The sequence below is a fragment of the Hyperolius riggenbachi genome, chromosome 2 (assembly GCF_040937935.1).
Source record: "Hyperolius riggenbachi isolate aHypRig1 chromosome 2, aHypRig1.pri, whole genome shotgun sequence".
Taxonomy (NCBI): Eukaryota; Metazoa; Chordata; class Amphibia; order Anura; family Hyperoliidae; genus Hyperolius; species Hyperolius riggenbachi.
This window is the reverse complement of record NC_090647.1, coordinates 226,326,360-226,387,307: the sequence shown is the minus strand read 5'-3', so window position 1 is coordinate 226,387,307 and position 60,948 is coordinate 226,326,360. Positions and strand designations below refer to the sequence as shown.

The 60,948-nt window shown below is 41.2% G+C and overlaps 1 protein-coding gene across 1 annotated transcript; it reads left to right on the top strand.

Moving 5' to 3' along the window:
* Nucleotides 1–398: 398 nt before the first annotated feature.
* TMEM182 (transmembrane protein 182) lies at nt 399–29,018 on the top strand. The gene is made up of 5 exons (XM_068268241.1): nt 399–705; nt 1,279–1,381; nt 9,660–9,758; nt 12,255–12,392; nt 26,325–29,018. Exons 1-5 carry the CDS (start codon nt 568–570, stop codon nt 26,546–26,548), a joined length of 702 nt encoding a protein of 233 aa, XP_068124342.1. The 5' UTR covers nt 399–567; the 3' UTR covers nt 26,549–29,018.
* Nucleotides 29,019–60,948: the final 31,930 nt, after the last annotated feature.

Here is a 60,948-nt window from a genome sequence, read left to right as displayed (position 1 = left end):
ACATCCTCCCCAGTCATGGCTGTTCTCCGGGTGGCTCTGATTGTAGCCATAAATAGTTTTTAAAGGGGATTTTGTTTTACCCATTTACTGTGATGCTTCTTGCGTTGGCAAAAAGTGAAAACAAATTTTCTTGTAAAGTATTTTCTGTTTTTTTGTGTAAAATGCAACAATGTCTCCTCCTTTTTTTTTTTTTTTTTAAGTAATAGATCATTGGCAACCACCCATATATAATCAACATACAACATTGCAAGCACTGGCATATTGGTGTTGGTTTCTTCTGTGTTGCTGCTAGCTCTGCTGACAAATAACATACAACTATCCCTCACATCATCCCCTGACTCCACAAAAAGGTCAGTTATTTTTGACTGAACACTCCCTGCTACAGCAACATAGCAGAGCTGCTTAATCAAAATCCTGAAATAGAAGGCCCTACCCATCTTTTAGGCTTCTAGCTAGCCTGCTGCAACTGTTAGAGAACATATTCCTGATCAAAGAGGAGAGGAAAATCTGTCTTGTGCCGTAGCTGGATTACAATTCACATATCTATTGTTGGTACCTTGATCAATCATGAAGCTGAGCATTGGGATATTCTTTGGTGGACTTTTTGGAGCTCTTGGAATTTTAGTGCTTTTGGTAGCATTTGGTTCAGACTACTGGCTTCTTGCCAGGGAGGTTGAGAAATGCCCAGGGAACAATGGAGTGGAGGTCAGTGTTATTGTTTTGTGTTGTATGTGCTGCTTGCTGTTACTGATTTGCTTTTACTTAGGACCTGTTCACACTGGCAATTAGTGGCACACGGATCCGTGAAAATGGATCTGATTACTGGTCGATCGGATCCGTTTTCACTCCATTGCCGTTCAGCTGCTTCTGTTCCGTTTCCCCATATCCCCCACACCCCCACCCCCAAAGTAGATTTTGCTGGCTAAAAAGGTCCATTTCTTCACTAGTGTGAAGAAATGTTCTGTTTTCTCATTGCCCCCAATGCAGCGCTTCAGAATCCATATCCATTCCGCTGGACTTGGCAGTCCAGACAAATTGCTGCAGAACCAAATTTGCGAGTCCATTCAGTGGATCATGTGAAACGGACCTGTTCTAACAGACCAAAGAGAACGGATCCATAGGGTAACATTGGATCTGCTCGCATCTGTTAGGTTCCGTTCCATTGGGATCTGGGAATGGACCGTTTTTTCTGCCAGTGTAAACTGGGCCTAATTATATTCTGATATATTAAAAGTGTTAAACATACAACATGGGTTATGTTTTTTTTTCTTTCTGTAGGATACTGATCTTGTCCTTTTGCACCATGAAGGTTTCTTTTGGAGATGCTGGTTTAACACAGATGTAGCACCAGATAACAACACCATGGCAGCTTTTTGGATCAGTAAGCTACAAGCTCACTATATGCTGACCTATATGAATATTTGTTCCTAGGGTATATTTCTTTACAAAAAACAAGTTTGTTCTGTTTGTTTTTCTAACCTGTAGCTGTTCCCTGTCTTGCAAAAATAACAAAGTCTATTTTGACAATTTGTGGAAGAATAATCACAATCTTTATAGCTGAGATTTTTTTGGCTAAAAGTCTTATCCTCCTTTTTGTAACCTTGATAAGGTATCACTGCTGAACAAGTGGCTTCACTAGTTTTTAACATGAGTACTCCATAATTGTTAGATATGTGCAGAAATAAAACTAATTGTGTAACTTCTTGACTGTCTTTGTCCCTATCTGGGACAGTTTTACTCATTTCTGGTCATGATTGGAAATGGGCAAATAATTCCAATAGGGACAGAGTGCAAACAAAAAAAAAAAGGTTTGTTTGGTTCTTTTTGAATATGAGATCAAATTCCTGCCAGCTTTTATTGCTGTCCCTTATTTCCCACCAGGCAACAATAAAAATGTAAAAATAAAGAGACTGCCCCTTTCCCATGCTATCCAAAATATTTTTTTCTCTTGCTGTAAGGTGCCATAACTGTAACAGTGGTAATGTGACATCCCGAAGGCATTACAAACATACCTTTAATCATTCCAACAAGAGAATGCACACCATCCACCAGTAAGCCATGTTCTTTCCATGCTCCATCCAGACTCATTGTGGAATAAGCTATTAAGCTTACTTGTGGAAGGTGTCAGGATCACCTAACCTCTTCCACAGTCTTAGAACACTTTTCTTTTTCCTCGCAGCTTCTTTCACATTGAATACATTTTCCACAACAGAATTGGGAGCACTATAGCATAATATATATAAAACTGGTGCTGGTAAAACCCACTGTGCTGTAGATAAATGTGCAATTGACAAGGAATTGTAACAAAACCTACCACGAAAAATTGTCTCCCAATTTCATATTTCCCATGTAGTTACCCTACCTGCCTTTGTTTAAAAGTAATGGTGTGTGTGTGTGTGTGTCTGTGTGTGTGTGTGTTTGTTTGTTTGTGTGTTTGTTTGTGTTTCGTGCTGGCTTTAGTATTTTATGTACTTTTTTTGTTTCTTTTACTTAAAGTGAAGATGTGTCAAAATTCGGCTTGATAATTTGAATGCATGTATAGATGTAAAGGGTGACAATAAGAGCATGTTTCCTATCTGTTTTCCTATTTGTTGTCCGTACATTTTCTGATTCATGTTCCCAGTCTCTCATGGAGGAGCAGAAAGGGTTTGGTGCTGTGTCCTGCATTTACCTTCCTTAGTGAACATGCGAACGACTGTTTAGACTTACAGTGATAGATGAGTTGGTACTACACATATGTAACCAGGAGAAAAGGAAGAAGGGATGTTCAACAAGATGCCTTATGGTACAGGATGTCATTGGCGTGATCTAGGTGCCAATAGAAATCAACAGGGTAGGGTATGTTAAAGAATGAAATTTCACCTAGCACTGCTGAACATAAATGATTGTTTATTCAAGAAGATTGCTCCAGCAACATCTTGCAAAACATATTAGTGTAGACATAACATGGGTGAGGCGGGGGTCTAACAGTGGGTGTGGGCACTGATGTTGCCTTACTTAGGTAGCCCAAATTGCACGTTTATGCAAATTACATAGTGTGCATTGCAGAAGAAGTCCAACTTGAGCGACCTATGTAAGGCTCACGTTGCTAGTGTAAAAACGCATTGCTCTAGCAACATGTATGCAACTAAAGAAAGACGAATTGTGCTACATGCGCAATGTAATTTGCATAATTACCTGTAAAATTGCCACGCACTGTGAGTGCATAGTAATTTTACCAGCATTTAGTGAATAAGCCCCAAAGACAGATTCTGTAGCTGCAGCAACAGATGGGTAAACAGTAGGAACAATATGGTTTATACACAACGCTAGATATTTATAGTTCTTGACCTGGTGACAGTGAAAGTGTTGGTTGTGATTGTGCCATCCATAACTTTTCTTTTCACCCCTCTGAATGGTGCTGGTAACAATTGTCTTCAATTACAAACTCCCTGGGAGATTGAAATCTACCCATCTCTAGCCTTGTGTCTCATACCCTTGTGATAGGCTTGTCTTTTCTAAAGCAGTTGGGTCAGTTGCTTGACGTGAATTTACATTAGTTTGGAAGATGACAGGCTAGGTTGTGCTAGTACAAGCTGTATTGCCTCGGTAAACCTAATAGCATGGTGGCATAAGTGTTTAGTCTTTATGGCAGAGCTGTGCCCACATTGTTATTCTCCCAAGATAGACACAAAGCTTCTATGCCTGCAAACATCAGGACTGTATTGCAAATAAAAAAGTGAAAAAGACTGCTCTTGAGTGATGAATACAATTTTAAATATTTGGCCAAGGTCTGTACGGGGTTGACAAATCATCACTTTAAATAATTATTATTATTTAGTATTCATATAGCGCCAACCTCTTCTACAGCGCTGTACAGAGTATATTGTTTTGTCACTTAATTTGTCCCTCAGAAGGGCTTACAATCTAATCCCTACCATAGTCATATGTCTGAGTATGTATCATATAGTGTATGTATGATAGTCTAGGGCCAATTTAGGAGGAAGCCAATTAACTTATCTGTATGTTTTTGGGATGTGGGAGGAAACCAGAGTGCCCAGAGGAAATCCACACATACACAGGGAGAACATACAAACTCCTTGCAGATAGTGCCCAGCTGAAATGCAGACTTTGGACTCAGCACTGCAAGGCGAGAGTGCTATCCACTATGCCACCATGCTTCCCCTAAAGGACAACTGTAATGAGAGGAATATGGCGGCTGCCATATTTATTTCCTTTTAACCAATCCCAGTTGCCTGGCAGCCCTGCTGATCTATGTGGCTGCAGTAGTGTCTGAATCACACACCAGAAACAAGCATGCAGCTAATCTTGTCAGAAATTCCTAATCTGCTGCATGCTTGTTCAGGATCTATGGCTAAAAGTAAGGGCTGTTGCATGCTGCAAGAGCTTTTTGAACGCTAGAGATTTTAAAAGCTAATGCAATGCTATGAGGGATTTTTACAAAATCACATTGCTCCAGTGTGAACACTCACATAGGATAACATTAGCAAGAGCTTTTAAAATCACAAAGCGCTAAGAAAAGCTCTTGTAGTGTGCACCAGCCCTGTGAGAGGCAGAGTATCAGCAGATTGTGGGCACAGCTCTGCCATAAAGACTTGCTGCTGGCTGCCACATCGCTTCCAGACGGCCACGATGGGAGGGACAGAGACCCGCTGTGGATTCCATGTGAATCACAGCTCTGCTGCCGGGGCAACCAGACGGCCGTCCAGGAAATGCAGCCGCTCCGACCCGGAGACTGCGTATCCCACACTGCTACAGCCAGCTACAACTCCGCTGCAAAGGGTAAAAAGACGCCAGACATGCGGCTCCCCTGCCACGATCTGAGACCCGGAAGCTGCCTGATCCACACGCCGCTGCCCGGAGCCACTACACCGCCGCTGCCCGGAGATGCCATCACAGACAAAGGCAGGCAGCTCCATCGCCGCGGCCCAGAGGGATATGTGTACCACCGCTCTCCCCTGCTCCCTCATGACCACTGAAAATCAGGGCCGCGGCCGCTCCACCACTTTGGGGTATGTGCGCCTCCGCTCGCCCCGATCACCCTCCTGCCCCATACAAGCCAGGCCCTGCTCCCCACCACCTAGCCCTGCAGTCACCAGCAGCACAGTACAGCCCTGGAGTACCCTGTGCTCTCATCAACCAGGCCACTCAGACCAGCCTACACAGCAGGCCTGGATTCCCATACGGTGTACTTTCTGCTCCCAGGAGCACGGGGCCCCCTCTGGCCCTGCCAACATCAGACTGGACAGCAAGCCAGGGCCTTTGCTTAAGCGCGGTCCCCCCCCCCTCAGGGATACCCTCAGTTTGTCTGGGAGCACATGGTCTCGGACTGGTTATCGGACTGTACCCTGGTGCTTCAACCTGCAGCCCTAATGGGACTCTCTGCCCCTGTCTCCTCTTGCATTATTTTATCTCTCTCTCTTTCTTCCTTTTACTCTCTTAGCTATCCTTTCTCTCTCGCTCTCTCTTTCTCTATCCACTCCTTTCCAGGACACACTGCGGGGCATCTGGAACTGCTACGGAGCTGAGCGAGCGCCGTCGGTAGATGCGGCTGCTCCCCTCACATAGCATTCCAGACTTCCCCACGCGTCCTTCACTATAGTTATGTGCTGTATGTATATATAGGTAATGCTTACTTTGTATTTACTGTACCTGATTGTATGTGTTGTAGAATCGCATGTATGTGTTGACCATCACAGACCCTGTATAAGCCAAAAACAATTCCGGGTACAACCCCCGTTGTACTTGGCGAAATAAACGATTCTGATTCTGAGATTAGCCAGGCAACTGGTATTGTTTAACAGGAAATAAATATGGCAGCCTCCATATACCTCTCACTTCAGTTGTCCTTAAAATACTAACAAGTCTATGTTATGCAGGTTCTGGGGCTATTTATATCTAACCAGTGCCTAATTATTGGATGACCGGGTCAGCCAATAACACAATATACCTGCAAGGTATGTATAACGCCAGTTAGGCAGTTTCCCTAACGCCTGCTAATCTTTACGTTCACAGTAAATATTACTGAATCCAGCCCAGAATGCTTTACTGAGAAGAATAATTGTTTACATAAAATGACACAAAAGTTCATTTTCTCTACGTTATTTCAAAATTATTACTGGTACTTGTTTGTATCTGCAGAGACATTTACATGCCAGGCACAGCTCTGCCTTTCTGCCAGCAAAGTGGGTATTGTATTGGTCAGGGGCATTGCTAGGATCCTAAGAGATCCAGGGCACTTTTGAGCATTCCAGCCAAAATATGGGTGTGGCCATGCATCAGAATGTGGGCGTGGGCCGGTTATGGGTGAAGTCAAATTTACATGAACCTGAAATAGATCAGCTCTGTACTACTGTGCATGTGCAAGCTGTCAACAAAGGCTTATTGACGCTCTATTGAGGGACGCCGTGCTGGGACGTGTGGGTGGAGGAGGATGTGGGAAACCTCTGGATTATTCCCTATATTCAGGTGAGTACCCTTTTTCAGCACTTTTTCTCCTTACAGGTACACTTTACGGCACAGAAATAAAGATAAGGCATTATGACCATTAGAAGCTCAGGATCCCTGTACTTTGCTGTGATTAAAGAGACACTGAAGCGAAAAAAAATATATGATATAATGAATTGGTTGTGTACTATGAATAATTACTAGAAGATTAGCAGCAAGGAAAATATTCTCATATTTATATTTTCAGGTATATAGTGTTTTTTTAACCTTGCATCATTCTCTAATATGTGCAGATTACACAACACTCAGCAATCAAAATGATTCTTTCAGAGCAGTCTGTGAACTAATGACCTCTCCTCTGGCAGAGAAAAAGTAAATAGTTCAGCAACAGTTAAGATAATAAAAGTCAGAAAACAGCCCTCTCCACGACTTTGAAAGTCGTAGAGCTTAATGGCTTTTTTGCATAGAGAGAACAACTGGAGTTTCTTAACTCTTCCTCTACTGGAAACAATTATACTGATGTGTCTGATCTTAATGTTTTATTTCATAGCTGTACTACACATACAAATCATAATATCATAAAAAAAATTTCGCTTCAGTGTCTCTTTAATGTCCTGTGTACTGATGTGATCACAGCTTGGCATTCTGGGTACTCCTGGGGTTTAGCAAATCAGGTTCTTTTTCAAAGGCTCATGCTATAAACAAGGGAAGGTGAGATCTCAAAAGATAATTGCAATAATAGGGCGGCATGAGGGCATAGTGGATAGCACTCAGAATAGGATCCCTGGTCCAAATCTGGGTTAGAACATGATCCGCATGGCGTTTGTATGCTTTCTGTGTGTTTGGGTGGGCCACCTCCAGGTACTCCTGTTTTCTCCCATATCCCAAAAACATTCAAGTAAAAAATAAGTACCCCCCAAAATTGGCATGGCTATATACACGATGTAAAGTGATGGAGTATTTCAGTGCCAAATTTACAATACAAATAACGATCACTATAACTATACTTTTAGTTAACACAGCCTTCAGTTCTCATTCAATATACCTTTTTAGGAGAGGTGTGATAACAGGAAATAACTGCACAGTTGATGTCTTAGAGAGGAGCCGCAACCACATATAGTATAACATAATACATTATTCAGTATACCCAATTTTACGTTAATCTAGTTTCAGCATCAGAAACACTTACTATATCTACAAATAGCTGTATATTGGTATATAACTCCACTCTCCCAGTGATGTTTAGCCCAAGTTATCCAGCATTCTGCCACAGAGTACTCTGGTACACCCAGTGTTGTTTCTGCTCACTTTGGAACACGCAACAAGCATGTTCCCAGCAGTAAAGATGTCGCCACCTGTGATAAATTTAAGAATATAAATCAGAGATAGGAAAGATTTTACAATGGGCAAACATTTTTACAATGTGCATTTCATTCAGTAAAGTTTGTCTTCAATAACAATTTTGTCTAATCATTTGGAACTTTCAGTGACCTGTATGACAGAATACCCAAGCAGCTTGGGGTGACCCAGAACCACTAGGAAAGTATAGGGGACTAAAAGAGCCCGAAAAGCCCCCCTACTAAAAAGCAATACTTAACCACAATGCACCGCTACTGAATATGCAAATTATCTCTTTATGGTACTGAAGCCAGATTAACATCCAGAACCAAATACTATGTATACAGTATGTGCGCTCACACAATCAGTGTTCCCAAAGATAAACCTCCAATATTATCACCCCAGAGTTCATCAACTTCAGATCTTTTACTTAACAACGTGTCCATGGATCGCAGCATCGATCATCAAGCATAAGATGTACGCTCCGGCTTTCTCCAAGATACTGCGCTCACACAAGCAATAAATTCTTCTTGCAATGATGTCACTCGAAAGAAAACAAAATATAGACCATAGTGTGATACTGTATAGTCTGTATTAATACATTGCCTCTCTCCCATAACACCCAGTGCTGCAAGTAATATCCGTGTGTACGTCCACCAGAAACAGGGTCTCACAGGTTCTTACCTTGTAATGTGTCTGCGACTGCCAGGTCACAGACAGCAATAAAGCACCTCCAGCCTCAGAAATATACACACTCTCTCTAGTGCATCCAGATATCCCATAACCTCACACGTGGCCTCTCACCTTATTTTTAGCCGTCCAAGTTATAAGACAGCAGATTCGCTTAGTTCATCCTGGTAAGTACCAACAGCATAACTCCAGCAGATGGATCACCACAAGAGCAACAATTTCATGCCAACCTAACAACTGAAGAGCTTCTCATAGTGTAAAAACGTACATTTATTTAAACATTTTAAAAAGTAGTACACTCACATGATCCAAATAAAAGCAAGCAAAACATAGTATGAACTCCTCCACGCTGACTCTCCACACCTGTAGCTCCGCCCATCCAGAATCGCTGGTGTTTAGCAAGCCTATAGCTTTAAATTTTACAGAGCCACATCAACCCAACATGCAGACAGCCTGTTTCGGACTTTTGTTGTACTGGTCCAAGCCCTATCCCATGGAGCCATATCAATCCCTGGCATGCACTGAGGAGGACCAAAAGTCCAAAATAGCCTGTCTGCATGCTGGGTTGATGTTGCTGTGTAAAATTTGCAGCTTGTTATACACCAGCAGTTCTGGATGTAAGCCTGGCTTCAGGGGCATAAAGAGATAATTTGCATATTCAGTAGCAGTGCATTGTGGGTAACCACAAATGTTCACTTAAAGCTAAATTATCACAAATACCTTCTGTTTTAAGAAGGCAAATCATACTGACCAGTATGAGAGTGTGTAAGAGCGATAACACCAAATTTAACACACCTGCTCCCCGTTCTCACCAAGACCTTGTAACACTAACGTGTAATATGACCCCGGGGAGTGGAAAGTCTAATTGGGCAGAATTTTGACATTCCTCACTTAGGGGTGTACTCACTTTTGTTGGCAGTGGTTTATACAGGAATAGCTGCATGTTGAGTTATTTTGACGGGACAGCAAATTTACATTGTTATACAAGTTGTACATTGATTACTTATATCAAAGTGTCCTATCTTCAGTGTTGTCCCATGAAATGTTATAATAAAATATTGACAACAATATGAGAAGTGTTCTGTACTCACTTTTGTAAGATACTGCGCATGATATATTCAGCTAATTTTTCAGCATCTTGATACTAATTATGAACATATATTGCCACCTCATTATTTTTATAGCCAACCAAGCTCCAACAAAGAATTGCACTCATGCTTACCTGTCTCCATTTCCAAGAAGTAGAGATAGCAGCAATTCTACAGCATACCATTCAGCATTGGGTATGTATTACTTTACTTTCTCTATTACTATGCTATATACCGGTATACGTTATTACATATATATGGAAGTGCATGATGATTTAAAGAGGAACATTAACCAAGGATTGAACTTCATCCCAATCAGTAGCCAATAATACCCCCTTTCCCACAAGAAATCTTTACCTTTTCTCAAATAGATCATCAGGGGTGGTCTGTATGGCTGATATTGTGGCGAAACCCCTCCCATAGTGTGATGTTAGGACCATGGGAAATAAAAAAAAATTCTAACTGCTAAGCAAGCAGTGCATAGAACTCTCTGTGCATAGAACTCTCTTAGAACTCTGGTAAAAAGACATTCTGCACAGATCATCTGCCAGCACTAAAGAGGTTACTGCCTGTGATTAATTTCAGAAAATAAATCAGGGGGAGGAAAGATTTTACAGTGGTCAAACATTGACTAAATAATTTAATAATGAATATTGTATAAAAAAAAAAAAAAAAAAAAAAAAAAAAAGCAATTTTATTCATTACATTATTTCCACTACTATTCCTCCTTAAATGGACACTTAGGCTGCTTTCACAGTGGGACGTTAAAGTCCCACGTTCCAGCAGCTTGTAACGCAGCCCAGCTCACAGTAATGAAAAATCAATGTGCTGTTCAGAGTGCCCACGTTGCGTTACATTGTAACGCTACACGTTGAATGAAAGTGCAGCATGCTGTGCGTTATACTGGGCTTTAGCTGCGTTAGACTGTTTGCACATGCTCAGTGACTAGCCACATGGCTAATTAATATTCACTGCACTGTGGTGACGTAACCTGGACTCGTATTGTTGTCCGGATCATGAATGAATCGTTCATTTGATCCGGATCTTTTTATTGAGTCGAATCATCCGGATCATCACAATGAATGATTCGGTTCACAGTGGATGTCTTTCTGGAAGAAACAGGAACATACAGAATGTACAGTGCAGGGAAAGTGGTGTCCTGCTAGTCATTTCACCCCCAGTCTGCTTCCCTAGTAAAATGATTCAAATGATTCGGTTCAGAGATCCGGATCTTTTCAATTATCCAATTCAAATCATCCGAATCCTTGAAAAGATCCGGACTTCCCATCACTATCCTGGAGCGGCTGTTCTATCAGTATAGATAGAACGAAAACAACGCACCAAGAGCTGCATAACGCGGCTCAATCTGACGTCCAACTTCAACACCACCATGCGTTGCGTTAGGGGCACGTTATGCGACCTTAACGTCCCCTAAAACGCATCGTCTTGGTGTGAAAGAGGCCTTAAACCAGGAATGAAAAATCAGTTTTACTTGTCTGAAACTTCTACCAGCCCCCTCCAGCAATCCCATGCCCTCACAGTCACTCACGGATCCTCTGGTCCGCCGTTGCCAGCTAGCTTCATTTTCACTGTCAGGCCTGGCCATGCGTATTTTTTTTTTTGCATTCCCGTCTGCAATAGCATCCTGCGCATGTGCAGGATGCCGTTGATGACGGGAACATGAAGAAGGATATGCGTGGCCAGGCCTGCGCAGGTGCAGAAGCCCGCCGACTCCCTGTCAGAGCCTGTCTGCGAAAATTAAACTAGCTGGCGGCGGGGAACCGGAGGCTCCGTGAGTGACTGCAAGGGTACGAGACGGCTGCAGGGGGCTGGTAGAAGCCCCAGGAAAGTACAACTGATTTTTTTATTCCTGGCTTAAGTGTCCCTTTAAAGGATTTAAAGTGACATGTGACATGATGAGATAGACATGTGTATGTACAGTGCCTAGCACACAAATAACTACGATGTGTTCCTTTTTTTCTTTCTCTGTCTGAAAGAGTTAAATATCAGGTATGTAAGTGGCTGACTCGGTACTGACTCATACAGGAAGTGACTACAGTGTGACCCTCACTGATTAGAAATTCCAACTATAAAACATGTTCCTAGCAGAAAATGGGTTCTGAGAGCAAGAAAGAGATAAAAATTGGAATTTCTTATCAGTGAGGGGCACACTGTAGTCACTTCCTGTCAGGAAGTCAAGACTGAGTCAGTCACTTACATAGGCAAAAATAGCCGATCTCTGTCAGGTCCGCTCTACTGCGCAGGCGCAGGAGACTTGCGCCTGCGCAGTAGAGCGGCCCGTCAGCGATCCGAGCGGAGAGCCGATACTGCACCTGTGCTGGAGCCGGGAAGGTAAATATTTACATCCCTGCTATTCGGGGAGCTCAATGTCTGCCGCTATGGGACCGAGGAGCAAGGGGGAAGCCTCAATAGGATCCGGAGGCTTCCCCCACCCTAGGTGAGTACCCCCCAGGGGAGGTTTTTTTCGTTACAGGTTTTCTTTAAATGGCTTTCTCACCAAATGTGCCCTTTCCTGTGGTAGGGACGACTGGAACACTGGCTGAGGAACAGTTACTGATAGCAATTTTCCATGTTGTTTGTGGAGTATTGTTTAAAATGTAAGTGCATTTGATTAGAAATTAATATATTCTGGGGCTAATCAGTACTCTTCCTAATGCTTTTCTATTGTAGTATATCGTGGATTTTGGAACATTTTCATGCTTCTTGGCATAGCAACAGTTGTAGCAGGAGGTTTCTTCATCATATGTGCTGCTCCTTTCACAAACCACAGGCTGTACAAAGCTGGAGGAGGACTTTTTATAACATCTGGTAAGAAAGTCTAGTAGACATGATACTTACCGGTATAGGTAAGGTTAACAATACACAGAGACTTTGTTAATATGCCTGCAAATAATACTGTGAAAATCACATTTTCTATCAAAATGGGATTGCATTGTTGTATACTATTGCATTAAATACTATGGTCATCCTAACAAAAGAAAGATCTAGCAAACAAACTTATTTATAGAGGGCAATGTGAGACTGTCAGACTGGATTACTTCGGGAGACAGTCACTAGTCTGTACTACAGCGGGGACATTAAATTGGTGTCCTGGCTCCAGCTTTCATTAAAGCGCTTTTACAAATTTTCATTCCCCTGAGAAAGGGCATACACTTGGGGGCTCCCACATTAATGAAGAGGCCTTTAAGATTTCCACATAAGTCACTAACATACAGTACTATTACCACTGCTTCCTTTTCGGACACTGGAGTAGGGGATAATCCCCTTATCCTAACCACTAGGCAAGGATACTTTGTGGGCTATGGGAATAATTCTACCCCCCCCCCCCTTGTCCCAGTGCAAATAATCATGTGGCTGATATTACTTATGGTGGAACCCAATGCCCAGCAGTTACCTCCTCCTTCATAGGAAACACCATCCCGCATGGACTTCAAAGGTTGAAAGGACAAAACCCTCATTTGTTTTCAAATAAATATAATGTAAATTAAGTTCTTGAGCATTGTCTGAGTCTAGGAATCCCAAAAAGTTTGTGGATTATGCCTTGGCTCTAAAACGTTACTTAGGCTGGGAGCACACTTGTCTGTCAGTTTTCTGTGTGCATTTTTCTGCATTCTTTTCCTGCACGCCATGTGTTTGTTTGCATGTGCAAAAACACGTGTGTTTTTTCAAAGCTAATGTAATTGATAGAAAAAATGCATGCATACATACAGACACACTTGGGGTGCAGAAAACTCATGCAGAAAAACACGCACAGAAAACTGACAGACAGGTGTGCTCCCACCCTTAAAATAATTTAGACTAAAAAATTGTCTAATACAGCCAAATCTTTCATTCTGTTCTCCTATACAGACCGGCATTGCCATTGAAGGCAGAACCCATAAGCAATGGGCTGTGCCTTTAAAAAAAATCCCAAGCCATGTTATTTTCAATATTTGTGGGTATGTTGCAAGAAGGCTCAGGAAGTCTCCCCTTGCTTGGAAGGCACATTTGCCGACTGTTAAGCACAATGAAAAGGTTCTTGAAAACAGACTCCATACGTAATTTGAGTGCAAAATAAGAGATGGAACATTTAGCTTACTGGGGTTTGCACATAAAAAACCCTCCCATTTAAGGTGCCCATCAATGATACAATTGTAGCGAACAATCAACCTTCCTATCTGACAATTTTGATTCGAAGGAATTGTTTGGAAAAAATCAGTTGGGCCCATAAACAGGATGAAAAAATGTAACCAATCCAATCATTTCAAATGGAATTGATTAAAAAAAATGTATATATCGATCTTTTGTTGGCACCATCAACACTATCCAATCTGATACTTGTCAAAATCAAAGATGGCGCCTTCCAAATAACTCTGGAGATAGCCATTCATGGGTAAAAAAAACCTTGGATTGGCTTAGCTACAACCTAGTAGACAATGAGGTGGCTGGTCAGGGGTTTTGTTTTCTTCTGAAGGACCACTTCTACATAAAAAGTCAGCAAAAGCATTAGTTCAATACTAATGGGCATGCTGATTGGACAGAGGATCCTCCTGTGGATGGCTCAGTCACAGTCACAGTGGGCCACAAAATAATGCCTGATGTAAGAATTCTGAACATTGCTGCTGTTTGGCTCTGGGTGGCCTGAACTGAGCAGCTGATACTTGGGTCAAATCTCACTTTGATCTGAACCCAGATAGAACAATAGTTACTAGTTACATACAGATTATACAGTAGACGGCTTTTAGAAAAACCCAGTATGGCCTGTTGCACCTTTTTACTCTTACCAGGAACTGAAAGAGCCCAATGTTCTATCATCCTAATCTCGCCAATACCTGTATTTCCTTTTACAGGGTTTGAAGTACACATTGTCCATGCATATTCCCCTTACCACATCCAAATCATTATATAAAATAAGGATAATAATGATAAACTGTACTAACTTTTCATATAGAGTTTATCAAGTGCAATATCTCCCTACATACTCAGGAAGGAATGGCATATCATTAGGAAATCCGATAAACTTCTTCATTTAAATATAATTATTTACTGTATATTTAGCAGTAGAGAGAATCTTATTAGCATTCTATGATCTTTAGCAGCCAATGGCCAAACAAGGACCTGTCTTTATAAAAAGCTGGTGGCAGCTGGAGGATCCCAGGATGGGCAAAGTTCACACCTAATAAGGATGAGTTTGTGTTTGGTGTGAGCACAGCTCTCTTGTCCTTTGGGATGCTATAGCACATGAGCAGGTGGTCTATCTGAGCCCTCTACCAATGCTAAATAAAATCTAAAAATATTTTATAAACTTTTTATTCAGATACAAGTGGCTAAAAGCAAAGTCCTGCACTCCCTTTGTCTTATGCTTTCTTGATGAGCTGTTCAGCAGTTTGCTCAAGCTTGTAGGGAAGCTTGCCAATTAGGTGACATTCACTCAGTGTTAGATGTGTGAAATGCAAAATAAAGCTGAGAGGATGCAAGCGATATCCTCTGGAGGTCAGTTCCTTCCCTGTTATCCCTTCACAGAAAATTTTGCAGGATCCAAAAAAGTAGGTAGCACAGAGAACAGCTTTATGAGAGGAGTGATGGAGTAATATATACTCTCTCTCTCTCTCTCTCTCTCTCTCTCTCTCTCTCTCTCTCTCTCTCTCTCTCTCTCTCTTTCTCTCTCTCTCTCTTTCTCTCTTTCTCTCTCTCTCTTTCTCTCTCTCTCTCTCTCTCTCTCTCTCTCTCTCTCTCTCTCTCTCTCTCTCTATATCTATATATATCTATATATATCTATATATATATATTTATTATTATTAAGCTCTAACATATTAAGCAGCGCTGGGCACTAATTACATACAGTGATACAAAGGATGACAGACGTAACAAGGTTATTCAACATAGGACTAAGCTATTCAAGGCAAACGGTATATGGTACATGATCATGTGATTTTGGGCTGGTTAGGTTAGGCCCAGTAATACAATTAAGAGGCGGTCATAGGAAAGAAGCACATGATCATTTATAATACACTAGGGAAGGGGGGACCTTGCCAAAGGCTTACAATTTAAGGGGAGGGGAGATGGCATACATAAAATCCCTGGCGGAAATAAACACCAGACACCTGGAACATAGTCATATAAGTTAAAACTACCAACTGCTTAGCCACTGTGTTGTCCATAATGTAAACTTAGTTCATATTTAGAAAAGTTATGGGAGCTGTTCCATATGTCAAATGTTTTAATGCTTTATTTGTGTAAGGCAGCTTATGTGTTATGTGCAACATGCGCTATTGGCTCCTTAAATGACCGAGAAGAAGTCTGTTTTGTTTTGTCCATGACACAACACAGCTCTGTGTACAGCTAAACACTAAGCAGCATTATGGTATATTCCTCTTCAAAAAAATAAATAAATAAATGAAAACACAAAAAAATGTATTTTCTAAATGCTGCCATATTGTTCTGTACCTTGTGTTTCCCCTTCTATAGTGGGTTTAATTAGTAACTAAAATCTAATGTTAACATGTGTTAAGCACTCAGCCAGCAACCTTGTACACATTACTTCAACTCTGCTTTACAAACACAAACCAGAGCATATTGAGTGGCAGCTGTATAACTTCATTTGGCAGAGAGTGTTGCGCCTAGCCCTCTCTTCTGCAGGATGTAGGGTGTAAGTGATCTGTTTTCTGGCTGAAAATCGACATAGCAAGTAAATGAGGTATACTGAATGAGAAATAAGTAACAAAAGGTGACGTGAGAAAATGGACAAAAACAATAGAAGTTGAAAATGATTTTTTTTTCATCTGCTAACTTTTAAAGCTTAGAACATCTTTCACTTAAGCTGAGAGCTGTGTGAGCAGAGGTCTGTAAATAGCACTGTTAATGCTTGCTACTCATCTAGCACGTTGGCTGTTAAGTCCCAGAAGAAAACACCCAAAGAATGAGGCCTCCTGGCCATTCCTAGCATTCTGAAGAAGCAATGTGTGGGACTTATGTGCACAGTTTGTTACAGTGCTGGCTGTGCGTGTGTGGCAGCGTGGGATCCATGTCACGGCAGTGGAGGCTGTATTATAACATTGTAATAGAAAAACTATATATGACTATCCATTGCATCCAAACAGTTAATCACTTTTATGAGTCTGTAGTTTTTTTTTAACATTGCTGGTTGCTTGATTTGGCCTAGCACTTAAAGGACAACTATCACAAAAAAATATATATATAATTTAAACCACATACATATAAGTGTACATTTCTCCCAGAGTAAAATGAACTATATATTACCGTACTTTGTTTCCTTTGTCACTGTCATTCACAGTAGATTGTGAACATCCACCATGTTTTGGAGCAGTCCAATGTCTCCTGGGGGATTCTAAGTCATTTCTTTATTTAAAAAGGCATTTACTGAACTGCACTTGTTCAGTCTAACTGACAAAATAGTGTGCAAGGGAGTATGGAGAATCTTTGTATAGATCCTTACAAGGGAGTGCTTTTGTAAAGAATCAAAGTTATTCCTGAGAATCTACAGTGAATACTAGTGTGGCTCCTACCTGGACGACTATAGTCATCCAGATAGGATTAAGTGGTTACATTTTACAATTTTTCCTGTGGGTTAGTTCAAATAGACAGTTGAACCACATGGTTGCTTCACATCTCAGCAACTCACCAACTGTACATACAAGCACCTTAGTTACTCATTAATTGGCAATATGGAAACCTGTTTTGTTGTACTGGCCTGCACATGCCAGGAATCTTTTTGGCAATCTCACCAACTTTAGTGGCAAAACCTGCTTTAAAGCCTCTTTCCAATGGTGGCTATACATGGTACAATTAAAACGTTCAATTATCCCGTTTAGTGGCTGGATAGTATAATGGTTAAGGGCTCTGCCTCTGACACAGGAGACCAGGGTTCAAATCTCGGCTCTGCCTGTTCAGTAAGCCAGCACCTATTCAGTAGGAGACCTTTGGCAAGTCTCCCTAACACTACGATTGCCTATAGAGCGCGTCCCAGTTGCTGCAGCTCTGGCGCTTTGAGTCCGCCAGGAGAAAAGCGCGATATAAATGTTCTGTGTTTGTCTGTGTTTGTTTATTCGATCTAAATGATCGAATCGAATGAAAGTTGAAAATATTTTCTTTTTTTGATCAAGAAATTCGAACTATTATCCCGTTTTTTCGAGAAAAATCAGATCGGACATGCTGGAAAAATCTTTATATTCGATCTAACGGAATAATCAAACTAAATTATCTAATCGAAAAAAAATGAAAAATTGTACCATGTATGGCCACCACAAGATTGATTATTAATATGCATATACTTCCCCTCTCCCAGTAGTTGTTTGACATAAGAGAAGGGAGAATGTTTTCACAGTTTCCCAGCATCTATATGTCATATTGTATTGGGACAGTTCAGGTAGATTACAGATCCTGGGAAGGGAACATTTGGGCCTGGGCTCTGGTATCACTCTCAAATGGAGATTTGAAATTAGGAAAATAGGTACTGCATTGTTTTTCCTGTATATTTTCTCCACTATAAACCTCTGTGGTTCCTTCCTTGACTGTAGACTGTAAATATATTTGTCTTTGTGTGTGAAAATATGTATCTTAGCCAACTATAAAAGCCCTAAAAATGGAAGATCTATGTGGAACTGTGAATGCTTGGACATAAGCAAGTACAGTTTCTTCTTGCAAAACTGTGCTTGTTTATTCTTATTTAGGGCCGGAGTAATTTTCCAGATACAATTACTAATTTCAGTTTATTTTTACTTCAGGTTTGCTTGAAGTCTTTGTGTTTTTGCATAGTCACACAACATTTACATTTTTCACTAACTTGCTTGAACATTCACCAACTAGTTTAGGGTTCAGGGACCCAACCTGGGACAAATAATTTGGTTAAAGCACACCTGACCCGAGGCAAGGCTACCTAAGATTAGCATGGATGTATATTTATGCTGGATCTAGATTACTGTGTGTGTTGTCCATTCATCTTCTTTTTCCCACCTGTCCCTATAATCACTCCTTGAAAAATGTTACCTTTGGCTAAGTTTAATATTCAGACAGGAAGAGGCAGGCTTGCTGCAATGTTCCCTCTTGTCACCCTCACTTTCCCTCCCGTTTCCCATCCCATTCATTCTCCTTTAGAGGAAGGAATGGGAGGGTGATAGGAGTGAACATCACAGAAAGCCTGCTTCTTCCTGTCTAAATTTAATTTGACCCAAAGTAACATTTTTCAAGGAGTGATTAAAGGAACCAGGGATGAGGGGATGAGAAGAGAAACGGGTAATGCACAGAGGTATGTGGATCCAGCAAGAACATACCTCTGTGCTTACCTTAGGTAGGTTTCACTTGGGTCGGAGATCCTTTAAAGTCTTGCACACGTTAGTTTCTGGCAAGGTGGCCGGATAAGGCTGCTTGCCTCTGCTAAGAATCTAGTGTATGTACAGCGGCCACCAATCCCCCTCAGTGCGTCTGTCAGCGATCAACTTGGCAGTCCTTATGTGTAAGGCTTTAAAGAGAACCCATGGTGGGTTTGTGAAATCATATTAGGACACAGAGGCACATTCTGTATGCAATCACCTGCCTCTGTGTCCTTTCAGTGTGCCTCCAACCCCCCCACGGGATTTGCTGTCTACCCATTATAAAAAGCACCAGGCTTGCGACATGCAGATTGTCGCTAGCCTGCTATTTACTTCAGGCTGCCACTCACCGCCGCTCCCCCTAGCGCAGCTCCCTGTCTGTGTCCCTTCCCTCCCTGCCTCCATAAGCTGATCTACCCACCTAATATGATTTCAAAAACCCACCTCGGGTTCTCTTTAAAATAAGCTGATAGCTGCCTTAGAGGGTTGGAGTCCAAAATTTGAATTTAGATGTCTTGGCTCGTACCTGCACAACTTCATACATTATTACTGAGCAATCAGTAACTGTAACTCTGATTTCTTCAGTTTACTTTGAGAGTGAAGAAGAGTCGGAAGTAAGCATATATAGGTTTAGCAGCATAATGGTGTACAGTAGCTGCTCATGAAGTACAAATGCCTTCAAAGTAAACAGAGCAGAAAGTGACACATTGATTTTAAAACCAAAGACTTAAAGTTCACACTCATTACTTTATTAAAGTCTTTAACATTTCATGAAAGATCATTAATGAATTATCTGTTTACATCTTAGGCCTTTTTAATCAAATGTCAACATCTTTTTGGGGTCTCGGCTCATTAGACATGCTTCCACTAGCTCTGGCATAACAGGAAGAAAACCTTTTGCAGTCAGTGATGTTAAGAAAACAAAAATAAAATCACTAATTCATATGAAAGGAAATTTGCTTGAAAGCCATTCTAATTAAAGATTTCATCCCCCTTCCAAATATTTTACACTTCCTCTGCAATGAATGCTCAAAAACTACAGTTGATTGCTTTCTTCTAAATATCAGTTTTAATTAATAGTGATGGTATTAAACTTCAAAATATTGTATCAAAGTGTTGCTGACGGACATGTTCACATTAATGTGATTCCTACGACACCCATTTCACTAAATATATATTTTGTTCGCCAGTAAAAAATCAGAAGCCAATTATCCTTTTTTTGAATTTCTATACTTTTATTACAACAACATGTAGTATATACATGTATATGTTTTTTTCTTTCTAAAAGTTAAAGCACAATTATCGTGAAAAAGTGTAAAATTTAAAATACATACAGTACGTATAATTGTACATTTCTCTCAAATTGAAAATGTACTATAAATAACCTGTTTCCTACGTTCCTGTCACAGGAGGTTGTGAAAATCTGTCAGATCTGTCAGATTTTGGACAAGTCCATCTACTCATGGGGATTCTCTGTTGTTTCTTTATTTACAAAAGCATTTACTGAATGGCAGTTGCTCACCTTGAGGTGCTTACTCCCATATCTTCTCTCCACTGCTGGGCTTCTTTTTTTCTTCACCCCCACAGAGCTGTGTGTCCCTGTCTTTAGAGCAACAGAAAAAGATGACTGGGTCTCCACCTGGATTTAAGCAATTATAGCAATGTTTAATGTACCATAGTAGACAAAATCACACAACGTTTCAGCCGACAGGTGTTTCTCAAGTCTCAAACACTTGAGAAACACCTGTTGGATGAAACGTTGTGTTTTTGTCTACCATGGTACAATAACTTAGCTATAATTGCTTAAACCCAGGTGGAGACCCAGTCATCTTTTTCTGTTGCTGCATACTCCTAACACCTATGGTGGATCCGGGTGTGGATTGGTGGACTCTCTGGTGACTTTTTCCTTAGCAGTGTGAGCTGTTGGACTGTTTTTTTCCCCCCCCCTGTCTTTAGAGGCCAAGCATCGGGAGAACTGGGTCATGCACATTACATGACCACTAGAGGCTTCTAGTATTCGTAATGTGACACACAGCTCTCCATAAGTAAAGAACTACTAAGGGATCTCGAGTATTTTGCCGCCCGAGGAGTGCTGAAGTGCTATTCAATCTAGCAGGTCAAATAACTTCAATAGGGGATGGCGCGGGAACGACCGAATGGACTAAGGACCAGGAAGGCTCTGTGTTATCCAGAGCCTTCCCTCTACATAGGTAGGACCTGAAGCCAGTTTCCTTAAAGCTTTTCAATAGTGTGTCATTTTTTTCTTCATCTTTCTTTTACAAGCTATTCCTTTTTAGAAAAATATCAGTCCAAATTTGTATTCCCCCGCTCAGTTAATGTTTCCTCCCTGTACCTAAAATGCCCATTAATGATGTAATTTTTAGTGAATAATCGTATTTTCAATCAGATGATTCAGAGAAACTGATCAGCCCAGTCAGTCCCAAACAATCAAATTATTGATAATTTTCGTTAAAAAAAATTCTGTATTAACATTATATATTTAGTGGTAGTAATATTTTTTTTTCATTTCAATCATTTTAGTTTTCTGATTTGGGGTGCAGTCACCACTGAAGGATGTTCATAGGACATATTACTTAGCTATCCTTATGTGATGATGTGTTTATTAAGGATTATTACTGGGTTTTTAAAGGACCTGTATAGACCTGATGTGGTTTTCCTATAATTCCTGAAATTTACAACACTTGGCAGAAAAGGAGTGGTTTCAGAATGCAGCGATTTCCGCAAAATTAAGTCTGTTTTGATATAGTGCATAGAGAGATTTCTCTGAATCAGGTTAATATTTTTGTGATTTTATGTTGAGAAAAGTGAATCTTAATTTGTTGCACTTTGTGTCCATACAGTGTTACACAGAGTAATGTTGCTTAAAATCTTCTTCTAAGTTCTCCTGTCTTACTTGAAGAATCTTGTTCTGTTGGTTTTAGCTGGCACTCCATTGTGTTGTATCTATGCTGACTGAAGAGACACTGCCCTCAGTCTCAACACTCTTAGTTCTTGTGCTCAACTGATAAAGTCCCACTGTTCCTTCCTATATTTATAGACTAAACAGTAGGATGTGACAAGTTTACGTGGCTGGAGTTATTTCAATGTCCAAGGGGAATTCACATAAGCTCCTGTGCATGCCCAGTGCTTGAAATAAAAAGTCCCCCATGCTGTTGCACTGCAGGGCCAGCACACTTGACTCACTGATTTAATGAAGGAACATTTATTGCAATAAAGAACTCACTGCTGCTGCAAATAGTCTACTGCTCCCATGGGTGCAGGGGCGTAGGAATAGACCCTGCAGCCCCTGCAGTTGCAGGGGGGCCCCTAGCAAGTCAGGGGCCCGGAGGAGGAAAGGCTGTCACCACCGGCGTACCTACCGGGGATGCGACTCTCTCAGCCGCAGGGGGGCCCAGCCGCCCGGGGCTGCTCTGGGGCCCGCTCACTGTGCGTGGGGGGAGCGCTGCTCTGGACCCCCCAGCAAGGTGCTCAACTGGCCGCAGGCGCCAGTTCATTCCCCGCAGCCCCGCTCCACCAGCAGCCTGCATAGTCTCCGGCAGGCAGAGCAGGGCTACGGCAAGATGGCCGCCGAAGAAACCCTACACTGGAGACTATTTGTGTCTCTAGTACAGGGCTTCGGCAGCCATCTTGCCGTAGCCCTGCACTCTGCCTGTCAGCGCGGGAGATGTGCTGCAGGAGGACTCGGGGAGCTGCGAGCCAGATGCCGGGAGAGGAGAAGACTTCTGTCAGGTAAGTGAATTGTTTTTTTTTCACAGGTGCATTTTTTTTTCTAGTGTCTGCTGCCTACATTAGGATTTTCAGGTGTCTGCTGCACACATTATGATTTTCAGGTGTCTGCTGCCCACATTATGATTTTCAGGTGTCTGCTGCACACATTATGATTTTCTAGTGTCTGCTGCCCACATTATGATTTTCAGGTGTCTGCTGCCCACATTACGATTTTCAGGTGTCTGCTGCCCACATTAGGATTTTCTGGTGTCTGCTGCCCACATTGCGATTTTCTGGTGTCTGCTGCCCACATTGCGATTTTCTGGTGTCTGCTGCCCACATTACGATTTTCAGGTGTCTGCTGCCCACATTATGATTTTCTGGTCACTGCTGCCCACATTGTGATTTTCAGGTGTCTGCTGCCCACATTATGATTTTCTGGTCACTGCTGCCCACATTGTGATTTTCAGGTGTCTGCTGCCCACATTGCGATTTTCTGGTGTCTGCTGCCCACATTATGATTTTCTGGTGTCTGCTGCCCACATTACGATTTTCTGGTCACTGCTGCCCACATTGCGATTTTCTGGTGTCTGCTGCCCACATTGCGATTTTCTGGTGTCTGCTGCCCACATTACGATTTTCTGGTCACTGCTGCCCACATTGCGATTTTCTGGTCACTGCTGCCCACATTGCGATTTTCTGGTGTCTGCTGCCCACATTGCGATTTTCTGGTGTCTGCTGCCCACATTGCGATTTTCTGGTCACTGCTGCCCACATTGCGATTTTCTGGTGTCTGCTGCCCACATTATGATTTTCTGGTGTCTGCTGCCCACATTACGATTTTCAGGTGTCTGCTGCCCACATTACGATTTTCAGGTGTCTGCTGCCCACATTACGATTTTCAGGTGTCTGCTGCCCACATTAGGATTTTCTGGTGTCTGCTGCCCACATTGCGATTTTTTGGTGTCTGCTGCCCACATTGCGATTTTCTGGTGTCTGCTGCCCACATTACGATTTTCAGGTGTCTGCTGCCCACATTGTGATTTTCAGGTGTCTGCTGCCCACATTACGATTTTCTGGTCACTGCTGCCCACATTGCGATTTTCTGGTCACTGCTGCCCACATTGCGATTTTCAGGTGTCTGCTGCCCTCATTACGATTTTCAGGTGTCTGCTGCCCACATTACGATTTTCAGGTGTCTGCTGCCCACATTACGATTTTCAGGTGTCTGCTGCCCACATTGCGATTTTCAGGTGTCTGCTGCCCACATTGCGATTTTCAGGTGTCTGCTGCCCACATTGCGATTTTCTGGTGTCTGCTGCCCACATTACGATTTTCTGGTGTATGCTGCCCACATTAGGATTTTCTGGTGACTGCTGCCCACATTGCGATTTTCTGGTGACTGCTGCCCACATTGCGATTTTTCTGGTGACTGCTGCCCACATAAGGATTTTCTGGTGACTGCTGCCCACATTAGGATTTTCTGGTGTCTGCTGCCCACATTACGACATTCTGGTGACTGACTGCTGCCCACATTAGGATTTTCTGGTGACTGCTGCCCACATTACGATATTCTGGTGACTGCTGCCCACATTAGGATTTTCTGGTGACTGATGCCCACATTGCAATTTTCTGGTGACTGCTGCCCACATGGCGATTTTCTGGTGACTGCTGCCCACATTGCGATTTTCTGGTGAACTCTGCCCACATTACGATTTTCTGGCCCACATTACGATTTTCTGGTGAACACTGCCCACGTTACGATTGTCTGGTGAATGCTGTCCACGTTACGATTTTCTGGTGAACGCTGCCCACATTACGATTTTCTGGCCCACATTACGATTTTCTGGTGAACACTGCCCAAGTTACGATTGTCTGGTGAATGCTGTCCATGTTACAATTTTCTGGTGAACTCTGCCCACATTACGATTTTCTGTCCCACATTACGATATTCTGGTGAACGCTGCCCACATTACGATTGTCTGGTGAATGCTGCCCACGTTACAATTTTCTGGTGACTGCTGCTCACATTACTATTTTCTGGTGACTGGTGCCCACATTACGATTTTCTGGTGAACTCTGCCCACATTATGATTTTCTAAAGGCCCATATTACGATTTTCTGGTGAACTCTGCCCACATTACGATTTTCTGGCCCACATTACGATTGTCTGGTAAAATGCTGCCCACTTTACAATTAATTTACAGTGAAACGCTGCCCCATTACGATTATTTGGCACCTATGGGGGGGGGGCCCATCCAAATATTCGCAGGGGGGCCCAGTGATTTCTAGTTATGCCCCTGCATGGGTGTCTGTGCCAGCTTTAGCTGTAGCACAAAGCACACATGACATGTGATGTATATAGTCTGTAAGTTTACCCCTTTTTTGCCTGGTTACCCAATGTTCAATTAACCTCATCCTTGCCTGCACAATATTTCTCCATTTTAAGTACCTCTTTAAGTAGGTTAAACTACTCACTCTTAATATAAGACTTAATGCAGTGAATGGAGTCATTGTGATAGCCACCTGTTCTGTTATAAGTTGTGCAGAAATGCAGATTGGCAGCATTTTAGCTCCATGTGCCTGCTGTTGGTGCTTTATAAATCAATAATAATAATAACACTAGCCAGCGTGGTCTTAACCAACAGAAGAGCTACTTTAGCACAAATTGTTTACAAAAAAAACAACATATTATTGGCCATAAGATGTGTCAGAACATGCTATGCATTGCAGCTTGCTGTGTTTGGCACTGCATCATTGTAGACAAATCAGAACACACATACTAAGCCCTGTCTACTCCCAAAGTGCCTCGAATGGGCCTTTGTAACAGAACTGGACCATAGAACATTAGAAGAATGTGGCCTGACGTGATGCATCACATTTTTTTAGACCAGTAAATGGTACTTTGATGTACTATCTTCCTAATTATTGTTACAGGCCATGCAAAACTCCAGTCCACTTCCCAACTGAAAGGACTTAAAGTATCTTCTTCTTTGTTAACATCTTGGTGCCAGAAACTACAGGCCACCATCACCTTCAATAGTTTTGTGGAATCCATGTCTCAACCAGACAGAGCTGTTTGGCAGCATAAGGGGGACCCACACAATATTTGGCAGGCGATTTCAACAAGCTGTTCAAACAAGCTCATTTGTATAGAGAACAACTCTAGTTTTTTCATTATTAAAACTTTTTATTGAGTTTTAGAATAGAAAAGATACATGTTAAAGAGCAGGTACTTCATCATGTTACATACAGCAATAGACCAATATCCATAGTATACATTAGGCAATTTGTGCAAGGGAAGCCATCGAGTTATTCTCTATAATCAGAACTATGTCAAACTTTGAAAGAGATGCTGTATAGATGATTCAAGCTAAATATGACTGTTAAAGATTTGTTACAGAAAAAGCTTATACGTATAAGTAAATGGTTCTCTCATATAGACAAACTTCTGTCATAATGATGAATTAAAAGCCTCCAGCCCCATCTCCCCCTAATACCATACAGAAAAAGGATTTCAAGATTTGAACCTTAGCCAGGAACCAATACACACCTATGCCCATCTGCAGTTTCTCCATCTGCAATAGACCCATATCTCGGGTCTATTGCGAGTCCCTAAAATCAATCCTGACTTAAATGTCAACATTATAACAGGGATTGTTGTTACTATTATTAATACTAACTGTAGATGTTCTTTTTTTAGGTATATTCTTCACCCTCGTAGTAGTGATGCATGTCATCTGGGTACAGAGTGTCTCAGATGTGAAAGGATACCAGGACATGAGACAAGAGGATTGCCCAGGCTACACAGTGGACATTCGCTATGGGTGGTCTTTTATGCTAGCTCCGTTTGGAATCTTTTTCTCTCTATTGGCAGGAATGCTCTTCCTCTTAGTAGGACATACCATCTCGTTGCACACAAAATAACATCCACAGTTACAGTGCCTCAGTGTTAAAACATTTCATAATATCTAGTAACCTGTATTACAAAGGACACAACAACTAGCATGTGATACATAACTTTTCTAATGCTTTATTTCTGGATTGACAGTGTTCTATTTCTGTATCTAAGCTGTAGCATTTCTTATAAGTAACTTTTGTCACTATAAGACCAAATGGTAGAGAAGTTAGTAATCAAAAAATGGTGTTGTATCTGTTATATTTTCTGTAATTTCTAAAATGTGTTTAATAGATTATTGAGCCCGGTTTGAGGGTGTAATTTCATCTGCTCATGTGCTGCTTGTTCTCATCGTAAGGATCACATAAACATACTTTTGGTGCTTAAAATAGAGTACAGTTGTTCATTTGGTTTCAGTGCCAGCAAGCATGATTCACATGTATAGTGTTTCTATGCCAGAAAGTTGAAACATTTTCTTCTTAGTGTATGCTAAGTGATGTTCTTTGGAAATATTAATGTAAGAGTAGTATTTATGTATTGTAAATGTTTTGGTACCATTAATAATTAGGTAATACTGTTTTGGTTTAGCTCGAAAAAAAATGTAATCTAGTGTTACATGAAATTGTATTGCCTCCCTCTATCTTGTCCTGAACTTTATCCTTTCTCTTATGAAATCCTAACATTAATCTTGCCATTTAACCTAACTGTAACCTTTAAAATGTTACAAAATCTGTTCCCCTTCCACAAGATGCATATCGATGTCCCTGAAAACTGCACTTAAGCTCCCAGGGACGTAAATACTCCTTCTTTTTGCGATAGTACACAGATTGGTGAATGTGAACATATGTTCCCAAATCCAATCAAAGTGTCTAATGTATAAATGATCACTGTTGCAACATGCAACAGTGATCATTACATTGCAAACAAAAGAAACTGTAATTTCCTGTGATCTACAATTCTGCAATCTAGAATGCTACATCTAGTGGCCCAAATAAAAATTACAATAAAGAATTTTTAGTTACAAAATAAATTTTCTATCCGTATATAGAACCCATTAACCCCGTCTGCCTCCTCCCTGCCCCCAGGTAACACACTTGTAATTAAAAAAAGAAAAGAAAGGAAAGCTAAAGTGACATAATTTCAAAGACAATACATACATTAATACATTAGGGACTTTTTAAATATGTATGCCATGAGGGTGTATTATTTTTATTTTTGCAAATGAGGGCTTGTAATTATTGATAGAGTACAATGAGAAAACCAAAAAGACAACATTGAAAAATACACCTTTATTTCCAAATAAAATATTATTACCATACATTGTACCAGGGATATAATTTAAATGTATAACCAGGACAAATGGGCAAATAAAATGTGTGGGTTCTATCTACAGTAGCACATTTTATTTTAAAACTATAATAGTTGAAAACTGTGAAAATGATTATTTTTTTTCCTTTAAAATGCATATAAACTAAAATAATTCTTAGCAAAAAAGTACCACCCAAAGAAATGAGGCATTTGTGATGAAAAAAAAAATGTATAGATCATTTAGGTGTAAAATTGTAGGTAGTGATACAGTTATTGCCAAATAAATATAAATAGCACTAAAAGGTGAAAATTGCTATGGATTTTAAGGGAAAAACCCTTAGTAGTGACGTGGTTAGAGGAATTTCATGGCAAGACGTCACACTAACTCTAATTGAACCTATAACCAACCACAAGCTAAAAAGTAACCTCACTTAACCCTGTCCTTCTCTTTCTAATCTCTAGTAAGTTTCAATAAATAACTCCTACAGCGCTACCCCAAAAAACCTAGTTGAGTAAACTGCCTGGAAAAAAACTAAACTGAACTCCTTTCTATCCAGATGTATAACATCCTAAGCCAAGTAGAGACCAGTTAAGACTTTTACATAGAACTGATAAATGCTGTAAAGGAAGCTGACTCCCTATTGGGCGGGAGCCAAGGCTTCCTGTATAGACTGTATCCAGGATACAAGAGATCTCTGGCCATACAGAAAATTATATAAAGAATAATATAGGTACCTGCAGGTACCTGCACTTTGGCAGTATTGCTAAAGTAATTTCTTTTTTTGAACTGACAACTCCAGGTATTAAAAATAATTTATTACTGTGCAGTTTTTTTTTATAGATGCACTATTTTTTGTTGCTTTTTTGCCCGTGTACTTTTTGAATTGTATCAGTAAACCCTAAATATGTAGTGCTAAATTATGAGTGACTGAAGGTATGCTAGATTGTTCCTTCTGTTAGGAGGAGCTGAGGGACCAAGGTGTTCCTTGGTGAACATGTGTGAACAATAGTCATTTATTCATGCTTTGCAGAATTTAGGATTTCCATAGGTTTTCTGGATGCATGCTAAGCCTTTTTACATTGTAACGGCTTAAATTGGACAATGTTTTGAAGCACCCAAGTGCATGCGTAATAAAACAAAGCATTGCCTGTACAAATGTAACCTTTTAAATAAAATGAGTGACACATTTTTATTGTATGAAGTATGAGTTTATGTAAAAAATATTAGAAGATAATGTTAGCCTTTACATAACAGGTTTTAATGAGGGGCTTGAATATTTCCAAGTGTTAGTTCTTCTGAATTATAAAATGTGTATATGGTAGATGGAACGACTGAAACAAATGTATCCCTGTTTTCAAACTCTTGACTGGTGAATAGAACCAATTGGTTCAGAAGAAGGTACACAAATGGGTCACAATGGTTTAATTTACTTTGAGTCAGAAATCTTTCCTGGCTCAACAAATAAAGTGTAAACAGAGAATTTACCAGAAGTATCAGGCAATGAATAGCACTAACACAGTATAGTATAAAAGTTAACTTTTAACAAGTAAAATTAAAACTTGATATGGGCTACAAAAGTACAAGTGCCAACACATAACTAATACATACATAATACATAATGCACTGTTCTTCTGGCAAATATCCTCAGTACCCCTATAGGCACAGAAGTGGTGTAGCTAGAAGAGAAAAAAAAACCTGGGAGGCTGAATTCAGATTATGAAAACAAAGGGAACCGTGCACATTGAACATGAGTAAAAAGGAAAAATATGTCTCTTTCAAACTATGCCTTTCTAGCTACCAACTGGCACTGGGGATAACATCGACAAAGACAACCAGATCCTCCTCCATTCATCTAATTTTACAGTTTCTCCAGTTAAATGATTTGGGCTTCTTTTTAACCACCAAATACTGTTAAATAATGTTATATTTTGTGTCACTGATCTCCACTGTCCTTTAAGGGCTTGTTCACACTTAGGGCTTGATTCACTAAACCATGATAACTCATATCACGGCCGCGCTAGCGTTTTCACGTTTTTGCGCGCATTTTTGCTTGCAATCACAAAATTTCACATGCACCCACGAATGAAAAAAAAAGCAAAAACACACGCAAAAGCGCAAGCGCGGTCGTGATGTGAGTTATCACGGTTTAGTGAATCAAACCCCAAGAGCGAGTTTGCTTTTTTTAAGCACTGGCAATTTTTACATTTGCTTTAAAAGCGCTTCTGCAGTGTTGCTCTATATAAGTGTTCTCACATGAGCGATGAGCTTTCTATCCAATCGCAAATGCAGCTCCTGCACCATTTTCAGAGCGTTTGCGATTCAATAGAAAGGATAGGAAAATCGATGGGCACTTGAAAAAGCGCTTTAGATGAATAAATACATTGTATTTATTCATTTCCGGGGCAAAGAGTTCACTTCCTGAATGACGTCAGGAAGTGAGAAAAACATTGCTACCCAAAAGCACTTTTTTTAAGCGCAAATCGCTCTGAAAGCACTTAGAAAAGCGCTTTCAAAATCGCTCAGTAAATCGTTCAGCGCTTGCGATAGCGCTGACAATTTATAATGTAAACAGGGCCTATTTCGGTCTATGGAAGCTTGTGAGTTGCAAATACCTTGTAAACCTGGTGTTGTATTAGGAAGTATCATTTGTAAGTAAATTCCTTGGCTATCTTCTTTATTCTCAATCTCCACAATGGAGGGAAATAGTGACTCAATCAGGTTTGCATACAATGGGGTTGATTTACAAAGCCGTGCTAACTCATAGCATGGTCGCGCTATGCTTTGCATAAAACTTTACGTGCGCTATAACAAATATTTACACGTGCAAATATTTGTTATAGCACGCGTAAAGTTTTATGCGCAGTAAACCACGTGCGAAGCATAGCGCGGCCGTGCTATGAGTTAGCACGGCTTTGTGAAACAACCCCAATGACATCAAAATTAGTGTCATGACTTTATGTGCAGGACAAGACATTTCTCAACAGTAATGTTTGAGGATAAGGATCACTGCCTTTATTAGCTTTAAAGGGAACCTGTACTGAGTAAAAATATTTAAAATAAACACATGAGGTAACTTCAAATGAACATTACATAGTTACCTTGCCATCAGTTCCTCTCAGAAGCTCACCATTTTCTTCTTACAGTGATCCCTTCCAGTTCTGACAATATTTTGTCAGATCTGAATATATCAGTTGCTGTCAGTTAAATATCAGTTGCTGTCAGTTATAGCTGAGAGGAAAACTGATGTACCAGGTAATGTCCATGTTTCCCTATGGCTCAAGTGGGCGATGTTACAGTTTAACTGTGTGCTGACCAGAAAGCTGTTATGGGTAATGACCATTTTCAAAATGGAGGACGGAAAATTCCCTTGATCACAGTGAACAAACAGGACGCAGGACAGGAGAAAGACACTGAGGAGTAGACTACATGGAAGGTAAGTATGACTTGTGTATGCTTCTTTTGACTTTTAATTTTCAGTTCAGGTTTTCTTTAATACAAGTTCCTTGTTTCAGATTCGTTGTATATGACAGTAGAGGTTGTGGATGCAAGATTGGGAAATATGTATCACTCTTTTCATATCACCACATGAAAGTGTATCAAATAGCAGACCCAGTGGTAACAAGAAAACATATTGGGTTACTATAGTCAAATTTGGGCAATAATCTTAATTGGCAAAATTTTTAATTTAATGAATAGCGTTTTAACCAGTTCAGCTGGGAAGCAACAGCAACACACTATCCCTACTAATTAGAAATTGTGTAGAAAGCAGTACCAAAGAGCCAAGAGTTCTGAGAAGGAATACACATCCGGTGTATGCATCCTAGTGATGGAAGAGAGCAAAACACCTGTTGCCATGGAAATAAAGCCCACATGCCAGTCTAGTATTCAAAGTAGATGAGGCAGGAGGAAGCACAACACTTTTTATGTTTATTTTTTAATTTTAGAATTTTTTTTGAAACAATCAGCATCATATAGATAGTATAAAACCATGCTTCTTAACACTATCTTTTGATTTCACCTTTTGCAAATCATTGTTTTGTTTCCGTGAAATATAAAATGTTTTTAACAGCAGCCACATGTAAAGAATTAAATTGGAATAGTGAATAATGAAAAAATGATAAAGCTCATATAGATCTGCCTATGTATGCATAGTATTAACAGCATTTATTGGAATAAAACGACATGGGTATGATCTAGAGAGAAGCGAGTTTTGGTAGAATATGACTTAACAATGTAAGACATTTTCATTTACAGTACAGTACCTAGGAATGCATCAGCTAAACTTGCACAGTTGGCAGCTGGCCTAAAATAGCATCTTACAACAATGTAAAGTAGTTTAGCAGTCCGTGTTATTTGTGTGTATCGCACACACATAAAGTAGTGCAGTGCATGTGTTATTTTTTTGAATTTGTAATATTTAATTTATCATATACTTACTGTAAGTTTTGTTTATTCAATTATTTAGAATAAAATTGAAACAAGTGTGAATAAATTAGATTAACATGGAAATAATCAGAAAAATATGTTACTGTTGAAGATGATGTTTAGGCTACTTTCATTCTGATATTTTGCGCTGTAACAGACAATATAATTGCATAGCAGACATGGTGCGGTTATACAGTACTGTAATGGTATGTTTACATCGGCGTGTTAGCAATGCAACGCATTTGTGTGTCCACCCATTGTTTGTATGAGTCTTCTCTGTATTCTCCAATTTACTTTCACATCTCTCAAAAAATAAAAAAACATATTTGTAGATAAATTGGCTTCCATTTACATTTTTGTTAAATCACAGTAGAGGCATTACATAGTGAGACCTTTTCAGGAACGGTGAGTGCAATGTGACTTACTCATTGTATTCTGTAAACCACTGTAAGATATGTGTGACTACTGATCTTATTATTGCATATGTGAATGAACTGCTACTGAACATGAAGTATTACAAATTTAAACAAACTACTCTAAAAAAGTCAATCAGTGGTGGCTCCTGCATAGTAATAGCAGGCATGACATCTAGGATCTTTCTGACTGTGCTAGATGTGTCTTGACATTTCTCTACAGACATGACAAAAACTACTCTAAATATTTCCCATTGTTATATAGAGAGATTTGCAATGCTCTTAGTGTTAAAATTGCTTGTCAAAATACATTACCTTTTATTCCACCAGTGCAACATAACCCAACGATTAATTACAATAGGTTGATTAAATACAAAATCATTGTTTTCTTTTCTTTCTCTCCCTCCCTCTCTCAGTTTAAGTATTTCCTTAAAATGAACCGCGCATCATTTTTAACACCCAGAGCAGCTCTATAGCAAATTAAAAATGCATTCTAAAAATGTGGTTTATTATTAAAAAAAACTTTTAATTTACCTCATTTTTTTACATCTAAGGGTTAAAATAGCCACTTTGTCCGTCCGCAAAGGACCTGTGGTCACTGAGCAGGAGATTGTGGAACACAGATAAGAAATCACCTCATTAGACTTAACTGACCACAAACAAACCCCCATTGTACTTCAAACAGAAAACAGCAGTTACAGTTGAAGAATTTCACACCTAGCCTGGACAATGCTAGTTGTAAAACAGCAGGGGGTTGAGCTTCTGAACAATGGCAGCCCTTGCAGCTATTTGAAGCCAGGAGCTGCTTAGTTCACTTTAAAGGGAACCTGAAGTGAGAGGGATATGGAGGCTGACATACTGTATTTTCTGGACTTTAAGACTCATTTTTTCTCCTCCAAAAGTGGGGGAAAAAGTCACTGCATCTTATAGTCCAAATGCAGGGAGTTCCTGACTTGTGAAAACCTGCCAATACAAACATCCAACATGCCGCAATGTCGGAGATTCCATGTACTGTGCCCATGTAGAGGAGAACACGGGGACAAATGGAGGACACAGGGGGACACAAAGGGGCATAGAGGAAGACACAAGGGGGACACAAAGGGGCATAGAGAAGGACACAAGGAGGACAGAGGTGGAAACACATGGAGGACACAAAGGGGACACAGGAGGACACTAGGTACAAAGGGACATAATCCACAGGATGCCCCTTCACCATGGATGCACCAGTTTCAGTATATATATTTTTCCCCTGGTTTTTGTCCTCTAAAGCTAGGTGCGTCTTATGGTCAGAAGCGTCCAAAAAATACAGTATTTATTTCATTTTAAACAAAACTAGTTACCTAGCAGTCATGCTGATCCTCTGCCTCTAATACTTTTAGCCATAGAGCTATGCTGATCGAGCATGAGGATCAGATGCTTCTGACTGATATCTGACTGCATTAGCTGCATGCTAGTTTTAGGTATGTGATTCAGACACTACTGCAGCGAAAGAGATAAGCAGGACTTCCAGGCAACTGGCATTGTTAAAAAGGAAAATAAATAGAGCAGTCTATATATCCTTCTTGATTCAGGTTCCCTTTTCACTACACATTACTAGGATTTGAACTAACTTTATGGCAAATGACCTTCTTCTCAGTACGTGGCCCACATACCCTGGGGGTACGCTGGACGTACTTCAGGGGGTATACATTCTTGTTGCAACTTGCAACCAATTCATTATAAAAAGTTTTTGTATTATAAATTATAAATATCAGACTAATTCAACAAACAGAGCAAGCTTTTTTTACTTAACCAAAATCATTAGGGAGGATTGGAAAGCATTTTTACACTAGGGTGTCAGTGTACAAGGAAATTCACAGAGAACAAATCGAAGGACAAAAGTGCAAAACGTGCTAAACACAAAATCAGACATATGGAAAAAGCCAGGAAATCACATCCGGAATTTGTATGGATAAATGTGAACACTGCCTTAATGTTAGTCATATCAGTACTTGGTAATCGCTGGCATTCATAAGGGAAGGAGGGAGTTTAATCCTGTTCAGAAATTCTGTGCTCATACCAGGGGAAGCTATTGCAATATCAACCTGATAGATAATACATAATGAGATGTCCTAGTTTGCAGATCTTAGAAAAGTATATCTCTTTATTTCCTTTATAAGTGTGTGGTGTCCAAACTGATTTTAGAAAACATGTAACAAATGATGCCTGATGGAATACTTGTATAACTCTGATTGCTGAATAAACCCCTTAAAGGTGAAGGTGACTGTCTCCGCTCTATCTCCTGTATGCTGTCGCTGTGAGTTGCAGCTCTAATGAGTTGCTGGTGCCGGAGTAAAAGGTGTGTTGTGCTGTTGCCAATAGCAACCAACGTATAGGTTCTTACAAAGGGGAAATTATACTTAGCCTTTACTGTGTGTAGGCAAGCAAATTCACTTATATCTCCACCTGAATTCATAGCTGCATTATCAAAAAGAGCCACTAGATGGCACTTTATTACATATTCTTGGATAATGTGTACAGTTAATTAACAGATACGTTAGTGCTGGAAAAGAAATGCTGATTTTTAAACTGGCATGGTCTTGCTTTCCATAGGCATACTTCTGCAAAAAAATTAAAATTCAACTCCAAAAACTAAGTGTAATTCACTAATTTGCTGTACCGTTATACATAAGAAGTGGAGAAAGTAATGGGCTAAGCAGGTCAATCCTCCTACTGTACTATTCTCATAAATAGGACTCTGAATTACAAAATGGCCTGCATAGTACTGACACTTATATATTTTATTAATGAAAGGGGAGTCTCTCTTTAAGAGGAAATCAGTTGCCTTCCTTGTGTACATAAAATAAGGCACTAATATTAAGTATTTACATTAATCATATCATTCATTCATATTCTCATTCTCTCTCTCGCTCTCGTCAAAAATTTGGAATATAGTATTATATAGTATGCCTTTTTCTTGGTGCAGTGTACTGTGTATTAAAAAATAATTTTGATGTTGTCATCTGTGGATTATAATTTTGTCCTCTTGTAGTTACCTACCCTGCCTCGTTACTTATGTCAAAGCAGGAACTGATCTCGTGTCTGCGGGCATTGACTTCTGTTGGCAGGTTTGTTTGGAAGTCCAAAATCTTGTCTTAAATTAGTTGTTTGTTATGTAAAACGCTGGTGCAGTGATATCTATACATGGCTTCACTCACCTCTCCCTTCATAGACTAAACAAGCATGAGCAGCCATTTTTGAGACATCAATACCCTAAGGGTGCTCAGACTGCGCACTCATCGCTGTGCAATACAGTATGGTGGCGCTTTATAAATCCAATAAATATTCATAACAATTTTGGTGCTTATGGACTAGTTTAGTCAACTATTATATATTAGTGTTTTATTTATACATGCTATAAGTGTTGCATTCTTTTAATACCTAGACCACATCTGATTTTTTGACAAAAACTGATCTTTTAGTGTACAAAAAAAGATTTTACATTCCAAAGTAAATATCCTATGAGCGTTGCATTCTTTCAATACCACATTATACTGATCCTAGCAGATCTGTATAACGTGTTTCTATTTTCATCAGTTTTGTGGGTGGAAAAAAAGGTAGCTGAACAGATTGCACAAAAATCTACAAAGTGGTTTGTCTTCAACTGTACTATTGTCATGGTTGCAAGTAAGCACATTTTGAATCATCGTAGCTGGCTGCAGGGTGAAGTGTACAGGTAATTTTTAATAATATTCAATTGTCTAGCAATGATTTATATTTTGTATAATTTTTTGACAAAAGCAGATCTTTTCTGTTAATGTTCAAAAAAGGTTATGCATTCCAATAGTAAATATTCTATTAACATAACCATTAGACAGTGATTTTTCTCTAATTTATGTTTTAATTATAAAGGTAATTTCATGTTGGAGAAAGATGGAGATTACACTTTAGAAAAATCACCATGTAAACAAAAATGATGAACTCTGAATAGTTGGTTAGCTGTTTCTCTTTTATTCCAGTAGGTGTCACACTTGCCTGATGAAATCTTTTTGTCACACTTAGAGTCGGAGTGCTAAAACACAATTGATTTTTATGCAATTGGTTTTGAACTATAAACTAAGAATCTTCTTTTTAAGAATATATATCAGCAGAGCTATAAAATAACATGACTCTAACATTTCAAAACTTTTACCATCACTAATGTTGAGGTATATGTAATTTCACTACCCATTAAAACATAAAATAGGAAGGTTCATTGGACAAAGCTATTTAAAGTGCTCTAGATGAACGAAATAAAGTAGATTCAAAGACATAGATACCATATTTAAGATTATTCATCTTAACCAATGCACTGCTGAAAATGTGAACCCTTGTAAGCATCAGTTTCATTCACAGGCATTTTGGTATTATTATTAATTTAAAGCTCCCTTGACTGCATGTTTTAGACACACGTTATGTGATTGCGCAAAATCTTTTATTTATAGGTGCACCTGTAGCAGTACACATGTTAACAATACGGTTTTATATTAAAGAAGGAAAAATAATTGTCAAATCACAATCAACTTATGTGAAATGTACCTTACTGATTTCATGAACTTACAATACCTGAGAACAACAGGAAAATGAAAAAACAAAATACTACATTACCATATGCTGAAAGAGTTGCTTCTTATTTTTGTCTGCATCTGTGTATGTATTATTGACTTATATTATCTGACTAATAATCCAGCCTACTTTAATTTCCCATTATGATTTGACAGTTTCCGAGTAAGCTCAGGACAATTTTAGCTCCGTATTGAGAACTGAGCAATGTGACCAAAAGTGGACTCTATCAGGCTCAAGGGGAGTAGACAGACTGCCTGTGCTGAATTGGATTTAGGGATTTACTGTATGTTGCTCACATTTAAAACAAAAGCATTGTCAAATGAACATTACTTGATATCGTCCAAATCTATTATTATTTCCTGATGCATAAAAAACAAAAACTGGAATGCGAGTTTATAGGTACAGTAATTTTCTGCAGCTATGTCTCATACAAGGAAAATATCAATATCTAGAACTGTAGGGGACCAGTTAAAATGCACCGAACAACAAATTACTGTAAACCATTTCTGAAAATGGACCTGAATTCTTGCACAGGACAGAATGAAAACATAGAGAAATGCACCCTGTATGTATTTAGAGACTTTAGCCTGTCTATTTCCCCCTCACCAATGTAATTTGATCTCTTCAGCTGTGTCAGCTCAGGAATCTCCTCTGCCACAGCAGAGCTGCTAATTTGTAAACACAGGATGACAGCCCTATGTCTGATGATTTATTGCAGGATTTGTATCAGCTGTAACAAATAAATAATTTTCTTTAAAGGTTATTATGCTGTTGTGTATCTGTAAGAGCAGGGAGGAAGTTCTGAGTTCAGGCCCACTTTAACAGTGATTTTAGGTTTTGGTACTATGGCGCCTTCTCTATTGTGCCACCCAAAACCATGAGGGCGTTTGTCCTTTGTAATGAAAAATGGACAACCCTGTCCTTAGTCACATGCATCACTTGATGTCTGTTGATTATGCAGGAGAACAGAGGCGCCAAAAGGATAAAAGGAAGCTAAATGAGCTTAAAAACCAAATTCTTGGTAGAGGAGGTAGTGGTGGACTTACCTCCTCCAAGTAGACACACAACGACTGTAGTAAAGACAGTCAATATATTTTATTCAAGAACTCCAAATATGCAACACCTTTCGCAGGTTTGATCCCGCCTCATCAGGCAATAACAACGGAGCAATAGCATATGTGGTCAGTAGAAGAGCCAGGCACCCAGGGCCGGGTTTGTACTCTTTACCGCCCAAGGCCAATGTCACCAGCCACCCCCTGCAGTATAGGTAGTGAGATGACCCCTATGCTGTTCCCTCCAGTATAGGTAGCCAGATGAACCCTCCCCCCTCCCCTCTAGTATAAGTAGCCTAATGACCCCCCTCCAGTATAGGTAGCCAGATGACCCCTCCCCTCTTTCCCTCTAGTATAGGTAGCCTGATGACCCCTTCCACTCCTGTATAGGTAGCCTGATGACTCCCTTAAGCCCTCCTTTCCCACTACCTCTTTTTCAGTACAGCTCACCTCCACACCACTGCAGCCAGCAGTGTCACTCACTTCTCTACTCGTCTCCAGTGCAGAAGCTTCTTCATCCCCTCCGTCTCCAATGCTGCCCAAGTCTGTAGCTGCCCGCCACAACGCCAACGTGCACAGAGAGCAAGGTGGCTGCTGCACAGGTGGCTGGTAGCAGGGAGATAAGGCACTCATCTGATCTCCCTACATTGCAGCATTTGCAAGCTTGCAAATGCTGCACCAATTTAGCCTGCTGCTTTGGTTCCCCTGCTCCTGTGGTGCCCTAGGCCATGGCCTAGGCGGCCTTGGCCTAAATCCGGCCCTGCAGGCACCTCTGTGTAAACAGAGGTGCCTGGCTCTTCTACTGACCACATATGCTATTGCTCTGTGTAAACAAAGGTGCCTGGCTCTTCTACTGACCACATATGCTATTGCTCCGTAGTTATTGCCTGATGAAGCGGGATCAAACCTGCGAAAGGTGTTTCATATTTGGAGTTCATGAATAAAATATAGTGACTGTCTTTACTACAGTCGTTGTGTGTCTACTTGGAGGAGGTAAGTCCACCACTACCTCCTCTATTTACCAAGAATTTGGTATTTAAGCTCATTTAGCTTCCTTTTATCCTTTTGGCGCCTCTGTTCTCCTGCATAATATTGAGTCCACCCTGGGTGGAGGGTTGAACCCCATTTTTCTCATCTACAGAGAGCGACTTCTTATTCCTGAATGGGGTCAGGAAAATCTCCCCACCTGCCTTTACAGTGGTTGCCTAATGGTAACCCTGGTTTGTGAGTATTAATATTTACTCTAGTAACCATTTACCAGTACATATTACACTATTGGGGCTCTTGGTGTTCCTTGTTTTTGATGTCTGTTGATGTTACTTGAGGTAAACATGTTTTATTCAGAGGTCTCATTGAAAATGTAACTTGTTCTATTTCATTATATTCTCATATTCTGCTTCCAAGTTTCTTTTAAAGCGGAGTGAAACCCAGCATTTCTTATTTGCTCTAAAAGATTATTTACAGCATATGATATACTAACAGTATTTTTTTTTAGTAAAACAACATTCAAAGAGTTAAATCACAGAACTGACTTTTTCTCCTGCAGGGGCAGGCACATCCCAACTGGTGATAACCTTATCTTGTGTCTACATTCTTGACTTGATACAATTAAGTAAACATTCTCTGACTGTGCAGGAACTTCTGGTAATGAGTTCTGAACTGAAACACTGCTCAGAAATCATTACTGGTTGGATTTACAATAGAAATACAACAGTTATGAATAAAATGCACTGGCAGCTTTCAAAGTATATAAACTGAACTCTGGGAACTTATAATTTCTAAATGAATAATAATACTTGTGCACAAAAGCAAATATGATAATTGTATGGGTTATGAAAAGTAGGAAAACACATTTTTATTGAATATTTTGTCAGAGTTTAAAACCGCTCTAAAGCAGCGGGGGCAGCCATACTATCCTAGGGAAAAAACACACATATATAAGTAGATAAATACTTGTTCTACTTACATAATATATGTATTGTACTGTCCGCTTTTTGATCTCAGTGATTTTCCTATAGTAAATAGAGAGAAAAATGTTTCAGGATTTTCCATCTTTACTGCCTCGGACTGAAGACAATCCTAATGTAATTTCCTCTCTTTCTCTCTTTTTTCTCCTCTGCCCGAAATGGTGTATGCATTGCTAGCCCTCCTCCCCACTGAGCTCTGTACTGTACTATAAACTGCACGGTCATATCTAGGTTGCTTTGTAAACACATGTGAGCATAGCATAGATTGTATTTCAGAGGCTTCTGCAGAGGGGAGAGGTGTATTTCCCTTATCAGCCTTGTGTCACACTGAACTGCCTTCAGCCAATAAGTGGGGAGCAGGAACGTGAAAGGTAAGGTAACAAGCTTCCCTCTCCTCGGCAATGTACCAGAAAGGAGCCAGGCTGACTGAGAATAGGATTCATTACAGATGACACATTTATGAATATATTGGAATACTTGCAATGCAGTGGCAGGATGTAGACTGCATAATAAACACAGAGCAGTGGGTAAATGGAACTTCATTTTATGGCTGACAATCCTGTTTTAAAACAATAATATAATAGGTATGGTAGTACACTGACTGCATACACTGAGCAGTCCCGTTCCATCATATGATGCCTTATGATGTCTGATCATTGTCATTTATTCATAAGCTTTGTTTTCAGCTGACCCTGTGAGGGCTCTGGACATAGTCAGATAAAGCAATGTGAAGGGAGAAATTCTGTTTTCAAAAGAATTTGGTTGTTTCATTGCCCAATGCCCGGAAGTTAAGCCAAGCATAATGCTATACATGGCTTTGAATGTAAATCCCATAGGTGAACTGAAGCGACACCTGAAAGGAGAGGAACATGGAAAGTGACTTTCTTTCAATAAATACTTCTTGCCTGATGGTTATACTGATCCTCTAGCTTGAATTCTGTGGATAAATGACACACAATGAATATACAGATCATATGTTCTGACTTTACTGATTTTATTCCAGTGTGCAGCTCAGAAAATTCAGAAGCTGAATGAACAGTAGCTGGGCTATCAAACTATTTCTAAATGGAAAGCCTTTTTTTCCCCTAAACTCATGCTTCCGTAATACTGATGCGCCTAAAATTTGAATGAAGTGTTCATGTGTTATGTGCCAGAGACACTGAATGACGATCTGTGTAGGTGGGCCTGGAAATTGGGTATGTTGGACCCCATACCACCTTCTACTAATCCAGTTACATGCCTAAATCCCCCTTAGTGCACACTTCTGTTTGCTTCATCTGTAATTTCACACTTAAAATCCACCAGAGCTTTCCATTGTATATCTTCCAAATCGTTGTTCATCCACTTATGTAAATCACCAATACTGTTTGTAAATGCTCTGGCCAATAATCTGTCAGACTGTCTATGATTATGTTGTTTTGGTGGATCCTGTTCATGCTGACCCCTCCATGCCTCACCTGTCCTCTCTTCACAGCCTGTTTATCTCCAATGAAAGTTCTCAGACCTTAAAGTTAGCTCCTGTGCACCTCTCGCTTTGTTTGCGCTCTTTATGTACTGTAAATGGTGAGAATTATAGAACAGACAGAAGGAACTGCACCTTTAATTTTATTAAAAAAAAACACTCCTCACATAATTATCTGCTCACAAGATTGTCATTTTAGTACATGCACAAAACACTGCTGCCCACAGCCTCTGGGTTGGGAGTTCCTCAGGGTTAGTTTCCACTGGGCAATTTTTCAGTGATTTGCTGATCACTGACGACCAGCAAAATGCTGCTACTAATGCAAGTCAATGGTAGTGATCACACTGTAGCGATCGCCAGCGATTAGTGTTTTGCTGTTGGTGCATGCAGCATTTTTGTAAAGATTTTGGAGCGATTGCATTTCAATGTTATAGAATCACAAAATGCAATCACTCCTAAATTAGTGTTGATCGAACACCTAGATGTTCGGGTTCGGTTAGGTTCGGCTGACGTCATCCAGCCCGTCTGCCCCCTCCCGCCACCAGGGGGCGCCGGTCCTCCCGAGAGCTGGCTCTCAGGAGTACCGGCGCCCCCTGGTGGCGGGAGGGGGCAGGCGGGCTGGATGTCGTTAGCCGAACCTAATCGAACCCAAACATCTAGGTGTTCGATCATCACTATCCTAAATCACTTTCCTGTACAGTGAAAAAACAGCTTTTTGCGATCAGCAAAACACTACTAAAGTGCCCAGTGTGAACTAGCCCTCACACAGTGATTCAGGCTCTAGATAATAACACTAAGGGAATCAAATAGGCAGCAGAGTGGAGTGAGTTAAAAGTGAGCTTTTGGATCTTGAGGTGGAAATAATTGAGAAGAAGAAATGGCAACAAAGCCATTTTTCGAAAGCAACCCTAAAGCGAGAAAAAAAAAGATACTCACTTAAGAAGGAAGAAGACTCAGGATCCTGTAGAGCCTTTCCAGGCCCTTCTCCCTGCCCAGGATTTCCAGCACTGTCCCCTAGTGAAATTATTCAACCTGCAGTCTGAATAAGTTTTTCTCCCACTTTGGGCAACTTTTGGAAGTATTTTTGTCCACTGAACAGATGTGCCGGTCAATAAGCCTTCTGAGGTGCCCGAAAGGCGCACATTTTGGGGAATGAGGAGACTCTGTAGGATCCAGAGCCTCCCCTCTCTCTCTCCATAGTTGGGTATCTTTTTTCTTGCTTCAGGGTTGCTTTAAAAAATACAGATGCAGGAAGTGGCATTAGGACAGGCAATAGAGCGCTAAACAATGGAGGAGAACCCTGAGCACAGCAGAAATTAGAAAGAACCCAAGCTAAAGCTCAGGTTCAGAAACACATACCTAAGGAGAGGGAAGCCTCTGGATCCTAATTAGGCATTCTTTGGTCCCTCGTTGCTGCTCACGGACCCTCCAGGTGATCATGGCCTTGCTCCTCTTCGGGCATTGCATGCAGCCATGCCTGCGCACTAGCTTGGATCCGGTCATGCACGAGTGCCTTTGGCTTACTGTGCAGGCATGGATGTACTCGCACAGGAACTGTGCAGTCACACTCATGCATGAAGAGGAGAGCAGACCCAATCAGATTACCAACAGGACCTTGTTGGTATCCTTTGGAGAGTCTGCAAGCATCAACAGGGAACCACAGAAAGCCATGGGAAGCCTTTATAGAATCCAGGTAAGTATGTGATTTTGTACCCAAGCTTTGGCTTGGGCACACTTTAAAGAGAACCAGAGACAAACGACCAAATAGATTTATGCATACCTGGGGCTATATCCAGCCTCATCAGCATGGATCGCTCCCGCGCCGCCGTCCTCCTCTGCCTCTATCGCCGGTACCAGGTCCTGTCACTTTGGCCAGTCAGGGCCAGTCAACGCAAACGCAGTACGCTCCCTCTGCACTGTGCAGGTGCCTGCGTAAGCAAGTGCCGGCGAGACGGAGGGAGTCCCTGTGGAGGGAGACGGAGGGAGTCCCTTCTTCCCCAAACATTGTGAACATAGCCCTTATTCAATTCACTTTTTCTCCTAGGAGATCATTTTTCAATTATTCTTCCGTACACTGTAATTGAAAAAGTAACAAAAAGTAGGTGAAAAAGTACTGTTTGAGTTTTTATTTGCTTGCTAGTGGCTTAACCACCCTGGCGTTCTGATTAAATCGCCAGGGTGGCTGCGGGAGGGTTTTTTTTAAATAAAAAAAAAACTATTTCATGCAGCCAACTGAAAGTTGGCTGCATGAAAGCCCACTAGAGGGCGCTCCGGAGGCGATCTTCCGATCGCCTCCGGCGGCAAGAGATAACACGGAAGGCCGCAATGAGCGGCCCTCCGTGTTTCGCTTCCCTCGTCGCCATGGCGACGAGCGGAGTGACGTCATGGACGTCAGCCGACGTCCTGACGTCAGCCGCCTCCGATCCAGCCCTTAGCGCTGGCCGGAACTGTTTGTTCCGGCTACGCTGGGCTCGGGCGGCTGGGGGGACCCTCTTTCGCCGCTGCACGCGGCGGATCGCCGCGCTGCAGCGGCGATCAGGCAGCACACGCGGCTGGCAAAGTGCCGGCTGCGTGTGCTGCTTTTTATTTGGTTAAAATCGGCCCAGCAGGGCCTGAGCGGCAGCCTCTGGCGGTGTTGGACGAGCTGAGCTCGTCCAGACCGCTCAGCAGGTTAAAATGCATTATATTGATAAGGTTTGAAAATGTCTACTAGGTGAAAACTGCGTACAATAATGTAAACATTTACTGGTACATATGGAAAATACATGGAACATGTAATCTCCTTGTGGAAATGGGGCCTAAGTGTTTCTGAAGCACAAACTAATAAACAGGGAAGAAAACACAGACAGTTTTAATATAGGATTTAGTAATATGCATAATAACAATCCATTGTTTTGCATAGATGCAGGCACCATCTGTAGCATGCAAACTGGGCATCTGGAGTACACTTGTATCACATTGCTACCTTTTGCTGTGATTTGTGTCAGCTTGCCTAGAATTCGTTTATTTCTTCTTTTTGTATTCTATTCTGCATCACACTCATTGGCATACTTGACCACTTCCGTATGCATGTTCTTACTGATACCCACCTTTAACTCAGTCTTCTGATGAAGTCCTTCACCACAAAGTGCATCAGGATCGTGCCAACAATCTGGAGCTGATTTCTATACCTTTATTCTTTCCCTGTCTCTTTTGTACTTTAAACATATGAACATTCATCAAAATCTTCTACATTTTAATCTTCAACTCTCTGAAATTACATTATCATTTTGGCATCAACTAGCTGTCTTTTTTTTTTTCTTTTTTTGCCGATGTGTTTGTTTTTGGCCAATGTGTTGCAATTGTAAGTTTTGGACAACTTTTTAAGGTATGGTGTGTATGCCGCATTCTTGACTATTTTAAACTTGGTAGTCAAAGTACATTATGGTATGGTATTATACAACAAGTGTCCAGGAGCACTACTCAAGGCTTCCAACGGCAAATTGCGTGTGCCTAGATCCTCACCCCGGTACCCAGGGGGTCACGATACAAGTTTCACACAAAGGACCGGCACCACAGGATGTATGAATAGCTCTTAGGTTTTAATAAGTGAAAGCATGATAAGCAACGACAGACATGCTGTTTCGGCCTCCTCTGGCCTTTGTCAAGTTGCAAAAGATCATATAACAATACATCAGTGCAAGTACATACACATATAATACAAAAACACGCCCACCTGGGTCCCCATGACCAATCATGGCAGTGCAAATTCGGAGGACCTGATGGGAGACATACAGCGGCACACAAACCAATAGTGCACCATTATTTTAAAATTAAACTCACCAATCAGAACAAAGCGGGCTGGTTCCCCGCTGTAACGGGATGGCAGAAGCGCATCATAGCGGAAGCCGCCGCCTCCATCCCTGGAAGCGAGTGGCATGGCGTCCTAGTCAGGTGGCGAGTCACATGACAATAATAATGGCAGTATTTGTATAGCGCCTTTCTCCTGTCGGACTCAAAGCGCTTGCGAGGCAGCCACTAGAGCGCACTCAGTAGGCAGTAGCAGTGTTAGGGAGTCTTGCCCAATGAACTCCTTACTGAATTACTGGCTTACTGAACAGGCAGAGCCGAGTTTCGAACCAAGGTCTCCCATGTCAGAGGCAGAGCCCTTAACCAGTACACAATCCAGCCACGTGACTCGCGTTACTGTCGGCCATCAGCCAATCACCTGCGCCCATGTCTGTCCAATAAACAGCCTCCGCATCACAGCAGTAGGAGGTGCCGAAGCGGCCAAAGAGCCAGCCCATGTAGTCATAGCGACATAGAGGCTCATAATGCGTACAATAAGCCGCAGCACTCACCCACCACGCGAAGTTAAAGGGGAATGAGCCAGTCTCTCCTGCAGCACTGTCATGAAGGTCTGTAAAAGATAAAACAACAATATTAAAACCAATGAGAATAGATACCAATTATCTAATTATGGTTACATAGTTACATAGTTATTTTGGTTGAAAAAAGACATACGTCCATCGAGTTCAACCAGGTATGGTATAAAGTATTTTTTTTTAGCTTATTTAATAAAAATCTGTCCTTACACTCTCACTGAGCTCTTACTGTATTCTTCTTATTATAACATTTCTTTAACCACTTTAAGGGACATTTAAGCCAGAAAAAAAAGAGTTTTACTCACCTGGGGCTTCTACCAGCCCCCTGCAGCAGTCCTGTGCCCTCGCAGCCACTCATTAATCTTCTGGTCCCCCGCTGCCAGCTAGTTTCGTTTTTGCCGACAGGCCCAACAGGAATGGCCACACGTAGCTTTCTCCGCATTCCCGACTGCAACTTGCGCTATTGTGAGCTGCAACGCGTACAAAGATACGAGTTGCCGTGTTACCAATGCATAGATATGCGGCAACGCGTATTTTTGTAAGCATTGTGGCCCGCAATAGCGCTAATTGCAGTCGGGAATGCGGAGAAAGCTACGCCTGGCCAGTCCTGTTGGGCCTGTCAGCAAAAACGAAACTAGCTGGCAGTGGGGGACCAGAGGATTAGTGAGTGGCTGCGAGGGCAGTGACTAGTATTAGAGGCAGAGCTTTAGCACAGGAGTGAAGCAACTTGCCAACAGGCCTCTTACTTCAGGTTCCCTTTAAAGAATGGAGAATGCAGGAATGCAGATATTTCATTAGTTACCAATATGGACATACATTAGCAATAAAAAGTATGTGAACCCTTTGGATTTATATGGATTTCTGCACAAATTGGTCATAAAATGTGATCTGATCTTCATCTAAGTCACAACAATAGACAATCACAGTCTGCTTAAGCTAATAGCACACAAACAATTAAATGTTTCCATGTTTTTATTGAACACACCATGTAAACATTCACAGTGCAGGTGGAAAAGGTATGTGAACCCATAGACTAATGACATCTCCAAGAGCTAATTGGAGTGAGGTGTTAGCCAGCTGGAGTCCAGTCATTGAGATAAGATTGAAGATGTTGGTTAAAGCTGCCCTGTCCTATAAAAAACACACACCGGTTTTGGATTTGCTTTTCCCAAGAAGCATTGCCTTATGTGAATGATGCCTCACACAAAAGAGCTCTCAGAAAACCCACAATTATGAATTGTTGACTTGCATAAAGCAGGAAAGGGTTATAAAAGTATCTTGGAAAAGCCTTGCTGTTCATTAGCCCATGATAAGACAAATTGTCTATAAATGAAAAACGTTCAGCACTGCTGCTACTCTCCCTAGGAGTGGCCATCCTGTAAAGAAGATGAATGCAAGAGCACAGCGCAAAAGGCTCAGTGAGGTGAAGAAGAATCGTAGAGTGTCAGCTAAAGACTTACAAAAGTCTCTGGCATATGCTAATATCCCTGTTAATGAATCTATGATACATAAAATGCTAAACAAGAATGGAGTTCATGGAAGGATATTACAGGGGAAGCCAGTGCTGTCCAGAAAAATCCCCCCAATGCTGCACGTCTAACGTTTGCAGACCTGGGTGTTCCACAGCAGTACTGGCAAAATATCCTGTGGACAGATTAAACCAAAGCTGAGTTGTTTGGAAGAAACACAGAACACTATGTGTAGAGATAAAGAGGCACAGCACACCAACATCAAAACCTCATCCCAGCTGTGAAGTATGGTGGTGGGGGCATCATGGTTTAGAGCTGCTTTGCTACCTCAGGGCCTGGATGGATTGCTATCATCGAAGGAAAAATGAATTCCCAAGTATATAAAGACATTTTGCAGGAGAACTTATGGCCATCTGTCCACCAGCTGAAGCTCAGCAAAAGATGGGTGTTGCAACAGGACACCCTAAAGCATAGAAGTAAATCAACAACAGAATGGCTTAAAAAGAAGAAAATATTCCTTTCGGAGTGGCCCAGTCAGAGTCCTGACCTCAACCCGATTGCGTTGCTGTGGCATGACCTCAAGAAAGCAAATTACACCAGACATCGCAAGAATATTGCTGAACTGAAACAGTTCTGTAAAGAGGAATGGTCGAAAATTACTCCTTACCGTTGTGCAGTTCTGATCTGCAACTACAGGAAACATTAGGTTGCAGTTATTGCTGCCAAAGGAGGGTAATCAAGTTATTAAATTCAAGAGTTTACATACCCTTTCCACCTGCACTGCAAATTTTTACATGGTATGTTCAATAAAAACATGGAAGCATTTAATAATTTGTGTGGTATTAGTTTAAGCAGACTGTGATTGTCTATTGTTGTGACTTAGATAAAGATCAGATCATATTTTATGGCCAATCTGTGTAGAAATCATTATAAATCCAAAGGGTTCACATACTTTTTATTGCTAATTTATTTACTAGTCCCTACACTGTCAGTGTTCACAAACACTAGCGTAGAAAAAAAAAACCTCATAACATTGGGGGCAGGCAGGGGGTCAAAGGGCTGTTGGGGCCCGCTTCTCCTCCCTCTCACTTGGCAGAGTTCACATACATATTATTATATAAGCAGGAAGATAGGAAGGTTTGCATGGTTTGGCTCCAAAGATTGCGCAAATGCCATGCATGTAAATTGTACAAACAAAAACAGCGTGGTAGTATTTTGAGTGTAGTTAAAGGATACCCGAAGTGACATGTGACATGATGAGATAGACATGTGTATGTACAGTGTCTAGCACACAAATAACTAAGCTGCGTTCCTTTTTTTTCTTTCTCTGTCTGAAAGAGTTAAATATCAGGTATGTAAATGGCTGACTCAGTCCTGACTCAGACAGGTAGTGACTACATTGTGACCCTCACGGATAAGACATTCCCCTTTTTATCTCTTGCTTGCTCCCAGAAGCCATTTTCTGCTAGGAAAATGTTTTATAGTATGAATTTCTCATCAGTGAGGGTCACACTGTAGTCACTACCTGATATTTAACTCTTTCAGGCAGAGAAAGAAAATAAGGAACACAGCATAGCTATTTGTGTGCTTGGCACTGTACATACATATGTCTATCTCATCATGTCACATGTCACTTCGGGTATCCTTTAACTGAAAAAGAACCCAAGGTATCACTAACTTAAGTAAATACTTACCTAAGGAGAGGGAAGCCTCTGGATCCTAAAGAAAAGGCTAACATTCACCATTCCCTATTTTTGTGCAGTTGTAAAGTGAAAAAAAAAATATGCCAAAAAAACCAAACTCAAAATCACTATGTATTAAAACCAGTGAGGCAACACAGACAGCTGCAAACCTCTACCCCAACCTCTAATTAACCGCACAGACTACCCATCCTTCCACTTTAATATAGGAAGGGGGTGGGTGAGCCATTTTCTGGAGGGACTGTCCACAGAGTTAGCAATGATACTGGGTCCATTCAACTGACAGATTAAACTATTGAAATTAAAGTCATGGTGTGATGGTATGTTCACAGTGGAATGCATAGAATGACAGCATTACAGAAATACTCTTCAGAATTCCCTTTTTAATGGGAACTCATATTCTGTTACAGAATTAACTCCAATCAAGGAGAGTCAGAAGGAAAAAAGTAGAAGTTGCGAGCCTTGAAAAATGTACAGTGTAGAGCTATTGTGGATTCTGACAACATTCTATTCTGCACTTATATTTTAATTCACGGTGACATATAAAATTCATGTCAGTTCCCAGGGCACAATTAAAACATAACCTTTCTTGAAATTACTGCTCTAAAAATCTGTCAGAGGTGCTAAGAAAGCTAATCTTTTGATTATAAAATGTATTATTGATCTCTACCAATATTCCTCGGGGCTCTTTTCCCAGCAGTTTTTGCATTGAGAAACCCTAGCTTCACCTCTAGGAAAGGAAATTACATAGCACTCTCAGCCACCAGGTACAATGCATATGGGCTTAGGTAATACCTGTGCTTTGTGCTAGTTTGTACTTCTGAAGATGTGAATACATTTTGATGACTTGCTGTGGATCTTCTACGACTTGCCTTGTCTTCATACTAAATTGGTCTTTCTTGCTCCTGCGGGGGACTCTGGAGCAGATAGAGCGGTTACCATCTACATACAGGGCCGGTTTAAGCAACAATGGGGCCCCAGGGCAAAATAAACCTGGGGGCCCCCCAACATATACCCCGGAACAAAAATCGGCATTAGGGGACCTTTTTTGCAGCTGGTATAGTCAGGGTGTGAAGTCCCAATCGGTCGGAGCTCCACATTCTGGCTATCCCAGCCTGCATGGGGGACAAGGGGTTAAAAAGTTTCAGGAGGAGGGACCCCACATAATTTAAAAAAAAAAAAATTCCCACACTCTTAACATAAAAAAAAAAATTGGGAAAATAGGAAAAAATGCCAGGGATCTTCATACAGCCATATTGCGGCTGTATAGCGATCCCTGGCCAAAGCGCAGCGGCTGCGTAAAGACCCCCTGGAAACCCCGTCAGGAAATTTATTGCGCTTTCGTTTGATGTATGTAAAATTACACTATCGTTAGGTTTGCTACTAAAAGTGACATTTACCGCATTTAAAAGTATACTTTTTTCCTTTGAAACTTTAAAATCGATTTTCTCAAAAACTATAAGGTCTTTTTGAAAAATTATTTTTACCTCTTATTCCTAACGATCTCTTTAACATATCCTGCAAATTTAGGGTTTATAGCATTTAAGGTGGATTTGCTATTAACCATTAAAGTTGGCAGGTTTTTAAATGTGTATTATTTTCCTTTGAAACTTTAAAATCGATTTTCTCAAAAACTATAAGGCCGATTTGAAATTTGTTTTCCTCTTGTAGCCACTGGGGGCCCCTACAAGCTCTGGGGCAGCTGTCTCCTTTGCCTCTATGGTAGCGCCGGCCCTGTCTACATATGGGTGTTTATTAGTGACATTCATGTGGCATCATTGTTACAGAGCACTGAAAAAAATTTCACTTATAGGCACTTTTTATCAAAGAGTTCATCTAGAGAAATAGGATTTATTAATTATTATTTAGTATTTTCACAGCATCAATAACTTTCGGCAGTGTATATAGTCTTGTCACTAACTGTCCCTCAGAGGAGCTCCCTACCATAGTCATATGTCCATTGTAGTCTAGGGCCAATTTTTTAGAGCTAATCCAGTTAATTTATCTGCATGTTTTTGGGATGTGGGAGGAAACTGACACAGACACAGGGAAAACCTACAAATACAAACATAGTGCCCTGGCTGAAGTTGAAGAGAAATCGAGAGCAGTGAGATGGTAACACGGGTTACCCACCTAGGTAACCACTCATTAGGCAGGTGACGAGATTAGACCTGTCCTCACTCAGGATTAAGAAGAGAAGTCGCTCTCTGTAGATAGGAAGAAAGGGGGTAGATCACCCCTCCACCTGGGGTGGATTCAAATATATTGTTAGGTGAACAGAGGCGCCAGAAGGATAAAAGTACATAACATTTTTTAAAAAATTGCTGGGAGGAAGTGGTGGACTCGCCTCCGTTAGAGCAGACACCAAGGACTGTAAATATATAGATATACACATTTATTGAAAATACCCCAAAGATGCAATGCGTTTCGCGGGCACAGCCCACTTCTTCAGGCAATAAGCAGGGGATAAACAACAGCAATTCAGTTATAGCAAGCATAGTGCCCTGGCTGGGATTTGAACTGGGGTGCAAGGCAAGAGTACTATGCAATACAGTACAATAACATTTGTAAAGCGCTTTTCTCCCATAGGACTCAAACGCAAATTTAAATTTTGTCCCTATCACAGTGTATGGTGCCAATATTTTATTTGGAAATAAAGGTGCATTTTTTCAGTTTTGCGTCCATCACTTTTTACAAACTTATAATTTAAAAAATGTTCATAATATACCTTCTTCACATGCATATTTAAAAAGTTCAGACCCTTAGGTAACTATGTTTTGTTTTAGTTTTTTTAATTGTAATTTTTTTTCCATTAAAAATTTTATTTAGGTAATTTTTGGTGTGAGAAATAAACAGTTAATTTTAAATGTAATAATGTATGGTTTATGTATTGAAAAATTTACGTAGATGTAGTTTTACTATTTGGCCACAAGATGGCCTCATTGAGAGATTTTTTTGTCCTTCTCACTTCCAGGAAGCGAGAAAAGGACAGGAAACTTTTTTTTTCAGAAAGGCTGCGGCCTCTGATAAGAGGCCATCGGTTTTTCTGCCTGGAACATAGATCAATGAAGGGGTACGGAGGCGCCCCGGGAGCACGCCAAAGTGCGTAGCAGCAGCACAGCAGCCACCTGGACGTTAGGATCACGTCCAGGGGGCATAAATGGTTAAGGTTAAACAAATACCTAAGAAGAACTGAATCCTGCAAAGGCTTTCAATGTCCTTTTGGCCCCAACCTTTGCAATTTGCAGACCCCTGAAAGAAATCCAACAAGTCTGATTGTGACATGCGCTTCTCTTCTTGCACGAGCACTGCCTTATTGTGCCTGCACGATAGGAGGAGCATCCAGAGGCTTCTCCATTCTAAGTTAAAGAGAAACTCCAACCTAGAATTGAACTTTATCCCAATCAGTAGCTGATACCCCTTTTTACATGAGAAATATAATGATTTTCACAAACAGACCATCAGGGGGCGCTGTATGACTGATTTTGTGCTGAAACCCCTCCCGCAAGAAGCTCTGAGTACCGCGGTACTCTGGGCAAACTGCCACAATGTAACAATGCTCACAGACAGGCATTAGCTGTTTACAGCTGTCTCTAACAACCAAAACAGCTAGGAGCAGCTACATAACCTGCCCACATTAAAAATGTCACCATGTAATAAATGTCAGAATGTAAATCAGGGAGAGGAAAGATTTTACAATGAGCAAACACTGACTAAAACATTTATACATAATTATGGTAAAAAATGAAGCACTTTTTTACTACATTATTTTCACTGGAGTTCCTCTTTAAGTTTCTGTTTTTTGACCTTAGGTTGCCCTCAAATTCACTTTAAGCGGACCATCCATAGGCTGATTATAACCTAATATGCCAAACCAATCGATTCCTTTCCAGCTGGAAAGTGGTTAATAGTGATAGTGACTCCTTCTCTACATGGCACACTCTTGGTGAGCATTACTCTAACCACAAGCCTTGTACTGCTCAATACAGTGCAACTCTATGGGCCATCAATTTCCCATTGTCCCTACCCCGCCTCCCACGTACAGAGATTTTCCAACATAAGCAAACAGACTTTCAATCAATAAACTGCTTAGAATTAATTAAATGGTTATAGATGTTAGTGCAATAGATGACCAACAGGCTCCATCAAAGTGGTCAAATCTTTTGGGAATCAAAGGGAAATATTAATACATACATGGCCAGTTATAGAATATGGGGGACTACAAATAGAACGAATGGGCACATACTCTGTATATCAAGTTGAAAAGTTTCACTGCCCAGAACAGGTGCTGAGAGTATAATCTGTGCATTCAATGGGCCCAATTCTATTCACTTTTTCTTCTAAGTTTTCTCTTAGGAGATAATTTTCATCTTATTTTTCAAATAACTTTTCAGCACTTTGCAACTGAGAAAGTACCAAAAAGTAGATGAAAAAGTACTGTTAAAATTATTCTAAGTATTTTCTTGCTTGCTGGTAGCTTAACCACTTAAGGACTGCAGTCATAAAACCCCTTAAAGAGAATCTGTATTGTTAAAATCGCACAAAAGTAAACATACCAGTGTGTTAGGGGACATCTCCTATTACCCTCTGTCACAATTTCACCGCTCTTTACCGCATTAAAAGTAGTCAAAAACAGTTTTAAAAAGTTTGTTTATAAACAAACAAAATGGCCACCAAAACAGGAAGTAGGTTGATGTACAGTATGTCCACACATAGAAAATACATCCATACACAAGCAGGCTGTATACAGCCTTACTTCTGAATCTCAAGAGATCATTTGTGTGCGTTTACCTTCTGTCCCCAGCTTCTCTCATGCACTGAACATTACAGGCTTCCTGCAGACAGCTCTGCCTGTGCCTATGTGGTTAATTCCTCAGTATGTGACAGACCAGCTCCTTTCACAGCCTCCAGAGGAGGATTTTTATCCAGCTCTCTTCTATCACTGATAAGATAGCAGAGAAGCTGCTGGCTTATGTAAATAAAACACACACTGGAGTGTGCATAGAGGAACAGTTCAACACTGAAGAACTTGGCAGCCTTCCAGACACAGGCCGACAAGTCTGACAGGGGAAAGATACATTGATTTATTACAGAGATGGTTATAGTAGAAAGAGCTGCAGTGAGCCAGAACACATTAGAATAGGTTTAGGAACTTGTAGGATGGTAGAAAAAACGTTGTAATTTTTGTTACAGAGTCACTTTAAGGACCAGACACTTTTTTTACATTCAGACCACTGCAGCTTTAACGGTTTATTGCTCGGTCATACAACCTACCATCTAAAAGAATTTTACCTCCTTTTCTTGTCCCTAATACAGCTTTCTTTTGGTGCTATTTAATTGCTGCTGTGATTTTTAGTTTTTAATATATTCATCAAAAAAGACATGAATTTTGTTATACCGGTACTTTTTTGGCCAAATTTATTGTGCTACATGTCTTTGATTAAAAAAAATCCAATAAGTGTATATTTATTGGTTTGGGTAAAAGTTATAGCGTTTACAAACTATGGTGCAAAAAGTGAATTTTCCCATTTTGAAGCATCTCTGACTTTTCTGAGCACCTGTCATGTTTCATGAGGTGCTACAATTCCAGGATAGTATAAATACCCCCCAAATGACCCCATTTTGGAAAGAAGACATCTCAAAGTATTCACTAAGAGGCATGGTGAGTTCATAGAAGATTTTATTTTTTGTCACAAGTTAGCGGAAAATGACACTTTGTGACAAAAAATAAAAAATAAAAAAAAGTTTCCATTTCTGCTAACTTGTGACAAAAAAATGAAATCTGCTACGGACTCACCATGCCCCTCTCTGAATACTTTGGGATGTCTACTTTCCAAAATGGGGTCATTTGTGGGGTGTGTTTACTGTGTTGGCATTTTGGGGGATGCTAAATTGTAAGCACTCCTGTAAAGCCTAAAGGTGCTCATTGGACTTTGGGCCCCTTAGCGCAGTTAGGGTGCAAAAAAGTGCCACACATGTGGTATCGCCGTACTCAGGAGAAGTAGTAAAATGTGTTTTGCAGTGTATTTTTACATATACCCATACTGGGTGGGAGAAATATCTCCGTAAATGACAATTTTTTGATTTTTTTACACACAATTGTCCATTTACAGAGATATTTCTCCCACCCAGCATGGGTATGTGTAAAAATACACCGCAAAACACATTATACTACTTCTCCTGAGTAAGGAGATACCACATGTGTGGCACTTTATTGCACCCTAACTGCCCTAAGGGGCTCAAAGTCCAATGAGTACCTTTTATGATTTCACAGGTAATTTTGAGAAATTTGGTTTCAAGACTACTCCTCACGGTTTAGGGCCCCTAAAATGCCAGGACAGTATAGGAACCCCACAAATGACCCCATTTTAGAAAGAAGACACCCCAAGGTATTCAGTTAGGAGTATAGTGAGTTCATAGAAGATTTTATTTTTTGTCACAAGTTAGCGGAAAATGACACTTTGTGAAAAAAAAAATCAATTTCCGCTAACTTGTGACAAAAATAGAATCTTCTATGAACTCACCATACTCACCATACTCCATACACCATACTGCCCTGGCATTTTAGGGGCCCTAAACCGTGAGTAGTAGTCTTGAAACCAAATGTCTCAAAATGACCTGTGAAATCCTAAAGGTACCCATTGGACGTTGGGCCCCTTAGCGCACCTAGGCTGCAAAAAAGTGTCACACATGTGGTATTGCCGTACTCAGGATAAATAGTATAATATGTTTTGAGGTGTATTTTTACACATACCCATGCTGGATGGAAGAAATATCTCTGTAAATGGACAATTGTGTGTAAAAAAATAAAAAAAATGTAATTTACAGAGATATATCTCCCACCCAACATGGGTATGTGTAAAAATACACCGCAAAACACATTATACTACTTCTCCTGAGTACGGCAATACCACATGTGTGACACTTTTTTGCAGCCTAGGTGCGTCCTATTCACAGGTCATTTTCAGGCATTTGGTTTCTAGACTACTGCTCACGGTTTAGGGCCCCTAAAATGCCAGGGCAGTATAGGAACCCCACAAGTGACCCCATTTTAGAAAGAAGACACCCCAAGGTATTCCGTTAGGTGTATGGTGAGTTCATATAAGATTTTATTTTTTTGTCACAAGTTAGTGGAAAATGACACTTTGTGAAAAAAAAACAATAAAAATCAATTTCTGCTAACTTCTGACAAAAAAATTAAATCTCTATGAACTCATCATACACCTAACGGAATACCTTGGGGAGTCTTCTTTCTAAAATGGGGTCACTTGTGGGGTTCCTTTACGGCCCTGGCATTTTAGGGGCCCAAAACCATGAGGCGTAGTCTAGAAACCAAATGCCTCAAAATGACTGTTCAGGGGTATAAGCATCTGCAAATTTTAATTACAGGTGGTTTGAGGGGCTGAATTTTGTGGAATCAGTCATAAGCAGGGTGGCCTCTTAGATGACAGGTTGTATTGGCACTGAAGTGCAGGAAGCGCAGGATGTTCTCAAATCGTGACCTGGGCATGGCAGCAGAGAACATGGGCATGTGATGTATTGGGTGCGTAGACCAATAAGACCGCAATACATTATTTTTGACTAGACCTATGTTAAGGAGAAGGCCCCAAAAATGTTATGTTCGGAATCTTGGAGTGGCTTCCACCGTAAAGGCTGGGCATAGTAGCTTCTTGTATTGGCGGTTGCGTATTGTGTGGCATAACGGTTGGTCTCGCCACCATTAAGCTGTACCAGCAGTGATCAGAAAAAAAAATTCTGTCACTGTGGTGGGGCGGGTGAGGGTTTGGCCGGGTGATCAGCAGCCTGCAGGGGGGCAGATTAGGGCCTGATCTGATGGATAGGAGTGCTAGGGGGTGACGGGAGGTGATTGATGGGTGTCTCAGTGGGTGATTAGAGGGGAGAATAGATGCAATCAATGCACTGGGGAGGTGATCGGGTGGGGGTTTGAGGGGGATCTGAGGGTTTGGCTGAGTGATCAGGAGCCCACACGGGGCAAATTAGAGCATGATTTGATGGGTAGGTGTGCTAGGGGGTGACATGAGGTGATTGATGGGTGTCTCAGGGTGTGAATAGAGGGGGGAATAGATTCAAGCAATGCACTGGGGAGGTGATCGGGGGTATCTGAGGGCAATCTGAGAGTGTGGGCCGGTCATTGGGTGCCCGCAAGGGGCAGATGAGGGTCGGATCTGATGGGTATGATGGGTAGCAGTGACAGGGGGTGATTGATGGGTGATTAGAGGGGAGAACAGATGTAAATAATGCACTGGGGAGGTGATCAGAGGGGTCTGGGGGGCTATCTCAGGGTGTGGGTGGGTGATTGGGTGCCCGAAAGGGTCAGATTAGGGTCTAATCTGATGGGTAGCAGTGACAGGGGGTGACGGGGTGATTGATAGGTGATCAGTAGGTGATTACAGAGGAGAATATATACAAGCAATGCAATGGCGAGTTGATCAGAGCGGGTCTGGGGGGCTATCTGAGGGTGTGGGTGGGTGATTGGTTACCCGCAAGGGGCAGATTAGGGTCTGATCTGATGGGTAGCAGTGACAGGTGGTGACAGGGGGTGACGGGGTGATTGATAGGTGATCAGTTGGTGATTACAAGTGAGAATATATGGAAGCAGTGCACTGGCGAGTTGATCAGAGGGGGTCTGGGGGGCTATTTGAGGGTGTGGTGGGTGATTTGGTGCCCGCAAGGGGCAGATTAGGGTCTGATCTGATGGGTAGCAGTGACAGGTGGTGATGGGGTGATTGATGGGTGATTAGTGGGTGTTTAGAGGAGAGAACAGATGTAAACAATGCACTTGGGAGGTGATCTGACGGCGGGTCTGCGGGCAATCTGAGGGTGTGGGGGGGGGGGGGTGATCAGACGCCCTTGCAGGTTAGGGTCTGATCTGATGGGTAGCAGTGACAGGTGGTGACAGGGGGTGATTGATGGGTGATTGACAGGTGATTATAGGGGAGGATAAATGTATACAGTACACAGGGGGGGGGGGGGGGTCTGGGGGGGATCTGAGGGTGTCTGGGGAGGGGGATCAGGAGCCCCCAGGGGGCAGATAAGGGCTTAATCTAAAAAATAGCGTTGACAGATATTGACAGGAAGTGATTGATGGGTGATTAGGGGGGGGGATTTGGTGCAAACAGGGGTCTGAGTGGTGGGCAGGGGGGGTCTGAGGGGTGCTGTGGGCGATCAGAGGGCAGGGGGGGGCAGATCAGTGTGTTTGGGTGCAGACTAGGGTGGCTGCAGCCTGCCCTGGTGGTCCCTCGATCACTGGGACCACCAGGGCAGGAGGCAGCCTGTATAATACGCTTTGTATACATTACAAAGCGTATTATACGCTTGTAACGCGGCGATCGAGGGGTTAACAACCCGCTGGCGCTTCCGAACGGCCGGCGGGTTGACGTCGCGGGTGGGCGGAGCATATTGCCGGTGAATGTGCGCGCATCACAGCATGCGATCGCCGCCAGGGTCCCAGGACCCGACGCCCATCGGCGTTACGTGGTCCTTGGCATGCCACTTTGCCGCCGCCCATAGGTAGTGGGCGGTCAGCAAGTGGTTAAAAGGCATTTTATTGATAGGGTGTGAAATATCACCTAGGAGAAAACATAGGAGAAAAAGTGAATAGAATCGGGCCTCATGTGGCATCTCCTAGAGTTGATAGTTATTATGCTTGCTACCTGTCATATATCATCTTAACAAAGATGATCAGTGCTATATTATTTTTGTTTGCTTGTTACTCTATTAGTTTGTACCCTTAAAAGTATGCAATCTATACTAACATGTTTATTTGATTGTCAGTATTTCATTTTTGCTCTCTCTTACACTAACTATATGTATCACAGGCTGCCTACAGATGCCATTCTCAATCTGCTGTTGGTGTTTCTGATAAATATTATATAAAAACACTTATTGGGTCCTCTGAAGAAGTAGATCTGTGGCTATAAAACTCTTCAGGACACCCTCTTCTATCAATTCTGAGCTTTATTTAGCAGGAATATATCCCCCTTTCAGGAAGTTTTGCTGTTGAATTGTGAAAATTTGACATGGTTACATTCTCTATAGTTATTGTTATCCTGCTTGTTGTTAGTTCAATTTCAAAAAGATTTATGGGTGGAGCATTATATGTTTGCAGTTAACTTTTTTAATGTTAGTGGAAATCTACTTTAAATTATACACATATGCCATTTACCTGTTCTTCAATTTGCACACGGTCAGACCCTATCAAGCATGAGTCCATTCGACTTAAGGTGCCCACACACTATATAATTTTTTATATTTATTTTTAACTCAAGAATTACAATCCATTTCTCTGATTGATTGTAACATTTGAAAAATCTGACTAATGTACAGAATCACATACGTGTTAAAGTTTTCCCCAGTTATGAAAAAAAATATTGAAAACAGGCATGGACTTAACCACTTGCCGACCGCACACTCATAACGTGCGTCGGCAAAGTGGCAGCTGCAGGACCAGCTGCAGCCTAATTAATCAGGAAGCAGCCGCTCGTACGAGCGGCTGCTTCCTGTCAAATCACGGCGGGGGGCTCCGTGAATAGCCTGCGGGCCGCCGATGGCGGCTCGCAGGCTAGATGTAAACACAAGCGGAAATAATCCGCTTTGTTTACATTTGTACGGCGCTGCTGCGCAGCAGCGCCGTAAGGCAGATCGGCGATCCCCGGCCAATCAGCGGCCGGGGATCGCCGCCATGTGACAGGGGACGTCCTGTCACTGGCTGCACAGGACGGATAGCGTCCTGTGCAGCCCGGATCTCCAGGGGAGGCAGCAGGTAGGAGAGGGAGGGGGGAATTTCGCCGCGGAGGGGGGCTTTGAGGTGCCCCCCCCCCGCCACCCACAGCAGGCAGGAGAGATCAGACCCCCCCAGCACATCATCCCCATAGGGGGGAAAAAAGGGGGGCAATCTGATCTCCCTGCCTGCACCCTGATCTGTGCTGGGGGCTGCAGAGCCCACCCAGCACAGATCAATCAAACCAGCGCTGGTCCTTAAGGTGGGGTAAAGGGTGGGTCCTCAAGTGGTTAAATTCGGATTCGGATTCCGGGTTGAAGGAGGAAGTGTTTGTAGTCACATGACGACGCATTTGAACGCATCGTGGGAGGTGCTGAGGGACGAGCGAAGAAGACGTCATACGGGTAAGCTTGACCCCCCGCCCAGCCCGCACAGTATTACTGGGGGAAATCCGGATAGTAACTATCCGGTTCACCCGAATCCGAATTTAAGCCCATGCCTGATTGAAAACTCTAAGAAAAGTGCTTGGGTCAATACATCAAGAAATTGACAATCTACTGTACACCACTCAATTTTCATAAAAACTGATAAAAAAAAATACACCTCTCCCGATTGACTTACAAATTTTGTAAAAAAAAACCAACTTTTTAATTTTTTGTACAACTGAATGTTTGTATTGAATTGTTGTTAAATTGATACAAGTGAACAGAGGCGCCAATAGGATAAAACAATGAGCCAAAATGTTTAAAATATGGACGTGGCCAAGGTGGATATCTGGCCACTCCAAAGGACACTCAGAAACATCAGTGTTAAAAGGTATAACACAAACAAGAATTTATTTGTATACTCCACTTCTTCAGGCAATTCAGGAGTATATAGCAGCAAAGGTCCAGGTCTTCATTTAGCGCCTCTGTTGTAAAATTGGATCATTTTATTGTATCAT

Coding starts and splice junctions, on each gene's coding strand:
- TMEM182 (XM_068268241.1), top strand. CDS start 568: ATGAAGCTGAGCATTGGGATATTCTTTGGTGGACTTTTTGGAGCTCTT. Junction 9,759..12,254: donor AGCATACCATTCAGCATTGG/GTATGTATTACT, acceptor TTTCTATTGTAG/TATATCGTGGATTTTGGAAC. Junction 12,393..26,324: donor AGGACTTTTTATAACATCTG/GTAAGAAAGTCT, acceptor TTCTTTTTTTAG/GTATATTCTTCACCCTCGTA.